Source organism: Staurois parvus, unplaced genomic scaffold, assembly GCF_062004578.1.
Source record: "Staurois parvus isolate SC_StPar_1 unplaced genomic scaffold, SC_StPar_1.0 ptg000064l, whole genome shotgun sequence".
NCBI classification, from domain to species: Eukaryota; Metazoa; Chordata; class Amphibia; order Anura; family Ranidae; genus Staurois; species Staurois parvus.
Genome location: NW_028317860.1, coordinates 7159936 through 7232024, shown reverse-complemented (window position 1 = coordinate 7232024; position 72089 = coordinate 7159936). Strand labels below are relative to the sequence as shown.

The window sequence follows — 72089 nt, the reverse complement described above, 5'->3', positions numbered from 1 at the left end:
AGGCAGCACTAGTCGCAGCCAGAGGCCAGTGCTCCCGGTGTCATCCAGCGGTCGTGTCTCCACCGACAACCCTGCCGTCATCGATTGGTTGACTTGGTCGTCTTCCTCTTCACAGGTCACCTCTGACACCTACAGCCAACGGTCGGTGGGTACGTCAGACACAACCGTTAGTTGGCATGGCCCGGGAGCAAGCCCACTGAAATCACGTGTCCTCGACCTGCCCCTGTCCTTTGGTGTTCCCTCACCAAGCGAAGTATCGCATGCTGTGGGCTCAGCCCCACTGTACAGTGAGGAAGAGCTAACAGAGGGCGGTCAGGAACGGGGGGAGACATCCGCCTCTTCAGCAGCCAGGCGAAGAAGTACTGGCGAGGAGAGTGGCTCGGTAGCCGGTCTAGAGACAGATCTGTCTCCTGACCCACACGCAGCCGAGGGGGCTAGTAGTGACGCGGAGACCCTAATTGATGATGATGAGGCTGATCGCACTTGGCAGCCTCGTCGTCATCAGGCTATTGCTTCCGCATCATCAGGAGAAGAGGGTGCCAGCTTGCCAGCGAGCAAAACAGTCGGTGGGTTGCCCAGGAGGCAGCAGGGTCGCAGCAGTGTCAGTGGAGCCAAACGGCCACGGAGTAGAGCACCAGCTCCACTGCAGCCTACCACCACGGCCAGTAGTGGTGCCGGTGTGCACGGAGGAAGTAGCAGTCAGCCAGTGAGGAGTAGCGGGGGCAAAGTTTCCTACTCGGCGGTGTGGCAATTTTTCGTCAAGCCGCCCGAGGAAGTAAACGTAGCCGTATGTCGACTATGTGGCCAGAAAGTCAAGCGTGGCCAGGGGGCCAATGTTGGGACTACAGCGTTGCGTCAGCATATGCAGCGTCGCCATTCGGTGGCCTGTGAAAACCGTGATAAAGATACGGCGGTTCTGCCTGCCCCAGCCCCCGCTCCATCACCCGCTCCGTTACTTGCTCCGTCACCCGACGTCAATCGCCCTCTATCAGCCAGTCAAGGCTCCAACACCTCTGCTGAGGGGAGTTGTCGCTCGTTGGCATCTTCCGCTCGTTCAGATGCTCCTTCTCCTGCTACTCCTCTTCACGGATTCCGTCAGCAGTCTTTCTTGGAATCCGTTTCCAAGAGACAACAGTTTGCGAGCACGCACCCGACGTTGCAGAAGCTGAACGTCCTCCTGTCCAAGTTGCTGGTGCTGCAGTCCCTCCCTTTCCAAGTGGTGGACTCAGCACCTTTCCGAGAAATGATGGCTTGTGCCGAGCCGCGGTGGAGAGTGCCAAGCCGGCATTTCTTTGCCAAAAAGGCAGTGCCAGCCCTGCATTCACATGTAGAAGAGATGGTGGGCCAGTCTTTGAGCATGTCGGTCTCTGCCAAAGTGCACGGCAGCGCCGACGTGTGGAGCTGTAACTACGGTCAGGGACAGTACATGTCATTTACGGCCCACTGGGTGAACGTAGTGCCGGCACAGCAGCACCAGCAACTTGGACAGGTCACGCCACTTTTGCCTCCACGTTTGCACGTTCTTGGTCCAGCAAAGATGTCCGCCTCTATTACCTCTTCTTCCGCCGTGTCCTCAGCCGCCACCCCCGTGCCAAGTCCCATTACCCGACCGGCATATCACATGTGCAGGGCGCAACGGTGTCACGCTGTGCTGCACCTGGTATGCCTTGGCGAACGTAGTCACACAGGGGAGGAACTTCTGAGTGTAATGAACAGAGAAATCGACAGATGGCTGTCTCCGCGCAAACTGAAAATCGGAACCATGTTGACCGACAACGGAAAGAACATGGTGTCTGCTCTGCGTCAAGGAAGGTTGTGCCATGTGCCATGCATGGCTCACGTGTTCAATCTGGTTGTCAAGCGGTTCCTAAAATCCACCATCCCACTGCAAGACATCCTTAAAATGTCACGTAAACTTTGCATGCATTTCAGCCATTCCTACACCGCAAAGCACACCCTCCTTGAGCTGCAGCGGCAGAACGGAATTCCACAGCATCGCCTGATCTGCGACGTTGCAACAAGGTGGAATTCAACCCTACATATGTTAGACCGCCTTTACGAACAGCGAAAGGCCATCACCAATTTCCTGATGTTACAAGCGGATAAAGGTACTCCCCTGTGTAACTTAGATGTCAGCCATTGGCAGCTCATGCGTGACACCTGCCGCTTGCTCATGCCCTTTGAGGAGGCCACGCTATTCGTGAGTCGGCAGGACTATGGGATGAACGACGTCATTCCTCTGTTGCACGTCCTGGAACAAATGCTGTTAACAATGGCTGGTCAGGGTGCGGTAGACGTGGCGCACAGATCTCAACGCCACATGACCCCTGTGGGGGCAGGACAGGAAGAAGAGGAGGAGGTAAAGGAGGACATTGGTGCTCAGGAATTATTGAGTGAAATGGGTGGTTTTTCCACTCAGCGGACAGGAGTGGAGGAGCAGGAGCATCTGGTAGAGGAGGAGGAGGAGACAGAGGACCCAGACGCACCGTGGCAGTATGCTGTGGAGATGGAGGCAGGAAGTCCCTCGCATTCCTTGGCACAAATGGCCCATAGCATGCTCGGTTGCTTGCGTAGCGACAGCCGAATAATAACCATCAGACAGAGGGATGACTTTTGGCTGTCCACCTTGTTGGACCCTCGCTACCGTTCAAAAATGGTGGCCTTTTTCACACCTGCTGAGAGGGAGGCCAAAATAAAGTACTATAAAAACCACCTATGTAGTCATGCAGTATATAGCCCTATCGGCCACTTTCTGGCATCCAGTTGCTGTAGCCCCCATCACCACACTGTGCCACGGGCCCCTGTACCGCCTTCTCATACTGCTGCCAGATCCATCCTCTGCCATGTGCGTCTTTGTCGTCTGCTCACGCTGCTGGGTTCCAGTTTTAAACCTAGGCCTGTGTATGGCTTCCGAATACTGCTGCCTCCACCGCCACCCTGCGCCATGTGCCTCTGTCGTCTGCTCACGCTGCTGACGGCTTCCGCTTTTTAACCTAGGCCTGTGTATGGCTTCCGAATACTGCTGCCTCCACCGCCACCCTGCGCCATGTGCCTCTGTCGTCTGCTCACGCTGCTGACGGCTTCCGCTTTTTAAACTAGTCCTGTGTATGTCTTCCGAATACTGCTGCCTCCACCGCCACCCTGCGCCATGTGCCACTTTCAGGTCTCCTTACACTGTTGGTGGGTTCCATTTTGTGATAGGGTGCTGTATGGCCTTCCATTGCTGCTGCCTCCACCGCCACCCTGCGCCATGTGCCTCTGTCGTCTGCTCACGCTGCTGACGGCTTCCGCTTTTTAACCGAGGCCTGTGTTTGGCTTCCGAATACTGCTGCATCCACCGCCACCCTGCGCCATGTGTCTCTGTCGTCTGCTCACGCTGCTGACGGCTTCCGCTTTTTAACCTAGGCCTGTGTATGGCTTCCGAATACTGCTGCCTCCACCGCCACCCTGCGCCATGTGCCTCTGTCGTCTGCTCACGCTGCTGACGGCTTCCGCTTTTTAAACTAGTCCTGTGTATGTCTTCCAAATACTGCTGCCTCCACCGCCACCCTGCGCCATGTGCCACTTTCAGGTCTCCTTACACTGTTGGTGGGTTCCATTTTGTGATAGGGTGCTGTATGGCCTTCCATTGCTGCTGCCTCCACCGCCACCCTGCGCCATGTGCCTCTGTCGTCTGCTCACGCTGCTGACGGCTTCCGCTTTTTAACCGAGGCCTGTGTTTGGCTTCCGAATACTGCTGCATCCACCGCCACCCTGCGCCATGTGTCTCTGTCGTCTGCTCACGCTGCTGACGGCTTCCGCTTTTTAACCTAGGCCTGTGTATGGCTTCCGAATACTGCTGCCTCCACCGCCACCCTGCGCCATGTGCCTCTGTCGTCTGCTCACGCTGCTGATGGCTTCAGCTTTTTAAACTAGTCCTGTGTATGTCTTCCGAATACTGCTGCCTCCACCGCCACCCTGCGCCATGTGCCACTTTCAGGTCTCCTTACACTGTTGGTGGGTTCCATTTTGTGATAGGGTGCTGTATGGCCTTCCATTGCTGCTGCCTCCACCGCCACCCTGCGCCATGTGCCTCTGTCGTCTGCTCACGCTGCTGATGGCTTCCGCTTTTTAACCGAGGCCTGTGTTTGGCTTCCGAATACTGCTGCATCCACTGCCACCCTGCGCCATGTGTCTCTGTCGTCTGCTCACGCTGCTGACGGCTTCCGCTTTTTAACCTAGGCCTGTGTATGGCTTCCGAATACTGCTGCCTCCACCGCCACCCTGCGCCATGTGCCTCTGTCGTCTGCTCACGCTGCTGACGGCTTCCGCTTTTTAAACTAGTCCTGTGTATGTCTTCCGAATACTGCTGCCTCCACCGCCACCCTGCGCCATGTGCCACTTTCAGGTCTCCTTACACTGTTGGTGGGTTCCATTTTGTGATAGGGTGCTGTATGGCCTTCCATTGCTACTGCCTCCACCGCCACCCTGCGCCATGTGCCTCTGTCGTCTGCTCACGCTGCTGACGGCTTCCGCTTTTTAACCGAGGCCTGTGTTTGGCTTCCGAATACTGCTGCATCCACCGCCACCCTGCGCCATGTGTCTCTGTCGTCTGCTCACGCTGCTGACGGCTTCCGCTTTTTAACCTAGGCCTGTGTATGGCCTTCAATTGAAGCTGCTTCTGCTCCGCCACTCTGCCATTGGACTCTTGATAGTCGTCTCCCCACGCTGCTGCTGGGGGGACTTTTTAACATAGGCCTCTGTATGGCCTTCAATTTTAGCTGCTTACGCTCCGCCACTCTGCCATGGGCCCCTGTACCGCCTCCTCATGCTGCTGCCAGGCCCGTAATCTGCCATGGGCCCCCGTACCGACTCCTCATGCTGCTGCCAGGCCCGTAATCTGTCATGGGCCCCTGTACCGCCTCCTCATGCTGCTGCCAGGTCCAGAGTGTGTCATGGGTCCCTGTACGGCCTCCCATTGCTGCTGTCTCCATCGCCACACTCTGCCATGTGCCACTTTCAGGTCTCCTCACACTGCTGGTGGGTTCCATTTTGTCATAGGGTGCTGTATGGCCTCCCATTGCTGCTGCCTCCACCGCCACACTGTGGCTCCACACTCTGGTTTTGGCCCCGTGACTGCCCAAATGAGTGAAGTGTGCGGTGATTCTAAGATCGACGGCACTCATCTGCATGTCATACTGACTGACAGTATTATTTCTCTTCCCCAGCAGACTCCAAGGGCATTTAAATTAAAGGTACAGTGTTCTGCACTAATATAAAGGCTCTCTGAAGCCTAGAAACACCCTTTTTATAAGTTAAATTCGCAGCGAATATATTCGGCACGAAGCAAATTTAATCGGCGAATTCGGCGAATCAGCCGAACCGAATTTTTGAATAATTCGCTCATCTCTAGTCCTGACACTACATTTTCTAACCCCAAACAGCTGGCATAGTCAAGAAAAACTTCAAAACCTGATATCTTCACTCTTGGACATCTTAGGGACTCTGCACTTGAGAGCTGTGTCAGGATGGGAGCAATCCACTTTGCCAACATATCATCTATAGTCAACTGGTTCAAAGAGCAAGGTTTTAAACTGTTTTCCGAGCTTATTTATACAAGATATACCAACTTGTTCCCCCCTCATGCTGATGATGATGTTACAAAGAACCAGGGACACTACTACATACCTTCTGGGACTGCCCCCAAAGTCTGCCCATTCTGGAATGAAGTCCACAAATTAGTTATTCAACTGACTTCAGTCCATCTGGGGTAGGACCTGAGCAGATATCTTCATCACATAATTGAACTCCCAGTGAAGCAAAACAAATTGTCCCTGACTATCCACATATTAAATGTAGTCTGCTCATGCATCCCTGGTCTCTGGAAATAGACCATAAACTCAGCCCTACCCCACTAATTGCCAAAATGCAAAATACAATTAGGATGACCTAAAGGCCTCAATCCACATTGCTAGGGAGAAGTTCAGACACACCTAGTATTCATGTTTAGACTTTTTTTTCTGTACTACATATAAAGACACAATAACCCCCACTATCTCAAACCCTGTAGACAGCAGGATATAGAGGCCTGGATAGTGATGTGTCTTCCATTTACTGTAAGTACATCTTCTGATCTATGTTGCCTTCAAGAACCATTCCATGAGTGAATATCTTGAGACAAGTGGCAATAACCCCAATTCACCCCCCACCCCTTTCCCTCTGCAATTACTTAGTATCTATGGGTTACTCCCCCTCTACCTTTCCTGTCCTCTTCCCGATTACACTTTTATCCCTCCCTCCTCTTCTTCCCCCACTTACTTCATGCCCAATCTTGTCCATAACCACCCAAAACTCCCCCCTCTTTCTCCTAGACCCCTGCCTAACTCTCCCGTGTTGCTCTGGAAGTTCTTATAAAAAAACATTGGATAGTGCATGACTGTCTTACTACTTTCTACTTTCTTACTACTTTGTCTTACTTTACTTGAACATCACCTGTGTTGTATGTGTAGTCATCTTTAGGCACTTAATGGATTCACTTTAGGGATTTATGCACTCACAGAATTTAGAGCACAATTTGTCTGCCTAGTGCCTAGAAATAAAACTTCAATTTTTGTGGAAAGTGCATTATATTTATCTAATGTGCTGGTTTGGATCAATGAGTTTAGAATATTAAGAAACAAAAATAAAGTGTACAAGAACACCATTTTCTTGTAAGCACTGTTTTAAACCACAGGAATATTCCACCATGCGCAGCCAAGTAGGACAGTTACAATGTTAATTTCCTGACCAACAAGAGGCCCAGTTTAATGTTGCTTCCAGTCAACTAGTTTCTTCTGCTGGCTCAAGGGTCAGACGGTTTGCACTAACAATAGCTCCCATTTGTTTGTCCTATTTATAGATGCAATGTTAACAAGTTAAAGGCTCTATTTTAGCACAAAAACACTGCATTGTGTCATGCAGAACAAAATTCATACACTAGTAAGAGAGCGTGGTCTGCCTGATTGTTATTCTCAGAGGTCAGTGTGTTATGAAATCATTATGAGGACCAGTGGTAAACCCAACTCACCATGGTGTAAATGCTGTACAGGTCACTGGATCTTATTCAGTATTTTATGGAATAAATAAAATATACACGGATGAAACCAGAGCCAACATGTCATGATGGTTATAGATTAAATACATTTGTATTCACACAGCACAATCATTATACCAGTGTAATCCTAACAATGTCTGTGATCATCCCATAGGATCATTGTACATTGAATAAAATGAATCACAACCCTTTTCAATGGCAAATAGTACTATGCAAGTTTCTTATTGTATAAAGACTGCCTTATTTATTGGAATTTTTCATTTTTGAACTGCAGATGTCTTTTTGTTCACTCTTATTATATACTGAAATAAATAATGCTGTTGATATGTTTCTGGATAGATGATAAAAGGTCATTCTGCCCAAAACTAATTTCAGACTGATGGTTAAATATTCCATCAGTTTCTATTATTTTTTGAGGCGTTCTTAACATCATTAAGCTTAATGCTTCCAGGTATTTTATCTCCAATTATATTTTAGATTATATATTTTACTCAGAAAGTCTAAGAGCAAGAATCACACTCCACATACTAAATGTGGCATTTGGGCTAAACTACAAACACTTTCATTGTTGATGAACCAATAGATTAGTTCATTTTAAAAATTAAAGGCTAGTTCAAGATATAAAACCCAAAACGAAATTTGGGGGTGATTTGACCAAGTAACAAAAATATATTTTCTACAGTATATATAGATTTGAATCAGTATTATATGGGACCGGTTTTACACAGATTACAAGTGACATGGAGGCACTGGCCTGCAAAACTATATAATGACAAAGTGATATTTTTATATTTTGATAGTCTAGAAAAGATGTTAATAGAGGAACATTGGTAATGACCCATATATATCTTTTAAGTCAATAAATTATACAGTGCCTTCAAAAAGTATTCATACCCCTTGAAATTTTCCACATTTTGTCATGTTACAACCAAAACCGTAAATGTATTTTACTAGGATTTTATGTGATAGACCAACATAACGTGGCACATAATTATGAAGTGGAAGGAAAATGATAAATGGTTTTCAAAATGTTTTACAAATAAATATCTGAAAACTGTGGTGTGCATTTGTATTCAGCCCCCCTGAGTCAATGCTTTGTAGAACCACCTTTCACTGCAATTACAGCTGCAAGTCTTTTTGGGAATGTCTCTACCAACTTTTCACATCTAGAGAGTGACATTTTTTGCCCATTCTTCTTTGCAAAAAAAGCTCAAACTCTGTCAGATTGGATGGAGAGCATCTCTGAACAGCAATTTTCAAGTCTTGCCACAGATTCTCAATTAGATTTAGGTCTGGACTTTGACTGGGCCATTTTAACACATGAATATGCTTTGAGCAAAATCATTCCATTGTAGTTTTGGCTGTATGTTTAGGGCCATTGTCCTGCTGGAAGGTGAACCTCTGCTCCAGTCTCAAGTCTTTTGCAGACTCTAACAGGTTTTCTTCTACGATTTCCCTGTATTTGGCATCATCCTTCTCCCCATTAACTCTGACCAGCTTTCCTGTCCTTGCTGAAGAAAAGCATTCCCACAACATGATGTTGTCACTACCATGTTTCATGGTGGAGATGGTCTGTTCAGGGTAATGTGCAGTGTTAGTTTTCCACCACAAGCATTTTGCTTTTAGGCCAAAAAGTTCAATATTGGTCTCATCTGACCAGAGCACCTTCTTCCACATGTTTGCTGTGTCCCCCACATGGCTTCCCACAAACTTCAAATGGGACATCTTATGGCTTTCTTTCAACAATGGCCTTTTGCCACTCTTCCAGAAAGGCCAGATTTGTGGAATGCACAACTAGTAGTTTTCCTGTGGACAGATTCTCCCACCTGAGCTGTGGATCTCTGCAGCTCCTTCAGAGTTACCATGGGCCTCATGGCTGCTTCTCTGATTAATACTCTCTTTGCCTGTCAGTTTAGGTGGACGGCCATGTCTTGGTAGGTTTGCAGGTGTGCCATACTCTTTCCATTTTCAGATGATGGATTGAACAGTGCTCCGTGAGATGTTCAAAGCTTGGGTTATTTTTTATAACCTAACCCTGCTTTAAACTTATATACAACTTTATCCCTGATCTGTCTAGGGCAGCAATGGGCAAACTACGGCCCGCGGGCCGTATACGGCCCGGCGGACCTTTTAATCCGGCCCGCGGAGCGTGGCAAACATTGGCTGTCAGGATGTAGGAGGGGCAGCGTGACGAACTCCTCTCCTCTCACAGTCCGCCCTGAAGACCGGAACGGCGCGGGAACACGGTGAGAGGAACACGGCGCGGAGCAAAGGTAAGTGAATTGACACAATATGGGGAATGAATTGCTATAGGGGGGATGAATTACTATATGGGGGATGAATTACTATAGGGGGGATGAATTACTAGATGGGGGGTGAATTACTATGGGGGATTAATTACTATAGGGGGGATTAATTACTATATGGGGGATGAATTACTATGGGGGATGAATTACTATGGGGGATGAATTACTATATGGGGGATGAATTACTATGGGGGATGAATTACTATATGGGGGATGAATTACTATGGGGGATGAATTACTATGGGGGATGAATTACTATGGGGGATGAATTACTATATGGGGGATGAATTACTATGGGGGATGAATTACTATATCAGGGATGAATTACTATGGGGGATGAATTACTATGGGGGATGAATTACTATATGGGGGATTAATTACTATAGGGGGGATGAATTACTATATGGGGGATGAATTACTATGGGGGATGAATTACTATATGGGGGATGAATTACTATGGGGGATGAATTACTATATGGGGGATTAATTACTATGCTTACTATGGGGGAATATTACTATACTTACTATGGATGGCATGGTAGTGGCTGGGCCGGCCAGCAGCTAGTCCGGCCCCCGGGTCCAATATATGAACCCATTGCGGCCCTCAAGTCAAAAAGTTTGCCTACCCCTGGTCTAGGGTGTTCCTTGGCTATCATGATGCTGTTTGTTCACTAATGTTCTTTAACAAACCTCTTCACAGAACAGCTGTATTTATACTGAGATTAAATTACACACAGGTGGACTGTATTTACTAATTAGGTGACTTCTGAAGGCAATTGGTTCCACTAGATTTTAGTTAGGGGTATCAGAGTAAAGGGGGCTGAATACAAATGCAGGCCACACTTTTCAGATATTTATTTGTAAAAAATTGTGAAAACCATTTATCATTTTCCTTCCACTTTACAATTAAGTGCCACGTTGTGTTGTTCTATCACATAAAATCTCAATAAAATACATTTAAGTTTTGGTTATAACATGAAAAAATGTGGAAAATGTCAAGGGGTACGAGTACTTTTTCAAGGCACTGTAAAAGAGATTGTAAGGCTATAAATGTCAAATTTGTTGAGAAAATCCAAATTTTTTTTATATTGAAGTGTTAAACGTTTGAAGGGAAACTACTGCATTTGCCTAGTTATCTGTAAGAGAATTTATTCTTAACTATATTTAAGAATGCATCCCTGTGAATCTGCTTGGTCAGGAAAACAGCTCAATTGTTGGTTTGGGGTAAAATCTGCTATGTTTTTCCTGGTGCTTAGAGAAAACTGTTATGGGCTGTGAAAGACATGAACTCTTACTTCTCAACCTTTCAAATGGTCAGTGAGACACATTTAAGTTTTTATACTAATATGCACTTAAAATATGTTCTTCAACACTTAGATGAAAAGTCACAAAACTGCATGCAGACTGTTATAAAATTCAACTTACTTTGTGTGGTTGTTTTTACTAGCTAAGGTAGACATTTGTAAATTACAATACCTTTCTTGCACAGTACGCCATAAGGCCTCATGCATACAGCCACTGAGGACCATACACCATCAAAAAGGAGTGCATTTCTGCACATAGGAGGTACAAGTATTTGTACACATGTAATCACACATGTAACCACACATCTGATCAGTTACATGCCTACAGGGTCGAAAGCTGTCTGCATCCAGGGTCACTCATCCCAACCTGTAAGTATGTAACTGCTCAGATTAGTGATTTATACCAACTGCTTGCCACCGATGTACACAACTACTCCCAGGCACAGAAATATGCTCGGTTTTGGTGGTTTATGGCTCTCTGCGACCATGTGAATAAAAGCACATAATTATTTCCTACATAATTAATTTATCATATATACTTTAAAATATTTGTGAGCTCAAGGATTTGTTCAGAGTTCAGTGTCTGAGTACAACATGTTATATTGAAATGTACTATGCACCTACATTGCTACAACACCAGGTTCACAATAGCTGATGACGCTGCACCGTCTTGCTATTTCTCTCACCATCCCTGTGGGTTTCTTACATGCATCTTTTACATTCCCATCTAATATTACACTCCAAAAGAGCCAGTGACCATTAGAGTGAACCTATCCCCAGATTTATATGGAGCCTGCCATTGTTAACTTTCTTCTGAAAAGGCTTGTTTCCTGGCTGTTCTGTTGAGCCTTTGACTTCAATAATTAACTGGCTCTAATCAAGCATGCAAACCAGGAAAATCAGAAGCCCTTATCTGCCTGATTGGTGGGTAGTTGCTCAAACCTTTAAAGAAAATGTGTCAATTTGACAGCTATGCAAACAGCATGTGCAGAAGAAGTCAGTAATGACTCTATGCTTTTTTTGGTAATCATTTCCTTGAAGAATGCTTCTGTCTCCAAAGGTACCCTGGGACACAAGAAAGCAAGCAAGCCAAGCTTTCTGATTAACACAGACCTCCAGGCACAGACATTTTTATAATTCTTAAGTTCCAAAAATGTTACCCAGTGATTTCATACAGGAAGTAATGGGGAAATCTCACATTTAAGACAGAAAAAAAAGAAACAAAACATGAAAGAACTCTTACCTCATCCAATCCAGAAAAAAAAGATTTCCTTGTTATTCCACTACAAATTATTTTAAAAGTATAAGATTGATACCCATATGCAAATACTAACAAAAGCTGTATTGATAGTCTTACTGATTTGGACAATTAAAGAAAAAAAATTAGTGAAAAATGTATAATAATTTCCTGCTTAAGAGCAGACAACATCCCTGCAGGCCTTGGCATGGAGTCATGTGATCTCAGCTAAAATAGAGAAATTGGTTAATTGCTTGATTCTCTCTTCAGCAGAAATCCGAGATGTGATAAAGTTCTTAGCAGTCTACTCTAAAGGGAAAAAGAAGCAGCAATTTCCCCAGAAATCGTAAGTATCTTAGATATTCTATTACTAATTTTTAGTCCCAGCAAGACTTAAAGTAGAACTATAGGCAACACTTTTTTTTTCATTGTCGATAGAGCAAGGGAGGGTTATAACAACTGTCAGATTTTTTTCACCATCTGTTTGCCATTGCTGAGATTTCCTTTCACTTTCTGTCCCATAGCCTAACAGCAAGTGAGAGGAAATCCCTGCAAATTAAGGGAATTCCTTGGGGACCCCCAGTTTACTAGAACTAGTGTCCCCATTGGAAGATTTCTTTTCTGGGGACAACCCAAAATTTGAGATCTTCTTTTACTTTCACTTTCAATGATAATGGTAAACAGGACAAATAGAGAGAGTGACTCTCCCTAAGGGGGCAGAGACAGCAATAAAAACCTAATAGGTGTTCTAACCCCTCACCGATCTATCCAAAACAAAAAAAAAAGTTTTGCCTTTAGTTATACGTTAACATTTGAGTTTAGGTTCACGTTTAGCCCTATCTTTAATATGTCATGGTATATGATAATCAATTATATGGCATATTCAATTTCTGTATATATTATATGGCCAAACATTTGTGGACACCCCCCCCCCCCCCAAATAACTGAATTTAAGTGTTTCCAGTGAAGGGAACTGTTAATGCTACAGCAACATAAGACATTTTAGATATCAATAATTATGCACCTACAACCATGTGGTAACAGTTTTGGGAAAGTCCTTTCTGTTTCAGCATGACCATGCTCCTGTAAACAAAACTATCTACATAAAGACAATGGTTTGATGAGTGTGATGTGAAGGAAGCCTCCTGAACAGATGACTGACCTTGTCCCTAATAAACACATTTCGGATGAATTGTAATGTCATTTAAAAAGTCATGTCTTTTTGTACAGCATCAATACGTGACCTGATAAATGATGTTTGACTGAATGGGCACAGATTTTCAAAGACACAAAGAAAGGTCTTGTGGAAAGCCTTTCTAGAAGAATGGAGGCTGTTGTAGCTGCAAATTCCATATTAATGCCCATTGTTTTGAAATGGAATGTCCAACAAGTTCAGCAAGGTGTCCAGAAACCTCTGGCCATGTAGTATAACACCTATGCCCAGACAAAACTCTCTGGGAATGAACTTTTGACTCTACCTGGTTTTTTCTTTTTTAAAGTCCATTTTCGAGCAATACAGAGCCCAGAGCTTGATAAATAGTTAAGGTTATTTTTTTATTTTTCAGTATACACAGTTCATGTACTTAATTGTCTTAGAATGGTGACAAATCATCTTAAGTATATTATTTTAGTTCATGGTTTGCATGCTCACTGTGACCCATGGGAATGTGTGGGAGTCAAGTTTGTGGTTCCTCGAGTGCATTCCCTTGTGTTGAGGCCAGAAACACCCAAACCTCCAGACAAAGCAACAAACTGCGGTTGGGAGGTCTACGTCAGCCAGAAACACAACTCAGTCCAGATACACAACAAAACCATGTATCCCGGGCTGACCGGCACCTGGGTCACTCTGTTCAAACCTGAGTAAAAATAAAATATAATAGAAATGAAAGCAGAAATGTACCCTGTTTTTAAATCAACACTCATTGTAAGGGTCAGAAACTCCTCTTTTGTGTTTAGATAGCATATTTTATTTTTTTTTTCTTGTTAAGCACCTTTTTTTAAAAGTTCATATCTGCTTTTGTTTTTTTCCACCTAGGTACTTGACATCAATATTCTTCTCCCATTGACTCCTGGTATAGGTGCTTTAGAAATCCAAGGAGTCTTTGTGCATCCTTGTAAAAAATTGGGTTTGCCACACTGTGCTAGTGCTGCGCATGTGCAAGATTTTGATGTGCATGCTGGGTAGCCAGCTGCACTATATCCAGATTCAGCTGCCTTTAATGTGAATGGCCTTTTGCAGACTATAAAAAGGAGCTTTTTAAAAGATAATTCGAATAATTAGAAAAAAAACACTCTATTTAGATTCTCCTGGTGTTTTTATTTTAAAAACTCAATGCAGACTGCACTGTCCATTTAACTTTTTCATTGCAGTCAATAGCATACTAATGACTAGATGAAATGGAAGTAAAAGTCCAAAATGGCATATGGCTCAGGAAATGTTGCTTCCACCTCTGTTTAGCCCCAGGAAATTACAGAAGATACATTGAATGTAGTGGCATTACAGCAGGCCGTGAAAGCTTTTATGTCCATTGTTGTTATAAAACCAAAAATGTAATATATTGCAGCCTTCCATACATTAGATGTTGGCAGCTGCATTCTTTTCCTTTTTTTTGTCATTTTTCCTTTAGGTTCCCCAGTAACACAATTCCTATCTTAGAGTGTCTCCACTCTAAATGGAAAGAACAACAGAGATACCTTTGAACAGTACCATAGTCAGTCTGGGTAGACAGTAAAGGTAGATGCACTAGCAGATTTAGAGTTACTCGATTAACAAATTGAAGCCAAACTCCAGCTAACACCTTTAAAGCTGTTACAGGAACATTTTCTTTTCCCATAAGGCTTTACATACAGTAAATGGATAAAAGGTGGCCATAGAAGGCACCCCAGTCAGTGTTAAATAGTTTGACTCAACCCTCTAACTGCCACTTTTGCTGGACAGCTTGGTCAAGTGAAAATAACAGACTATGGCAGGATCAATAGGTGAAAATAAAGAAAAAGTAAACAAATGTAGCCACCAGATTTAAGAATTGGTAAGCTGCAATATATTATTTTTTTATTTTTTGGGTTCAATACTGCTTTAACTTTGCCACATAAGGATTTTTTTATATTGCCATATGTGAATTTTTTTTAACAGTGGGTGTTTAAATTTACTACAGCATTATGAGGACAATTACTACAGCATTGTGAGGGTTAAAGAGGGAGATCACAGCTTCCTTGCCACTCACTGCCTTACCGCCATTGAGAATGTGCTTAGTTTTTCCTATACTCATGTCACGAACGGGGTCCAGATGGGTTTTGGGATGTGCTCCCCCTGCCCCCTCACTCATTATTATAGTGATTACTAATAGGAAATACAGTGGTTACAATATTGAATTAGTAGTATTCTAATTTTTTTATGAGTAGTTATTGAGGGTGTATGTGTTCACCCTAGCTGAGAGATTAATGGTGTCTCCTTAGCAGGTCAGGAAAAGAGAAAAGAGGGGTAAGAGTATGAAGGGAGGAGAAAGGCCAAAAATGGGTTAGAAAGAGATGGGAAGAGAGAACAAGGAAGGAAGGGGGCAGGACTGGATAAGGGTGGAAAGGGTAGTTGCTTAGGAACCAGGGAAAAGGAGTAGCCTAGACTTTGTGGTTGATAGGATGAGTCAAGGACCATCAAGGTAACCCCCCAAATTCAATGCTTTATATATCTGGGTGGAGGACATATGGTGAGGCTGCATTTTTAACTATAAATTCACAGTACTAACATAATAACTAACATAATAAGTGTTTCACTAATTCAATAATATTTCACTTTCTGGATTAACACTAGATTTTTTTGAATTAGGTGCTCTGCTAATTTTCCTACAGTAAAATACCCCAGGTCAGCAGCTTTGCCATTATTAACTTTAATATAAATAAGAATAAAGTTAAACGTGATGTTTTTTTGGTACAGCAGCAATGTGCAGTTAAACTACATATTTACAGTTTTTAAAAATAGGCCCCCTAAACTGAACCCATCCTGAGATACTTAATAATTGACAATAACCCATTAAAAATCCTACAAATATCTGCAGTAATGGGCCTTATGTGTAGACCAAACTGGACACAGCTTTTGTTTTTGGATCAGCCAGTCCTTGAGGTATAGTAGCACTGCATGTCTCCTTTAAATATCATACCTATGCAGCCTGGGGATTCCTATGCAGATGCACAAGAATCCTTACCCCTTAGCAGCAACATGAGCAACTAAACTGTAAGTTCTGCCAAAGACTTTTCTAGAAATCTCCAGATGTCAAACATTATTTAATATAATCATCAAATGTTTACTTTGAACCAGTTTAGGTGACTGATAACATCTTAACATGATGTAGTGCCCTGTAGTGTTAGATACAATTTTTTGTGAGGTAGAGGCTTATTAGAAGCCTGGGATGAGTCAGCCTAGGAGTGAGGTAGTGGGTTCACCTTAGGACAGTCTGAGAGGCTGTACAGGTCAGGGCTTCTGGAGCCCTCCCACCCTTCCAGAAACTTCTTCAGCTTTACGGAGGAGAGGGGAAGGCCCAGATTTGCATGTTTAGAGAAACTTGGTCAATCCCAAGGCAGGAGGCCAGGCACGGTGGCCAAGGATAACCCTTAAATATCACAGAGCCTGTGCAGCAGGCGAATCAGGTGGAAGATGGACTGAAGGAAGGTGCTGGAGAGTGGAGCCTAGGAGGGGGCCCCAGGGAGGGGAGGCTGGTTACTGGAAAGAAGGATCTCCACTCTGCTAAGTCTCCTAGGGAGGACAATCCTGTCAGTAGGGAAGGAACCAGCCCAGCGTAAAGTTTGAAAGCAGCTGCAACCCACCAAGCTAACAGAACAGGATAGTGTGAGTACTCCTACACCCCTGGGCCAGATAAAGGGAGAAGACAGTCAGGTGGAAGACCCAACTAGTTTTCATCTACTACTTAAGTGGCAGATTTTGGAATCCCTTGTCCAGAGATACCCTCAGTGCAGCTGGGTGAAAGAGGAAGGATTCATCTGGGGTCTGAGGAGGTACATCAAGTGGCCTTCAGTGTTCCTTAAAGGGACAATGCTATTTTTTCTGATCCACATATTTGTACAGTGTACAGTTTGCTAAGAGGTTTGTACACATGTTTCAGTTCCTTGGGCATCCCATATACCCTCATACCCCATCCAAGTTGTTAACCCCTCAATAAAAACAACAAAAAAACAGCTTAAGGACTGTTTTACTGACTCTGTGTGTGAAGATGTGGAAAATGTGCATTGCCTGGCCGTGCAGAGCTTAGGGGGGACCCAATCAAATCCAGCGGCCTTCAAAGGGGGTAGCGCTACAATTATTATCTAGTATGTCTGAAATTCTAGTCTGACAATCTAATTGGCTCTCTTCTCTGTGTGAGTAAAATTTACAGAGTCAGCATCTATATGTTAAAGTATACGTAAATCCTAACTATATTATATTGGTTTTTTTTGTTGTTTTTTTTAAGAAAAAATTTTGTTTTTTTTTTTTGTTTTAATGTTTGTTTTTTACCTTTTGTTCATCCTTTGTTGCATGTGAGTAATTACCCCCCTGTTATTTCTTTGCAGCCACTTCCTCACTCGGGGATGGTTTCTTGATGTTGACCACAGTGGTCCATTCCAGTGTAATGTGTGCTGAGACAGCCACTTGCAGTCTCCAGAATGTTACTTAAAGGGTAAGTTCAGCTATACCAAAAAGCACACAATGCTGTACCATATGGGTCCATATCTACCATCCAGGACTCCGTTTGTGCTTAACGAATGTGGTCTGAAACTGCATTTCAGGGCTGCTTCACACCACAATTTCTGCATTCCGGATGTGTTTCTAAAAAGCTTATTTTAGGGCTGGTTCAAACTAGATGTAGTCCAGTGTGTTTTTAATTTGTATCAAAACCCATCCACAGAATTTTCCATGTAATCCAGGTACAGTCAACAAAAATAGAATATGCTGCACTTTTTTACTGTATGGAACATGGCAAAATGCATCAAAAATGCACCAGAACACACATGTTCTGAGCCATCACTAGCTGTAGAGGATTTTAAGAAGCTTCTTTTGAACACAATTTTGGACTTCGTTGTCTGAATAGATAGGGAGCAGGGGCGGACTGACAACTCATGGGGCCCCCAGGCAATAGGGGATCATGGGGCCCCTGTGTCCTTGCCCAAACTCAAAAAAGCCTATAAAAAAGGTACCAGGGGCATCTCATGGGGCCCCCTACTGACCCTGGGCCCTTGGGCAGTGCCCGAGTTTCCAAATGGTCAGTCCGCCCCTGATAGGGAGCCCTGGCTTGGAGGTAGATTTAGCACAATATGCTGATATATCTATATAGAACAGTATAGTGTGCTTTTTGGTAAAGCTAAATTTACACTTTATTATTAATCAGACCTCCTGTTACATCTATGACCAGCTTTAGATTTTTTTTAGTTATTTAGCACGCAATTATCTGTTTAATCTTTTCATATATATCCCTTTACAAGGTGAATTTTACACCACCATTGTGAAGCAAACCGCAAACTTGTCTTGAGGAAATCAGCCCCACCAGATTCTTAACCTCTTTCAACAAGAATTTTTTTTTTAAAAGGTAGAGTTTACGTTAAGTTTTTTTTATCCAGCCTCCCTCATTACTGTGTGAAACATGTTTTCTGTCACTTGCACTCTCTTTAAAGTCAGCCCAGCTCCTGTTATCTTTGCAAAGCAAGACGCTTGTAATGACTGGGCAAAAAATTGGCAAACAAGTTTTAGACAAGAATAAACTCGAAGTGTTGAATGTGCGCCAGAAAAAAAAGAAAATATTAACAGCCATTGTTTTGCACTTTAATAATGGTGTTCACAGGAATTCAGTGAGAGTAAAGCCATTGTGCTGTATTTTGTAATCAAATGTCATCTCCTATGTAATATAGAAAACCATCTACTACAGTTAAATTATATTAACAGCTACTGTGAGCCTTGTGAGTTATGTACAAAAAGGAAAACATCTAAAAAAAATGTCTTACAATACTGAGATAATTATAGTATAGATATCTTTTTTTTGTATGTTTAAACACGTCATTTGTTATGCCCATGTGTGACCTTACCAGGGTGTCTGAGAAAAACACAGGCAATTCCAATGTAGGGTTCATATTTCAGCATATTACAAACATTTTGTATAGTGTCCCTTTCCTGTAGCCATACAGGACAAAGTGGAGTTGATTTACTAACACTGGAGAGTTTAAAATTTGGTGGAGCTCTGCATAGAAACCAATCAGCTTCCAGGTTTTATTGTCAAAGCTTAATAGAGCAAGCTGAAGCTAGAAGCTGATTGGCTACCATGTGCAGCTGCACCAGATTATGCATTCTACAGATTTAGTAAATAAACTCCACTGGGGTATAACAGGTTTTTTACATTCTCATTTTCTTTTAGCCATGCGTACTTCAAATTATAACATGCTGCATTAGAATATTGTACTTATGCATGCAGTACGTGTTTAAGCTATGAACTCGCACAAAACAAGGAATCTGACTCATGTTAACAAAATATATTAAATTTAATTAACAGTTCTTTAGCTGCAAATACAAAAATGTTATGTACAAAGAGCATGAGTTAAATATATTTACAGCCAAAAGTGAAACATAAAAACACATAAACATAGAAATTAAATATATGACAAAATATATTCAGAACAAGACTGATATTAGCAAAATAAATGTAGCTAAATATTGACATAAATTGCTTTTGTTGTGAGCACTAATATAAAAACTTCATATCTTGAAATTATTATATTGTTCTTTATGTATCACCTAGATGATTCACAATTCTATGATGCACCAATGTATAAAATTGTATATATGTGTAGGGAATGTTGAAATACAAAAGACACAATTTTAAACTGAGATTTATTAACATGTTTGAACATATATTCTACCATTATGATAGTAAATTCTGTAAACCCAATTTAACCTATGATAAAGACTTTTTCTGGTAACTGAGTCAGCAAATAATTATTCTCTTTATGTGTCTATGGGTTTATTATCCTTCATAAATCAGAATACACAACTTTTGGTTATGAATAGAATGTCTAAAATCAATAGAAAAAAACTGGAAGTTGGATTGCTGTTTTTCATTATTTTTTGGACAGATTCTAGGGTTCCTTGACAGAAAACTGCTGCATCTGGGTCTATTTAGAGTGTATGCAATGCTTCGTGTTGCAGGGTGGCATCACTGAGCCAATGCCTCTCAATTAGCAGCACTGTTGTCTGCCTACACAGTATGATCCTTTGCTACTGGCCAGTGGGCCATGGGCAGTCCAATGGCCATCCAAGCTAGCATGCATGGTAGGTGGACAATGTTCCTGCTGATTGCAAGTGGCTTGTGGTGGCCACACAAGCTTCACTTTTATTATCTGTTCAATGTGAAATTCAATCAAAATGAACAAATGTGAAAACAATTAAATTGCCATAATTTTCCTTATGATCAACTTAGACTCAGTTCAGTTTGTATTTGTTCATACTGAGTTAATTGGCTAGGGTGGACAATTATTGATCATTTTGCATACTTTGTTCATGAATAAGATTGTATTTCTTTTGATCAGATTACATGGTAATTTCGTAAATTCAATATTTTTAATTAGTATTTAAATAGTATTATAGTAAGTAGTATTTTAAGTATCAACTGAAATCCACTTCCTCAATTGTGGTATAATGATCGAATGGGTTGTTGACTACAAATCGATTATTCCTATTGAAAAATCAATCAATCACTAATTGAAGCCTATTTGTGATGTAAGCCTGAAAGTGATTAGGATTGTCATCCTGCAACAGGAATTGTTGTTAATGGCAGGATCTCCAAGAAATAATTTGCTTGAGATAACTATATAAAGTGAGGCATAATGTCAAATAAACTGAAAATATATTTGGGACTTACATGCATTTTAATAAAAGGATGCAAGTAACCCAATCAAATCAGATTGCAATAATATGCTCATTCTAAATGTTGTTAAATACTATGGTTACTGCAAATCCTCACTTTTATTACCATATTAAATAAGCAGTTAAAATTAATAAGATATTACAAATGGTTTTGTTACAGTGCATTGGTTTAGTGCCACTGTACCTGTTCAAAACCAGCACAGAAAAAGAAAAAATGGATCGCCTATGGGTCACAAGTGCATATGTATATATATATATATATATATATATATATATATATATATATATATATATATATTTGTTATTATTATTTAATTTTTTTTCCCCAAAGCAACATGGTGGATTTGATTGCACATATTTACATAAAACTGTTGATGGTTTAGCCTGTCATAATATTACATTCAGTGACTGCTATCAAGAATGTACCATTCTGTGTACACTCTCTAGTGCAAATTAACTATCAATTATGAAAATGACAAAATCTTTCTTGCAGCTTAATTTAAAGTGAGATTACACCCTCAGTTTTTTAAGCTCTTTCAGCAGCCCATTTTAATCACGTACTGGATATGCAGTTTTTTAATCTTTTAATCCATGCCTGTGTTCCAATTTAAGCTGGTGCCATGACTGCTGCCCCAGGGTTTCTTGTTTCGGGGCAGTTTCTTTCTCTTGCAGCATCCTATGGAGTCTATAGTCATGCAGGGACTAGAGAAAGTGTCTCCCTACACTGTTTGCATCAAGAGAAACAGACAGTTCCAAAGCTTAGGATGGCAAGGCACTCCCCTGCCCGTTGCTCCTCCTACCCCTTCCTTCTGCAAGCTAATAAACTGACTGGAGACTGCACTGCCCACTGTTAACTCTTTCCTGTGAAGACCAGAAGTTCAGGGAAGCAGCACTGGGATAACAGGAGCCAGCAGTATTGAAACTTGTAAACTGTAGGTTTCTCATGTCAACAAATGCTGAGTTCCAGCACCAGTTCTTATTCATGTGGCCTATGATAGCGATAGATAGATAGATAGATAGATAGATAGATAGATAGATAGATAGATAGGCCCTAGCTGTAGTACCTTAAAGTAGTCCTTCAAATTCAGAAAGGCTTCTTGCATTAAACATACCTTACATATTTTTTAGAATCAAATCAAAACAAAACAATGGCAGTGTATCATCTGTGATACGAACTATAACTAGCAATACATTTCTAGAAACTATTATTTGAAAGTAACTGAAAACATGGATGGAAAAAGTCATACTGCCAATTAAATAAATTATTTTGAAATACGACATTATGTAAAGAGCATTTTCCTAATTGATTCAATACACTTGGCACACAGCTGCATTGTTTAAAATGTCATATCTACTACAAACACATTTGCTATAAGGAATTAAGTGGGAGCAAAGCTCTTCCTGTCAAAACTCACCCACATACTTAACAAAGTTTATCTAGCAAAGCTGAATGGATAAAATTGTTCACTGAAAATGTCAGCTCGTACAACAAAGAGAACAAAGCATGTTGTGCTAAATATTAAATACTGCATGCCTAATACTGACAAACGGCTGGGAGAAAGTGCAAATCCTGAGAATGCAGCTAAGTGGACTATTCTCAGCTGGAAAAGCTACCCATGAGTGAATGTGACAAAGATATACCCTTTTTTTGGGAGGCACTAGAAAAGATATTCAAACCACATTTGCGGTTTTTGTTTCCAATGGAAATATTAGTGCTGATGCAAGTCAACCTGCCCTTGGATAGAAGTATCAGTATGGCAGGCAAAATAAGTATCAAGTAAATAAATTAGGTAAGCAGTAAAGTTTTTCCGCTCTCTAGCAGTTCTGTCTCTATTGCAGCTGGTTGTCTGGCTGGATTGGGTAGAGAAGAGCTGGGGTGCTCCTGAGCAGGGAGCTGGGCCTTTCTGAGCAGGGAACTGGGGCACTCCCGAACAGGGAGCTTGGGCATTCCTAAGCACGTAGCTGGGGCATTCCTGAGCAAGGAGTGGGCACTGCCAAGCAGGGAGCTGGGACATTCCTAAGCAAGTAGCTGGGGCACTCTTGAGCAAGGAGCCCTTCTCCCTTCTCTTTAGAATGGTAGGAAATGCATGGACAAGTATGGTTAATATAACGCACTACCTGCATGTCACCACCAGCACACTGAGCAATGTGGTTTGAGGTCATCACACAATCATGGTACATTAAAAAAAATAAAAATCTGAGGTATCTTACTCTTGTTAACAGATATTAAGCCCATGAGCAATTGACTGTCCTTCATCTTACAGAAATTTGGCAACCCTGGATAGAACAATAGGTACAAAGCTACAATAGATACAAAGCAAGACTTCCATTAAAGGTGCTTGCTAGCACCAGACCACCCAATGGATTACCCATTTTCAAAGGATTGATCCTCTTACACAAGATGTTTTCTTGTTTTTCTGGTCCTCACCTGTCATTGAGTAATGTGACAATACGTTAAACACTTGTATTATTTGACTGTGTTTGTTGCAGCATAAGCACTTCCTGCTACGTTGCCCAGGAAGTCCTAAAGCCTGGGGAAATGAATTATGCACACATGTTCTGGGAACAAATATTAGCCTCATCTCCTCTTTTCTTGCAGTATACTGGGGGCTTTTTATAAAAGGTTGAAAGCTATATATCACTTTTTGGTGAACATTTGTTTTACTTTTTTTGTCTTATTTATGAAAGCATGTTGGATGGTTTGGTTCACTTGGAGAATTTGTCGGTTGCCAATTTTCAAGTTTGCCAATTGCTGTTTTTTAGCTGGTTGTGCCATATTTTATGGAAATATGCCATTTTTATAAAAAGGCATACATAGACATGAATACAGCACTTTTTACAACAAAATACAGAGCTTTTGTTTCAACATTCCAGTTCACAACTTTTATAGTATACAAGTTAGATCCTTGTTTGATCCTTTTTTAAAAAGTGGCAAATGGCTGGCAAACAGGTTGACAAAAGTGGCAAACAAAGAAATGGTGTGCAATGATTTAAATTTCTTTATAAAAAGGCCTTGATGAATTTAAGCAATATATGCTCCTTCAGGAGGATGCAAGACAATTGCAACCCACCTTTACCTAAATACATTAAGCTGGGCTAGCCATGAAATAAATTATACCAAAATGCAATTGTGCTCAGAAAACAGATTTGGAAGATTTGCAACAAGAGAACCAGCATCATTAAAATGTGGTTGTTTCTAAAATTACAGTATATTCAAATCAATGCCAGACATGAACAAACAACAAATTCTGAAAACATAGGCAGCCTACCCTACATCATTCTGTTCTAATTCCGTGAAAATCTATGGCCATATCACTTGAGTTCCGAATGGTACCACAGCATTATTATTTCTGTTTGGTTATATTTCCCGCATTTAGCTTTTCTTTGTTCTTGTATGTCTCCACTTTTAGACCAAAGCTACCCTCTAAGTGGAGAACTCAGCTTTTTGTGTGACTATAATATTAATATAAAAAATGCTAACTAAAAAAAGTTTGAAACTAAAATATAAGGGCTAAGGGCTCTTTCACATGGAACAGGTTTGCTTCATTCAGCATGGGATCTGCTCACAGATCCCCTGCTGAATTGGAGCCATACAGGACAAAATGTCAGTTTTTGACATCTGTGCCCATTCAGTTTGTCTGGTGGACATAGTAGACCCATGTTAGCTCTATGGGGGCCGGATATAAACAGAAACTGCTGTCCGTTTACATCAGGCTACCTCTGGTCCATCACATTTAGGTTTGCAGAAACAGAAAAGGACTCACAAAAAGGACTGCACAAACTAGGAGGTAGGCGGGTGTAAATGGACACAAGTCCGTACACATCTGCCTTCCCATAAAGTGGCATGGAGCTTCTGATCAGGTCTACCTAAAATACTGATAGGTGGAGCTGATTGGAAAGCTTGTGTGAAAGGGCCCTTATGACTCCTGAACATTTACTATTCAACAATAACAAAGAAATGGTTACATGTTTCATAAATTTGGAACTGTAACAAAAACATGAATCAACAAAGTAGAATGTCATGCCAGCATGATTACTATATGTATGAACTGAGAATAATAATGAATATTTACAAAAAAAGTTCTTCAGAACATAGGCCCTCAATATATTTACAGAAAATATTTTGTTCAAAATGTTTTGATGAATAAATAAGGCACAACATGATATATACCATGATATAAATATAACGTGTACCTCTAATAAAAGAATTATCTGTTCAAGACCTATGTCCAGTATTTCAGGACAGTACAGAGCAACAGTTTGGGAAAAGGCACACTACTACATTTCATACTTGCTAAAAAGAAAACAAAGTAAGTCTTAGAGGTATATGTCAAGAATTTTGAAGGCCCCAAAATAGGTTGCTTCTTGAGAAAGGTCAATTAAGGCTGTATTGGAGGCTTTAATAAGTATCCCCTCCCCAGCCACCAATTTGAAGACACCTCCTTTGTAGTCAGAATAAAAGTTATACACTGTATTATTTGACCAAACTTCAGTTTTTCCTCCCTTCAGTAAAGTCGTTTGCTTCCCACTTTTATTCAATTTATTGACATAAAGCATGAGCTGCAAGGGATGCTGGGAAATCTTCACTGCTGCTTTATGTCGCCTAAAGCAAATATTAGCATAGACAAAATAGTATCCATCTTGTAAGACTGTCAATGTCCCATTGTGGTAGCCCATATTCTGTAGGTGGGCCCAACCTTCTTTATAGTTCCAGGAATAAAGCTGCTCTATTCCTTGGTTGCCTGCTGAAAGAAATAAGAAATAACAATGAAAGAGTTAACATGTAGTATCAATACAGTAAAATCACTATGTATTCATTAGTACTAAACATTACATTAGAATAGACACCTTCAAAGTCTAAGAGTAATTTGGTAAATATACAGAGCAGGTTCCTAGATATGGGTATCTGTGCATCAAATTACATATGTAACTCCATAAATAGTTGTACATATATACATGGTATCCTTTTATATCCACCCAGCCTTTTCTAACACTTTTTGTTTACATTTAAAAATCAGTATTTTTTGCTAGAAAACTTGCAACTCTTTGTTAGAAACTCACAAACATTATATGTTTTTTTAGCAGAGGCCCTAGAGAATAAAGTGGTGGGTTTTGAAATCTTATATGTCACACTGTATTTGCGCAGCAGTTTTTCAAATGCAATGTTTTGGGAAAATACACACGTTCATGAATTTTAATGCACACAAACACAATATAATACCCAATTTTTGGGTAAAATATAAAATATGATGTTACGCCGAGTAAATAGATGCCAAACATGTTAGACCTTAAAATTGTGCACGCTTGTGGATTGGTGCCAAACACTTTCTAGGCCTTTACAGGTTATCAGTTTAGAGTTACAGAGGAGATCTGGTCGTGATGTCATTGACATCGGTTTTGGCAGGAAAAAAACATTATTTACAGGAACTGACTTCATTTATTTGTTATGTGATGGGGAGGTGGTGTTGTGGCATTGGAGCTTGATGTGGTGAGACCCGATAGACATTTGTTCAGGCTGTTGGCCAGCATTATACTGAAGGTTTCCCACTTTATTTATATAAATTTTTTTTACATTTTAGTTTTTTGTCTTTTAGTAAGTATATTCTCCTTGAAGATTGTGCTTCTTTATAGCCTCGGTTAACAGCTACCTCCTCTTTTTGGCTTGAGAATTATATAATTGAGGTAAATTTAGTATTATCTCCATCATGATGGTTTCTATTATTGGCAGGTTAATTGGTTTCATCTGTTCTATGCTTCTTATTCATTATAATTTTTGATTCAGTGTTCTAAATGGACTGGTAATTCTGGCCTCTTTATGTACTGCCACTGTTATGGCGGTGATTGATAGTGTTCATCGAGTAATATTCTTTGTGATACCTCCATCTGAACAGGTATTAAACTAAAATGTGTTCTACTTTAATCTGTTAATCTATAATATTGGGTGGTAGTTGATCTTTTTCCTTCATGTTTTTGCAGTTAGCCTTTGGGTTCCCAAAAAAGATCTACCATTTGAGCTGTCTTCACATCCAGGTTGATTGAAAGAACTCTTTGTTCCTTTAAACTATTCATTAATGGTTTCACAGACAGTACATTTAAAAGAGCCAGTTATGCTTTTGCTGGTAAGTTGCCCTTCATCGATTTTTTTATTTATGTTATATATATATTTCCTTTTTTTGCATGGTTTTTGGTATTCAATATTTTGCTTATTTGATTTATTAAGATGCCTGTTGTTATTATTTTGCAATGTTTCATTGTTGTAGGTGCTATATTCAATATTTTCTGAAGAAACCTTAAAATAGGCTAAACACGTTGAGAAGTATTGCACCGGATATAGATTATTGTAACTAGTACTACTACCCAATTTGAACACTAAAGTGTATAGCTTAGACTTGTTTATTTTAAACGATTGAAATAAATGTTGTAATTTTTTATAAATAATTTTTTCGTTATTTTTGGCACCTCTAAATTTCCGATCATCTTTTTTTTTTAGTGAGGAGTTTATTCTTTTCTTCTTTATCTTTCTTTGTATCCCTCCTCCCTTCTCTTGCATTATTCTAGAATTATTGTTATCGCTTTTTTGTTCGCTTTTATTGCTGTCACAAGGAATATAAATATCACTTGTTACAGCATATATGTATGTTAGTGTGTCTTCAAGTGGTTAGGCATTGGTTTTAATGCTGAAACTGTGTTCTAAAATAAGCACTATGGTGCATCAATCTCTATACCAGGATGAAAAAGAACAAGAATATGAACAGCATAACATGGACTGCAGGTATATTGACAAGTGGATAAGACAAATTAACAAATGTGCCAATGTTCTGGTAGATCAATATGAGGTGGTGAGTTTAAGAACCCATTTAAGCATAAAAAGTAAACAAAAGTAATTAAAGTGGTGTTATCCACAATAATATTAGATATGTTACCATGAATGTATAAAAGAAAGTCCTCTAATATTTCTAGAGATAGTTGTCACAGAGATGATGTAGACTCCCAATTTGTTTATTACATGCCTAACTCAGCAATATTGGTATATTCAGTAAAGAGCATTTTAATTTTACACTAAAATCATCCTTCATTAGATTTTAAAATACCTTAAAATGAAATTGTATTTTCAACAAAAATCATCTATTTAAATTGAATCTATATTACAAAACCCTGATTTTGAAAGGTTTTACTGATGTCTCCTGTCTAATTTAAACTGAGAACATTGTGAGTCCCAACCTTCTGTAGAGAAGATGGCTGCTCTCTGCATGGTAAAAGCAAATCCTCTGCAGTGATCATCTGACACACCCCCTGATCCGGGGGCAGGATGCGATCACTTGCTTGCTTTTATCTGGCCCCTGGAGCACTTTTCCTCCTACTGATACAAGACACTATTCCTCTCACTGACACCAATGATGGGGCATTATTCCTCCCTCTGACACCAATGATGGGGCACCATTCCTGCTACTGATATCAGTGATGGGGAACTATTTCTCCCACTGACACTAATGATGGGAGACTATTCCTGCCACTGATACCAATGATGGGGCACTATTCCTCCCACTGAGACCGACGACGGGGCGCTATTCCTCACAGTGACATCAACGATGGGGTGCTATTCCTCCCCTAATACCAAAGATGCATTGTTTACTCCCACTGATGACAGGACAATTTCTAATCCCAATGACCACAGTCCAGCCCCCCAAAAACCTGAAGGACAGTATACTGGCCCTTTTGTTTATAAAGTTCAGAGACCCCTGAGTTAGAGGAAGAACTCTCCAATCAGCATGGAGTATTAATTTTGAGGATTGCAATGCTCTAGTTATGACTCAGCAGAGGGCATATCAGACTGCTGCAAAGACACGGTTCTATCATGCAAAGAGCAACATTCTTTCTTTGTGGTATAGAGGCATAAGATATTTTGCTGGGCTGTATTATAAGGAAGACAACAGCAGCCTCAATTAAAATAGATACTTTTTTGCTGAAACTACAAGTTTTAAATATTACAATAGAAAAGATCAGGACCTGTGTACTCAGCTCTAACAAAGTTGGTAAGTCACACCATATATTGGAACCAATCTGCTTTAGTACTGCTAGCAATGGCAGCTCAGAATATTTTGTTCCTATTTTCAGTAGTTTAGTTCTTAAAAGTTGTGATTTTAGACACCTGTAGTCTTACCTATACTTGTCTCTGCATATTGGTCTTCTACCTTTTACAACATAAGAAGACTCCCAATGTAGACTCCCAATTTGTTTATTACATGCCTAACTCAGCAATAATGGTACATTCAGAAAGAGTTGTGATTTTTTAGTTGCTGATATCTTCTCTCAGAGCAATATCAACCATTATTAGTAAAACAAACAACATTTATTGTACAATTAGTTTAAACGTTTGTGGAATATTACATATTCCCATGAATTAAAGTGTCAGCGCCTTCAAAAATGTATTTTTTTGAAGGCGCTGACACTTATCGTGGATGGAGAGATTTTTTGTTGGCAAACTTTGAAAGAGCTTTAGAACGCCACATAGCCTGAAATATTTTCCCAGCCTTTGGGGATCATTACCACCCTTCCCTTGTGTGTGACCTTTGGGGTTGTGAGCTAGTTCCTGACTGCCCTCCTCACTACAGTACCATCTTTTCGCCCAAGCGCCTGCTGACACATCTGTGAGCACGTAACCTCAATTTGATACTATGTAACTTGTGTCTTCTCATTTTAAACATTAGCAAATCACAACTGCACCCCCTGAACCCCTGAAGAAGCTAAAGTGCGAAACACATCTGGAATGCCCTCCTTCTCATAGACTGGCACATTTGGGCAAGCAATATTTTACATCACATGTCTATGTGGAATGGGAAGTGCATTACAGGGTTGTGATATTGAGGACAAAAATGTGATTCTGTTGTTTCAAGATTTATTAATTTTAATTTATGGGAATATGTAATATACCACAAACTTTTAAACTAATTGTATAATAAAAGGTGTTTGCTTTACTAATAATGGTTGTTATTGTTCTGAGAGAAGATATCAGCACCTAAAAAATACCAATTCTTTAAAATTCTTTTGACTGATTTTTCATATTTAAGGATGTGGTGGCTAAATGTACTAACCAGACCTATTATTATTTTTATGTTTACCTTCTACAGCATGAACATGCAGACTGTAAATGTATTTCATAGACTGCAACACACCTGGGCAGTATCACATGCTACAGTAGGACCCCTACATCAAGGAAAACTATTGCAATAATGTGCAAATTTCAACAGCATTGGTATTAAAGTATATGGTAAACCTTTATACCATGAGCTAATACAAAAAAACATAAAAGCAGTAATCTATCTTTAAACCTCAGAAAAATAGCTACGTTTTTGGGTCTCTGTATCATTTTTCAAGTCCGTACAAGCTTAGCAATGGTCAGTGGGATGTATATACACTATATTGCCAAAAGTATTAGAACACCCTTCCAAATCATTGGATTCAAGTGTTCCACTCACCTCCATGGCCACAGGTGTAGAAAATCAAGAACCTAGGCATGCAGACTGCTTGTTAAAGAATGGGTCGCTCTCAGGAGCTCAGTGAATTCAAACCTGGGACTATGGTAGGTTGCCACCTGTGCAATAACTCTATCCATGAAATTTCCTTGCTACTGGATATTCTACATTCAACTGTTAGTTGTATTATAACAAAATGGAAAGAACTGGTAACAACAGCAACTCAGCCACAAAGTGGTAGGCCACATAAAATGACAGAGCGGGGTCAGCTCATGCTGAAGCGCACAGTGCGCAGAAGTCGCCAACTGTCTGCAGAGTCAATAGCTAAAGACCTTTAAACTTCATGTGGCCTTCAGATTAGCACAACTGGGTTTCCATGGCTGGGCACATGCATCTAAGCCTTAAATCAACAAGTGCAATGCAAAGTGTCAGATGCAGTGGTGTAAAGCACGCTGCCACTGGACTCTAGAGCAGTGGAGACGTGTTCTCTGTCTAGAAATCCGATGGACGTGTCTGGGTTTGGCAGCTGCCAGAAGAACGATACTTGCCTGACTGCATTGTGCCAAGTGTAAAGTTTGGTGGAGGGGGGATTATGGTGTGGGGTCGTTTTTCAGGGGTTGGGTTTGGCCCCTTAGTTCCAGTAAAAGGAACTCTTAAGGCCTCAGCATACCAAGACATTTTGGACAATTTCATGCTCCCAACTTTGTGGGAACAGTTTGGGGATGGCCCCTTCCTGTTCCAACATGACTGTACACCAGTGCACAAAGCAAGGTCCATAAAGACATGGATGAGCGAGTATGGGGTGGAGGAACTTAACTGGCCTAACTTATACCTTTGGGATAAGTTAGGGCGGAGACTGAGAGTCAGGTTTTCTCGTCCAACATCAGTGCCTGACTTCACAAATGCGCTTCTGGAAAAATGGTCGAACATTCCCATAGACACACTCCTAAACCTTGTGGACAACTTTCTCAGAAGAGTTGAAGCTTTTATAACTGTAAAGGGGGGTCCAACTCAATACTGAACCCTAAAGATTAAGACTGGGTTGCCATTAAACTTCATGTGCGTGTAAAGGCAGGCGTCCCAATACTTTTGGCAATATAGTGTATGTTGATTTTGATGGTTTATTTTGCAGAAGCTCATACAAACAGTAAAAATGCTATTAACCAGTAGGCATTTACAAAAATTAACTTTGAAACCATTTTTCATAAATAGACATTGTTGAAATGTTAAGCGATTAAGAAAATCAGGCTAAAGGATATTTTTGTTTGGTAATTAGACAGGCTATTGAGTGGTCTGTATTTTTTTAGGTCAAGAGAATGGAATCCAGCAAAAATTATATATTTAAAGAGGAATATAAAAATATCTCAGCCGTTTTTGGCAAGGCATTCTATGGTTTGGTTGAAATCACAGAATCATTTTAGCCAAGTTATGGTCAAAAGTATTATTGTGTGTATTCACAGACCTTAAGTCTGGGTGGTCAGATGAGAAAGATGCTGGATTTATCTGAAAGAACCACTGAAAATAAAGTTGAGGTCACTCAAAATACAACTAACTGCCCTAGTCATGGACTTCTTGTAAAATAAATACTACCAAAAACAAAAGAAAATGTTATATTATATGCTTTATGTGAAATAAACGATGCAGATAAAAAAGTATGTAAGCATGTTCCCCCATTTTGTCTATGACAGCTGCCAATGAAGTCAAAAGGAGGCTAAAAACTCTTGACTTTGTGTGGATCCCCTCCTAGTGCTAATGTACCACATTAAAGCTACGGAAGAGAAAGGAACAGCTTTCCGTGGCTGTACACCAGTCTGCATCTGGAGTCTGAAGCTGACCACACATTATTCAGTTTTTTCAATAAGCCAGTGGGTTAACTGAAATAAACTGAACAGTTTACCCCATCTACACATTTAAGGTGGATAAGGAAATCCTCCTTGCTGCACTATTATATTCTGACTCCTCTGCTGTCCGAATACACTGATTAGCAGTGCAGTCAACTGGCTGCATGAGCTGATCAAACATAAATTTTCCAGTAGTCCGTTTAAGAGGAGTCAATCACTAGATTGACTCCTCTCGAATGGGAACGTCCATAGATGGATCAAAATTCAGTCAGTCCCTGATGAACAAGGGTAGAAACGCAATACCACTATACAGGCTTTATCATAGAGTTGCTGGCAACACAACCCATGGCTTTGCAGAAAGTTTGGTATAGTAGTAATGTGTGAGGAGGGTGCCATCCTAGAGCCCCTCATGACTGGCTGTACCCAAGGCAGATTAAACCCTCCTTGGTACGTCACTGAATTTTGGACCATTGCTTAAAGTTTACCTAATGGCAAAACCTTTTTTTTTAAGTTTTGGATAGAGTGCAGATGGATAAGAACACATTTCAGGCTTTTGTTGCTATCTGTGCCCCTGTTAGGGAGATTCACCCTCTCTATTTGTCCTGTATACTGTTATCAGCAAGAGGGAAAGTGAAAGAGAAGCCCAAAATGTGGTAATAGAAGGAAAATCTTCCAATAGGGGTACTACTTCTAATGACTCTAGTGACAACCAGGGATTCCCTCTCTTTCAAGGGATTTCCTCTCATGTTCTGTTTTAGCTGTGGACAGGAAGTGAAGGGAAACAGATGGTAGGGAGCAGTAGAGGGAGCAGGCAGCCATGGAGGGGGCAGAAGCCATTTAAGCCGATGCTTCCTCTTTAGCTCTAGCCCTTGTCCCAGGTAGAATGATACCAAGTGCACTCTGCCTCTTATCCCTTCTAGCAGCCTAGGCAACAGCAGCTGCAAAATGAAAAGAAGGTCAGTGTATTAAACAACTCATACACTGGGCATCATAGCTTTTGGAAACGGCATATTAGCACCTATAAAAGGGCTAACAATTATTGCTGCTGCTTTCACACTGATCTACGGGTGCAGCACAGTGTACCTGCGGCATTAATTTATCTTTCTATAGCGCTATTCTCTCTGGGGACTCAAGGTACTATTATCTGCTGTTGGGGCAGATAGTGAGACAGTTATCTTGAGTGCACTTAGTAGAATATCATACTAAGGCAATTTTAGAGACGAGCCAATTAGCCTATTAGTATGTCTTTGGAGTTTGGTAGAAAACCAAGAACAAGTACACACAAACTCCACACAGATAGTGTTTTGGCTGAGACTCCAAACCAATGACCTCCATGCTGAAGACAGAAGTGCTGACCCCCAAGTCACCATGCTGCCTATTCTAGACCACTCTTGTAACAGGCTATGGACATATGCCCCTTATGCCTAATATAGACTTAAAGCAATAAGGGAAACGAGGCATTACTTTATTAAGTCAATTTCTACATTTCTCTTTACGGTCATGCAAATAAAAAAGAAAACAATGCAATTGTTCTTGTGTGAAAATTACTTTTCACTTTTTTCACACATATTGAAAGACCAAATATTACAGCTTGGATCATTACACATTACTATGGCATATCTTACAAGAGCTATAGTTTGTTAACACTTACTTTCTGTACTATTGACAAATGTAAGATGAGCAACTGGCCAAGTCTGATGATTGTGGTTCCTGGAATGACTTGAGACCTCTGTAAAAGCTTAGAAGGAACAAAAAATGTTTAAGTAAAGTGTCAAATATGCTAACAAAAATTAAAAACTATTTAAAAATAATAACAAATAATTTTAACTAGAATCCAACTTACCATTCCCTACATGGAACTGCTTCTGCGTACTTAGTGCTTGTATCTCCTAAAGGTTAAAAAAAAACATAAACGTGGGCTTGAAATACAGTTCTACTGACTGACCCAGATAGCACTGTAAAAGTCACATCATCAGTAAAAATTTGTGTCGTGGGTCAATTTGCATCTAACCCTCAAAAGGAAAAAAGCACTGGCGAGACTGGCAATGGCTGGGACATATCACAATTTAAAGGACATGTCTAATCTGCTTCATGTCCACTAAATATGGAAAAGAGAGTTAATTGGGTTAAAGTGTTCCTAAACCTAGGACCCTGCATTCAATATATCTGGTCTCCCACAGTACACATAACATGGAAGTTTAATTATTTTAGTAAATAAATACTGCTAAATACCTTTTCTCATCAGCAGTTAGAGCAGTCTTATGACTTCTATCTGGTTAAAGATTGTAGTAGGAGTTTTCTTTCTGCTCTAGGAGGATGCAAAACCCCTGACCTCTGTCTGGACAGTGCTGATTGGCCCTGTGCTGATCACATGCACTCTCCCAAGAAAAAAAAAACCTCTCTACCTATACACACTAAACTGAGCATGTGCAGAATGGCTACGGTTCCATCTGTCTTATCAGGAGATAAGACGTGGACATTTGAACAAAAGGAAGAGCAGAGAAGTCAGGATCAAACCGCCTTTTTACACAATGCAGAGGGTTCACCCCTTAGGTTCCACAGTGAGTATAACAAGCATGCTTTACTGCATATACAGACTGATTTTACTGTTTAGGCCTTTTATAAATCATCAGGGTTTTTTTAACGTTAAACGAAGTGCCCATACTGTATATATAAAATGGAACAAGCAACCAGTAATAATTTTTTTTATTGCAATGACACTTAAGTAAAAAAAATGACATTACATTTTTACATGAAAATACCTTTTGTACTGCTGCACTTAATGCCTCTTTCATTTGTTCACATGATTTTGACCTTTCCTTATCACACTCTTTCTCACACATACATCTTGGTTCCATCTATAAAAAAAAATATTATTAGAAGGTTAGAAATAATCAACATAACATAAATATCAGAAATGACCAAACTTGGAAATATGTAGAATGTAACTAAGTATATGGCTTAATATGCATAGATATATATGCCAGCTTGTAAGTCTGCAGTTCTGATAATGCACAGTATTTTTTTTCTAGTATAGTTAGGGTTGAGCACCCCATTTCAGAAACCCTCAATAAAATCTCAGCTATTGTTCTGTTTCAAATGTCCATTTTTGCAAAACACATACCCCCTTAAACCCATTTTGTATAGATGATATGGCAGCTTGCTGGCTTAACAAGATCCACAGGAAGTATCAACTTGCTAAGAAGACTTAGAGTTAAATTCGGTGTACTTTATTCCTCTTAGACCTGTTGAAAGGATCCCTCAAAATCTGCTGTCACTTTCAACAGTGTTGATCTCTTAGTCAACCAGAACTTTCACTGGTTTGTTCTACTGACCTCAGCATCACTACTGTCTACTGCAAGGAAGTGGAGGTCAGCAGGAGGAACAAGTGGAAGCTTTGGTTGATGTAAGACATTGACACTCCTGAATTGTTTATTTTCCCAATGAATTTTGAAGAAGCATTTCTACTGAGCATGAAGAACCAGTGAAAGCTGTGGTTGACCTGGGACATTGACACTCCTGAAAGAATCTATTTTTCCAGGGAATTTTGAAGAAGCATTTCTACTGAGCATGAAGAACCAGTGAAAGCTGTGGTTGACCTGGGACATTGACACTCCTGAAAGAATCTATTTTTCCAGGGAATTTTGAAGAAGCATTTCTACTGAGCATGAAGAACCAGTGAAAGCTGTGGTTGACCTGGGACAATGACACTCCTGGAAGAATCTATTTTTCCAGGGAATTTTGAAGAAGCATTTCTACTGAGCATGAAGAACCAGTGAAAGCTGTGGTTGACCTGGGACACTGACACTCCTGGAAGAATCTACTTTTCCAGGGAAGTTTGAGAAAGCAATTTTTACTGAGCAAGAAGAACCAGTGGAAGCTGAGGTTGACCTAGTACATTGACGCTCCTGGAAGTGTCTATTTTTGAATAGTGAATTCTGGGGAAGAATTTTTACTGATTGAAGTAACATTCAGAGATGCAGATGGCAAGAGGGTAAATATTCAATCTTTACAGGTAACAAATCAAGTTAAAATGTTAAATTAGCAAGAGTGTCACTTTAAACATACCAGAAACACAAAAAAAGGAAAGATCTAAAGTAAGCATATGAATAAATACTACTTATACTTTTAAGCAACAGTAGAATCATGTTATCATTCTTTAAAAGGAAAAGTTACACTACCACTTCCTCCTCATAAACTCATAGGAAACCAGCCAAAAGATGCAAAATGCACAAGCCACTATGGGAACCGGGTTTTGCCTTTTAGAGTTTCCACGAACCATAATATCCGGTAAGATGCGATCACAGTTTTCTTTCAGCTGTACTTATAAATACAACCACTGCCTGTATAATAGCAGTTTCTGCTGCTAAACCTTTGTTTTGTTTGTATAACACAGTATAACACACTGACATAATAATTTACTGATGTTTATACTCTGGATCTTGTTGACAGAAAAATCCTGAGAAAAAACTTCTGTAAAGATCTTACGTAAATGCGTGCAAAGACGCATAAACATGCGCATGTGTATACATGCAGAAAAATCTTCTTCATCCTCTTCTAATTATCATTGTTGAAATATACGTGTAAATGACAGCACTCAAATATTTCTATTTTTATTGTACAGCTCTGTTCTCAGTGCTGTATTACTGATCTTTATGCAGCTGCGTGCATTGTTCCATAGACAACAATGCACCTCTGTTCAGATCAGCAAAATGTTGGCATTTTTTTAACACCTGTGTGAAAGGGGCAAATGATTTATTCACTAAAGCAAACCTCAATTCACAAAATGCAGCAACCCCCTACAGCTTTCAATCACCTTTTATTGATCTGAATATATGACTAGTATGCCAAAATCTCATGATAATATGGCATACTACACCTACACATTATCATTGCTCTTTCGACTTTTTTAAAAATATTTATTTCTGCCTTATTAAATGATTGTCTTCCCGAGTGGCTGATTTTATCCAGAAACAGAAAGAAAAGACTAAGATATTTGCCAACTGTTGTTTTTTAAGGGGAAAAACTATTCTGAAGCAGTAACGATGGTTAAAACAAAGGCACAAGAAAGACCCAAATTCTTATGCATCCCCAAGCCAAAGTGCTCCATGGGTTTATGGCTTCAAGTTGCCTCTACCAAAGCAATGGCAACATGTCAATAGTATTTTGTCTAAGTGTATATCATTACCTAAGGCTAGGTTCACATAGATGTGGTGCAATTTCCTGCTGGTTTCAATGTGATTTCAAAGGGCAATTGTCCAGCAATTCAGTGTTCTCAGTCAGTCTCTTTTTCTATGTCTCTCTCCTGACAACTACCAGGGATGGGAGATAAGGAGCAAAGCAAAGATTTGCAGAAAAGTACTGGAATCACTCAATTCTACGTAGCTACAAAAAAAAAAAACCTGTATGGGAGAGAATACTTTTGCAAGTGAGTTGTAACCTACCTTTGTTTATTTTTTTTTTAATTTATGTTGTGTTTTTTATGACTGTTTCTGAGTTGTTTTTTTTTCTGGAACCTGATGGTGATTGTTTTATTGTATTTGACTGTTATTTTGATATTTTTCTAATAAAAGAATAAAAAAAAAATTCTATGTAGCTACAAATCACACAGCACTGCACTAAACTTGCATAGGAGCCTTTTTAAAATCCCATCAGAATCGCTCTGCATATATGTGAATGGCCTCCATAGAAATTCATGTTCTTTCACTTGCCATGCAATTCAGTTGTTTTGGAATGCATGATAGATCGCATTAATGTGAAACATTCAGCATTTTCATTTTATAGAGAAACATCTGTTTTTAGTGATGGTTTAAAGTAGATGTAAATCTTTAACATAATGATGTTTAGTTTGCTAAATGACTGTGTATAATACAGTTTTTAAATAAAACATGGGTTTTTATCTTTTTTTCATTCTTTGTTGCATCTCAGAGCTGCTGCTGCCATGCAGGCTCTTTTCAGCCACTTCCTGTCTACATGCATGCACTCCAGTGATGGCTAAATGGTGTTTCTCACAGCAATTTTTCTCATGGCAATAACAGTGCATCTTGACTGCATAAAGTGTTGAGATGGCCACATGTAGTCTCCATCAGATGCACATGTGACGGGTTGACAGGCAAGAGCACGAATGGGTGACTAGGACCGTGTGTTGTCACCCCAGGCAAAGCTTAACCCCTATCTTATACCTCTCACCCATTCAGCAGCCATTTTAAAATAAAATACCTTCTCAATCACTTCAATCACAATCAATATACCAATATACTCATTTAACTACATTGCCCATGTCCCTCACCGATGCCTGTCCCAGGGCTGACAACCAGTGGACCAGCGCTGCAGTCTGTGCCCACTCTGACCAGTCACTACTTCATGACATCATTACACTCTGTAGTCTTCTGGACCCTGAGAGGATCCTGCCATTGGACAGCCAATAAGAAGTGTCCAGGGCACCCAGGCAGTGGTGTGGACACCTGAAGAAGGACCATACTCCTCCACAGTGAGGAAGATAGAAGATTTAGATAAGTAAACAGGGCTTTTAGCTTAGAATGTTTTCTTGAACTAACTCAGCAACTGCTTAAGGGACAGGGGAGAATTTCACTCATTTACTACTCAAGACATGAGACCAAAAAATTAACTATAGGGGGAAGTAAGTCGGGATTGAGAGTCAGAAGATTCAGTGTAGTTCAGGAGACACAAAAACAAAAAAAGGTGATCCGAATATGAAGCCGCATGCTATATTCAATAGCACATTAAAGATTTAGTCTCTCTAAAATAAATGTATTAAAGTAGGGGTGGAGTCCTAAAAAGGCAGTGGCTGCCCCGGGATTTAAACATAATGGGGTCTTGCAGACCTGGCCCATATTCCAGACTTGAATACTGAAACACTTATTTCAGCGCCCAGCTTCAGATCTTTATAGCAGCACTGCCAATTGTAAAAATCTTCAGCCTGTCTGTAGCTGCAGTAAACTGGCAGCAGGGTGGGACAAGGGTGGCACAAGTACTTTAGGCAATTGCCACTGCCCAACCAACACTTGGGTAAGGGAAGAAACTACTGATTATTAATGGCCTGGGAGGAGGTGATCCAATGACCTTTAATGCTTGGGAGGAGGAGAATATAATGACCACTGACCACTTATGCTTTGGGGGTCTATCTGCCACTGACCACTAATGCTTTGGGGAGGTCTAATTGCCACAGCCCATTAATGTTTTGGGAGAGGGAATCCAATCTGCAATGACCATCACAATTGTTGAGGGGATCTCACTACCAATGATTTGTGTGGTATTTTCTTTACAGCCACCAACTAGTAGGGTAAAGGCACTATGTTACATACTTCTGACCTCTGCATTTTATGTTCTGTTCTTTGTTACATAGTCCTGGCCACTTCATTCTATACACTATGGGGTTGATTTACTAAAACTTTTTAACTCTGAATCTGGTGCAGCTGTGGATGTAGCCAATCAGCTTCTAACCTCACCTTGTTCAATTAAGCTTTGGCAATAAAACCTGGAAGCTGATTGGTTTCTATGTAGAAGTGCACCTGATTTTGCACTCTCTAGCTGTAGTAAATAAACCCCTATGTTGTATGTTCCAAATTATTTTAAACATGATCCTTTGTGCTGATGTTTATGTGCCTGGGACTCTTACTTGTAGCACAGTGACTAGGTAGTACTTTGTGGGTACAAAGACAGTGACGTGTGCAAAATATACAGTATATAGCAAGTAGGCTCTAAATCTATTTAACTATGCCCATTTAGGCCATGCCCAGATTTCAGTGGAATGTAACCATGTCTGACTTTCTGCTATCTATGGAATCCTGTTGTAATGTTCGGAGTTATGAGGGTGAGGTGGTCTACCTATAACCTCTCATAGGTGGTGTAGTAGTTATTACAGTAGCCCAAACCATCAATTACATTTTTTTCTGGATGTACAGTGGTGCAGGAAATTTACCATACAGAACCTGGAAATCCACGCTAGTGAGGAGCTGTCTGCCTGAGCCCTGCATTCCAAGAAAATGACATTACCACTATAAGGCAGCAGTAAAGGCATCAACCATAGGACCAAAGAAAAGCCAATAGAATCAGGAAACAACAAATTCCTGCCTCAGACAAGAGCATGACCATGTCATCATAGAATAAAGTGTACGTTGCTTACATACTGAAAAAGGGTAACTTTATGTGTAAAACATATGCAATACTAGGAAATATTTCCCTAAAGGAGAAGTACAGCCAAAGCTCTTTTGGCTGTACTTCTCTTGTGGATCACAGGAGTGCAGTTCGTTCTGCACTCCTGTGACCCGTTTTCTGCTGACAGCGGGTTGACATCACTCATCCAATCCAGGCTGGGGAAATATCCTGACTTTAAAGTCAGGATCCACCCTAGAGTCTGGAGCGGCACCTGGCTCAGCCTTTCAGCGATCTGCTGAGAGCCTGAGCCAACCGCTCCCTCTCCCTTCACAGCCCAGCGCTCTTGTGATCACAGAGGGGCAGAACAGACAGTCACTTCTTTCTGCTCAGAGCAGCAGTGAGAACTCAGTGATCAGCGGTCGTGTGATCGCTGAGTTCTCACCCTTAGAGCTGGTGGGGGACAGATGCAGCATCGGACTGATGCTGCATTCACCTAGGTAAGTATCATTAAAAAAAAAAATGAGACCCCATACATCTCTTTTAAGATGAAAGTAACTGGAGTACAAGAATAATAAAGCTTGAAAACCTGAGATTAACATTGAGTCTTTCTGCTCCACACATCCTGTGACGAATTTTTGTGGTTCAGAGAATAAGCAAGCATAGTAGTAGCTTGCAAAATCTTGTAAACTTTCACTCTTCTTTCATTTCTTTGTGGCTTTCCAATGCATTTTTTCAAAAGATCTGAAAGCAAAATCTAAAATACTTTGTATTTTACCGCAAAGTATGAGTTTTTAATTTTATTGCAGAAGCTGAAAACTACTCAAAGTTGTTGTCTAATTATTGGTCACACAATAACTTTTTTGGAATCCACATTTTTGGCTGCAAAAGCTTGTGTGCTTACAAACTGCATTGATGAAAAAGGACCTGACTATAGGCTTAAAACAGGGTCTTAAGAAGAATCCTCATCTTTCAGCGATTAAGATTTAGACAATTTAAAATATAATATAAAAGTAATTATTTAATTTAATAACCCCCCCCCATCCTTAGTTCTGAATCCCCAGTTAAATACATACACATACCCATTCCAGCAATCTTCATTGTGCTGCCCTGCATGATAATACACAGTCTTTCTTTCAAAAAATGCCCTGGTGACTCTTCATTTTAGTGTGACAGCCATTCATTCCTTTGGCTACTCCTTATTCCAGCTGTTCTGAGGAATATGGCTCACCCATAGAAATTAATAGAGCCACGGCACACATTAGCACTAAGAAGAGAAACTGATTTAAACCTTTGTTTGAGAAAAGCTGTGTGGTGGTGGGCAGGGCCACACAGTGAAAATTACTGGAAGGGAAAGCAAGGTGAGTATTTAACCAGATGGGGATTTTTTAAAGGATGAGTTCACTAAAAGTAAACTTGTCCTTTAAAGTGAACCTGTGTTCAGACTATGCACACTAAGGATACATTTACATGCCCGGAACACAGCTGTGAAATTTCTACAGACCATTAGGCACGAAAGTTCCAGCATAAGGCCCCTTTCACATGGGGCGCATTCTTTTGGTTAGTAGGGGATCTGTCCACTGATCCCCTGCTGATCAGAGCAGAGCAGGTGAATGACTGGCGGGCGGAAGACAGAGCCCACTCTGTTCTATGGGCAGGCAAGTTTAATCAGACTCCGCTATCCATTAACACCCAACTGACCTCTGATCTGATCACCCTAGACCAGCGGTTCTCAACCTGGGGGTCGCGACCCCTTTGGGGGTCGAACGACGCTTCCACAGGGGTCGCCTAAGACCATCGGAAAACACATATTTCCGATGGTCTTAGGAACCGAGACACCGCTCCTCGCCGCCGTCTCCAGGTGTGGGCGGGATGACATGCCGCCCCTGTCATCTGGACACACCTCGAGATCAATCCTCGCCTGTGATTGGCCGCCGGCACTGTAGCTCAGGAGAGGCACACAGGCGGCCAATCACTGGCAAGGAGGTGGAGCTTGGAGAGGAGGAGCCGAGCGGCACCGCGAAGATCGAGCGAGTGAAGAGGAGGAGAGCGGCCGGAGAAGGAAGACAGCTGACAGGTAAGTGTCGGTACCATGGGAGAGGGAGGCAGCGAGCGAGCCCAGGCTGGAGCAGGGGTCTGCAAGGTAAGTATCATTGGTGTCAGTGGGAATAGTGCCCCATCATTGGTGTCACTAATACCAATAATGGGGCACTATTCCTCCCACTGACACCAACGATGGGGCACTATTCCTCCCCCAAATGACACCAACGATGGGGCACTATTCCTCCCCCACTGACACCAAGGATGGGGCACGATTCCTCCCCCCACTGACACCAAGGATGGGGCACAATTCCTCCCCCCACTGACACCAAGGATGGGGCACGATTCCTCCCCCCACTGACACCAAGGATGGGGCACAATTCCTCCCCCCACTGACACCAAGGATGGGGCACAATTCCTCCCCCCACTGACACCAAGGATGGGGCAGTATTCCTCCCCCCACTGACACCAAGGATGGGGCACAATTCCTCCCCCCACTGACACCAAGGATGGGGCACTATTCCTCCCCCCACTGACAACAAGGATGGGGCACTATTCCTCCCCCCACTGACACCAAGGATGGGGCACTATTCCTCTCCCCACTGACACCAAGGATGGGGCACTATTCCTCCCCCCACTGACACCAAGGATGGGGCACTATTCCTCCCCCCACTGACACCAAGGATGGGGCACTATTCCTCCCCCCACTGACACCTATGATGGGGCACTATTCCTCCCCCCACTGATACCAATGATGGGGCACTATTCCCCCCACTGACACCAAGGATGGGGCACTATTCCTCCCCCCACTGACACCAATGATGGGGCACTATTCCTCCTCCCACTGACACCTATGATGGGGCACTATTCCTCCCACTGATACCAATGATGGGGCACTATTCCTCCCATTGATACCAATGATGGGACACTATTCCTCCTCCCACTGACACCTATGATGGGGCACTATTCCTCCCACCGACACCAATGATGGGGCACTATTCCTCCCACCGATACCAATGATGGAGCACTATTCCTTCCACTGACACCAATGATGAGGCACTATTCCTCCTACTGACACCAATGATGAGGCACTATTCCTCCCACTGATACCAATGATGGGGCACTATTCCTCCCACTGATACCAATGATGGGACACTATTCCTCCCACTGATACCAATGATGGGGCACTATTCCTCCCACTGACACCAATGAGAGGGCACTATTCCTCCCACTGACACCAATGATGGGGCACTATTCCTCCCACTGATACCAATGATGGAGCACTATTCCTCCCACTGACACCAATGATGGGACACTATTCCTCCCACTGACACCAATGATGGGGCACTATTCCTCCCACTGACACCGATGATGGGACACTATTCCTCCCACTGACACCAATGATGGGGCACTATTCCTCCCACTGACACCAATGATGGGGCTCTATTCCTCCCACTGACACCAATGACGGGGCACTATTCCTCCCACTGATACCAATGATGAGGCACTATTCCTCCCACTGACACCAATGACGGGGCACTATTCCTCCCACTGACACCAATGACGGGGCACTATTCCTCCCACTGACACCAATGACGGGGCACTATTCCTCCCACTGACACCAATGACGGGGCACTATTCCTCCCACTGACACCAATGAAGGGGGCACTATTCCTCCCACTGACACCAATGACGGGGCACTATTCCTCCCACTGACACCAATGTTGGGGCACTATTCCTCCCACTGACACCAATGACGGGGTACTATTCCTCCCACTGACACCAATGAAGGGGGCACTATTCCTCCCACTGACACCAATGACGGGGCACTATTCCTCCCACTGATACCAATGATGGGGCACTATTCTTCCCACTGACACCAATGACGTGGCACTATTCCTCCTACTGCAAAATTACAGTTATGAAGTAGCAACGAAAATAATTTTATTGTTGGGGGTCACCACAACATGAGGAACTGTATTAAGGGGTCGCGGCGTTAGAAAGGTTGAGAACCACTGCCCTAGACAGATGAGCATGGACCCTCTCTCTCGTTTTTTTAGTGAGGTGGGACACAAGTCCGCTTACACCTGCAGCTCCATAGGTGTGAATGGACAGCCTGATCAGGTTTGCCTTAAAAACTGACAGGTGGACCTGATCCAACCCTTCGTGTGAAAGGGTCCCCAATGATCTATAAAGCAGTTTTTTAATGCATGATTGGAAACTTTTGATCATATGGCAAAGGGTCACTGTGACTGGCCCTTTACCTCACTCAGTGATCAGCTGTGTCCGATCACAGAGCGCACCCATTGCACAGCACAGAGGTGCACGGGGGCAGGGGGTGGGGTTCTGGGAGGGCGTCTATTGACCTGGATGACCACGCTGTAGCCGTCATTTGGCTATAGCGCAGTAGGCAAGAGGTTAAGGAGGAAATTGCCAAGGGTTTTTAAGAAATTGCAAATCTCTGTTGGGTTTTCCCTATCCCAGAGACACAGCAGGAAGTGAGAGGAAGACTGTTCAGACACTCATCACCAGACCAAGTGTCCCCACTGGAAGATTTCCTCTCACCTTTTGTTCTGGTGGTAACTGTATATTTTCCATCACTTTCTGCCCCAGTATGAAGGATTATCAGGGCACATAGCAGACTTTCCCAAATGAGGAAACACATAGCTATAAACAACCAAGAGAGGGTTTGGCTATACAAGAGAAGATTACAATATGATTTTGAGAACACTTGAAACAGTGTTCCCACCCCACATATTTTTTAGCCAACAAAACTATCATGTTCCAGGGTTGTTAAATTGGCAGCATTTGACCTACCTCTCCTTATTGAGAGCTGTAGGAATCCTCACTTCATATGCAGTAAAATCATATGGTTATATGTCTCAAATGACAAATTCAGGAATCATCATTTGGTACTTTCTGGGAGCATTTATGCAGATTAGCAGCCCTGCCTTTCTGATCTCTATGCTGTTCCTGGTCAATAACTAAAGTAATGCAGCCACTGACACCAATAGCAGTCCTGTATTTTTCTCACTGCAGGTTTCCATTAAATGTGCCTGCAAAATAGTTCAGATCGTATCTAAAGCTCAGCTTCAGCTAAACTGGTTTCATTTTAATTAGGGTGGGGAACCTTTTTCAGGTTTTTATAGCCATCTTTGTACCCAATTTGGAGATCCCCCTTTACTTTTTGTCACACTTGTATGCACCCTTCTTATATGATCATCACTGGACAGGAGGTTAGGAAGAATCTCCCTGTCAGGAAGGGCACGCCAGTAGATGAGATGGCTCTTCTGGACGGTCTTTTGTGTACCTTCACAGGCTAATTCATGTTCCTTCTCATACATGTAGAAACTGCGTAGGAACATGTGCATACACATGGAATGCTCACGTGCACTCGTGACAGATGTTGGCACCAGATGAGCTATTTAAACTGTGCCAGTGTTCAGGATCGTGCTGCTTTGTCTTCAGCCTCCTGTGTATCTTGAGACCCTGTGATCCTGTATCCTGATTCCAGTTGCTGAATTGGCTTGTCCTAACTACCCTCTGAACATGGCCTGCATGGACCTCGGTTTGCCCCCTGACCTTTGCTCTTGTCTGATCCAGTGGCTTCTGCTTCACTGATAACTTCCAAACCTAGCTTGTACCTTGACCACACTCCTACCTGTACCCCTGTACCAGGTCTGGCCTGCCTGTGTATGACCTGGCCTGCCTGACTCTGCTACTTGTCTGATGTCACCTACAGTCTCTGCTACCAGCAATCATTTCAGTTGCCCACTGTCGCCAGTACCGGTCTACTTCAGTCTGCTGCCCGGCTGCCTGCCAGTCTGCCTGTTTTACAACTTCACCTGCCCTGCGTTGACACCTGCCTTGCTGCTAGCAAGACTTACAGGCACTCGTGACACTCTGCAATCCTGCACCTTATGTTTACACTACCAGGATCCCCAAGTCAGAGGTATAAAAGAGGACTTCATCATATCAGACTCTGCTACCATGCACATAATACTCATTAAGGAGGTCAGAAATAGAAATGAAATCCTGAAAGTAATGTTAAAGTACAAGTAAACCCTAACTAGATGACATTAAAGTTGTAGTTAAGTCCTTTTATTTATCTTGAACCTACAGGTACTGTAAATATCTTCTAACTTTGCACTGTTCAGGAGATATTTACTTGTGTAGCAGCCAGTGACGTCACCAGCCGCATGCGCTCTGAAGGAACAGCATATTCATCACTGGAGGGCTTCGTTTTAAGGTAAGTTTCACATAATGTGCTAGTATTTGGTGCATACTAGCACATTATAACATGGCCCTGCAGGGGGGAAAGTTTTTTTTACTTTGGACAGGTTACTACCGCATTACTTTACTTAAGGGCTGTGTATGTTGTATGGTATGTATGTTCTTGTCTACATGCAAACACTCCAGCACTATCTGCACATCATTGCTCAAGATGGACTTCCTGATAATGACCGTGGTGGAACTTGCTTGCATCATAAGCACTGGTACAGCCAATTCTAGCCTCCACTAGAAGTGCATCCAACAGAATAACAATTCAGAAGAATAACTGAGAGGAAGGAACCATAGCTTTGTCACCCCATAACCAGAAGTGCCTGAAAGGGCACCTTCATGCCAGCATCACCAGGCATTTGACTGTAGGGAGGACTTGCTAAACAATCTATGGACTACTGACAGTCCTCAGATTGCTGTAGAATAAGCAAACAATAAACCAAACTAAGCTAGAGCCTTTTAAAATACTTTTTCCAACTGTTTCCTTCACATATTTTGTGAGCAAAGACATTTGCAACAGAATAAATAGATAAACCCTATAAAAAAGACAGTTTGACTATTTTAGAAAAGATATCCCATGATAACATTGTGGTAAGAAATATCTATTACTATTAATCACATTACTTTTCCAAAGATGTTCATACTGATCTTAGTAAAAGAACACTGCCATCATAAACTGATCAGTTGGTTTTATATTTTTTCAAATTTACTCAAATTCAAGTTTAATATATCTCTTATAGACACCTGCAACACAGATTAGAACACAAAATTCCAAATGAAAGCTGCAGCCATTAAAAAGCCTTAAGGCAGCACCCCTTTTCACTTGGTGGATGCTCATAAATGTACATACAGTATAACTGGGTAATCCAGTGGATAGAATGAACCACCTTTGTTATGATCTTGTCAAAGGAGCAGAGAAAAACTCCTGCAAGGAGATCTTATCCATGGATTCTCCAAGGCATGAAAGTAAGTGACAGGTGATTTGGCAGCGCTCATACAAAGAAAAAACAATTATGCTGGGTTCAGCTTTACTGATACTCTAGTGATACTTTACTGTAACTTTGTATATGTCTGATATGAGTCTGCTGTACTATGTATTTGTGTGGAAAAAAAAGTATCCTGTTCTCATTGTATTGCTTCCTTTCTGTGCCATTCCTGCTGATCTTGCCAGTCCCCCTGCTTTCCTACTTCAAACTGACCACACTAGACATGACAGCACATCTATCCTAGCACAGTCAGTTTCACTAAAAGATCAGTTTATTGTTGTTTATCTGCCACCTACTAACCCACCCCCAGTTCTCTAAGCCCCTTATGCCTCTGAGAACAGAGGTCATGTGACCACTTAAAGAAACAAAAAGATTATATATATATATAAATGTTTGTCTTTCATTTTTATTTTAAACTGAATTAGTTGTTTTAGAAGGTAAAGGTTCATATAAACTTTAAGCTCTTTGTAAACTCTGACAATCTGACAAGTAGGTTTGGAGCAAAGGTGCGCTTTTTTTCCCTTGCTCCCAGTAGCCAAATGAAGACTTTGCATGGGCTTCATAAGCCTTCTTTAAGCTCAATTTAGCACATTCAGACAAAATACAACATAGAATAAATGCTAATAATAGGAATGCAATTCACTATTTTCACTATTTTTATATAATTACAATCTGTATACATAATATTAGCATTAATAGATTGTAATTCCCCGGACTAGACAGTCTCCTGGCTCCAAATGCAACAATAAAATTCCCCAGACTGAAAATAGCAAAAACAGTCACACTAACCTTTTCCTACAATACATGTAAAAAAAAAACCTCAAAACTCAGTGTGAGCTGAATTATTGAAACCAGTGTGAAAGGGTCACTAGCCAATCTACTGTTTTACTGCAGTCAGAAAGTGAAACAGACACCTGACAAGCTGCTAAGGTCAATGCAAGCAGCTGTATTTCCTCTAGTTTTCATGCCTGCCATTAACTAAAGTTCAACATGTTCATTATGTAGATATAGTGTAAGCTAAAGGCTCTGAGGTCTAGTCCCATGAAAACTGGTGTTTTTGGGTTTTTTTAAAGATGGTGGATAATTAAATGTGGTCTCTTAGGCAGTCCATAGACGGGCCGTTTATCGGCTGAATTTTCCGCTGATAAACGAAAAATCGGTCGGCCCCGTTGCCGATACTGCCACCCATGTCCACGAAAAACAGGCGTTTTTCGCTGATTTTCTACCATGACTGATAAAAATAAATGAGGAGATCCGCTAAAAACAGCCGACGGGCTGGCCCCACTAATGGCGTGATTATCGGCCGATTTTTCGTGCGGACGAAAATTTGCCCTATAACTGACCCGTCTATGGCCTGCATTAGGGCTTATTTACACAGGTGCAGCGAAGAGCTGTATGATTATCTTTTTGCACTAGCATGTAGCAGCCTATATAAGTGAATGGAGATGCAGTGGCTGTACCAGGGGCGGACTGACTATTTGGAAATTCCGGCACTGCCCGAGGGCCCGGGGTCAGTAGGGGGCCCCATGAGAGGCCTCTGGTACCTTTTTCATAGGCTTTTTTGAGTTTGGCAAGGACACAGGGGCCCCATGATCCCCTATTGCCCAGGGGCCCCATGAGTTGTCAGTCCGCCCCAGGGCTGTACGGACTCACCTGCACAGATACGTTTGACAGGTACACAGGGACGTGTGCATCTCTATTCTCTTTCAAAGGCTGCCTGCATGAAGCTGCACGCTAGTACAAAAAGATAAACAAATGGCTCTTCACACTTTAGGGAACAGTGTGCCGATGTGAACGGGTCCCTAAAAACTCTAATGTTATAGTCTAAAAGCCAAAACTTTATTTCTTTTTGTATAGAGTAGGGAAAGGGTTATAAGCCCTATAAAGTTACTTTTTACTGCTGGGGAGATTCAAACTCTCTACTTGTCCTAGCAACCATTGCCATCCAAACTGAAAATCAAAAATTTTGAGATTTCACTGGCACAGGATGAAAGATAAATCTTTCCATAGGTGACACTTGTAGCAATGACAATTTAGAGAGAATTTCCTTCACTTTTCAGGGATTTCCTCTTGCTTCTTGATGTATCTATGGGTCAGGAAATAAATGAAAATCTCTCCAGTGCGACACAGAGGAATTAGGAGGATTTACTTACCTTTTAATGGCTTCTTTGTGACCTTTTTTTCTACTACCAGGCTGTCCTGAAGTCCTGCATAGGTTTCTATTTATTTCCCTCACCCTATAAAACAGCACTCAGGCCTGGTGATTAACCACTTAAACTGGCCAGACATGGATCGATATTCGGCCAGTCCAGCAGGAACCGGCCAAATTTTAATTCATGTATGGGTACCCTGGTTGTACACAAGTCAACCTATCAATAGACTTGTATACATTAAGCCTGTTGGGTTTTTTACCAAATGATTAGTGCCACCAGCAGATCACTGGTCATTGTGTTCTGCCAGCAGGGAAGACCCCCTGCTGGCAGAACACAATAGCTCTGTGGGAGGGATTCCCCCATCAACAATGGCTGTGATGATGGGGCAATTGAGCAATTTTCTTTCCTTCCATCTTTGGTGGATGGAGAGAAAATTGCATAATCTATGGCCTTCCTTAGAATCAGAGAACTCCATTGTAGGGAGAGGGGATGTGTCAGATTGTCAGATGTTCCATCTTATTTAGGAGGTACATTTCTCTTGGCCTAGGGGCAGTGTGGGGCCACAGAAGTACAAGTTGAAGGTAAAGTTTAATTCCAGTCAAATTTGAACTATGCCTAAATCTACTCCCACCGGAATAGGTAAGTATAGACATCTTATCTTTTACAGGGTAGATAGAATAGTCTTAGAATGGGGGTGGGTGTAGGTTTAGACTTACAGATGGCTGGAATTACACTTTAAATGAATCCTCCTAAGGGTCCCTACAGTATGGCGACAGTATGGAAAAACACAGGTTCATGTTAAACACACAGGTCCTTAGTATAAAAACTGTATCGAAGGAAGAATTGAACCATTGCCTGCAATATAATCTCTAACCTGACTGGTAAAATAAAAAATCTGACTTGTTGATACAAGCAACAACTCTATTTTCTTTGCAAAAGTTTTTAGAAATCTGCATAAACCCATACAGTCAAAACATACTCATGAAGTATAGTACCGCTCCAACCCTCCTCTACTTGTCATTCATGGGCTATTAGGATGCTGACTCCAATGAACCATCTCTGCTCCTGCTTAGGAAAAATTCACTGGATGAGAGTCACAATCCATAGTAAAATCAACGTACTGCTTTATTCTATTTATGGAACAAAGCAATATGTTGATTTTATTATGGATTGCGACTCTCAACTAGTGCATAGTACTTTTTCAAATATTCCAAAAAAGGATCAAATTCCCAGAAAAGAGAAGGAAATCATTCTATCTCACACAGTCTTTATCACTCCAAAGCACTCACATTCAATCTTTTATTTCCACGAGTGTCATTTTCCGCAAGTTTGCTTCTGATGCTTTTCTAGGAGGCAGAATAGCTGCATGAGTCAGATCTCTTGTGAAATGTAGAAAGTGTCACCAGCACACCATTGTAAGCAAAAAACAATCAACGGTACATTCATTTTTTGCCAGACAATGCAACATTTCGGGGGGGCACTCAGGACCCCTTTATAATAAAATTATGGACTGTGGGCTGTAGGTAATTTTCTTTTGTAATTTGCCAAAAAAAAAACAGCCAAAGACACTCAATGACCTCTCTGTACTGCATTTGCTCATGTATTATTCTGCTTGATAGCAGTAAAAGTACTAAGAATGCAGATATATATATATATTATATACACAACAAACCAACATCCTTCACAATAGCTGTGCCCCCCTTTTCCAGTTGTTAGGGAGGCTTCCTTATTGTTAAATTGCGTGCAGTACTCAATTCCAACCAATCAGAACTCTTCTTGTATTGGTCTGAATACAGCAAACTGAATTCTGATGTGTTGCTATTCGCACTTAAAGGCAAATACTATTTATTTATTACTATAGTTGTACTTTTATCACCTTGTTTCTCTTTATCATCACAACAATTCAAATTGCACTAAAGCAATCCATTATCAAGTACTCAAGTCAAATCACTGAAACATTGTTATTACACTTCATACATTACATTTCTATTTGTGTTGTATTATTTAATAAGTAAAACAGTCATTTAAAAAGTGCATTAACCCTTAGCAAGATATTGGTTTGTAAACGCAAAATATTTAAAATAAATTCAGAATGGATTTAATGAACATCTGCACTTTGACTTGCTTATACAACAATTTTATTCTTTAAAGTCAACTGACTAAGTCTGAATTGTACTTAATCACACCAAAGGAACAATAGCATAATATATGCCACATGTAGTAGGTTTTTGTATAATATATCATATACATAGTACATGTTTGTCTAATAAATTCTATACATAAAAAGTGTTTGATCACATTAACATTCACTTCCCTTTTGGAAAAGGCCAAATAAATGTAAAACCCCCCTGACCCCCCACTAACAAAGACATGTTTTGTGTGTCACCATATTAATCGTTTGTCTTTTGAGGGTGTTATAGTCACACCAAAAATCTATAATAAAACGTGTTACAGAAAACAAACCTGACAGACATATGTTCTCATTTCAGATTACCGTGTAATGACGTCAACAAGTAAAATCCAAAATTCCCATAAAACACTTAATAATAGTCACAGTGCTGTCAATGACAAAAGGCCCATTTTCAAAGAAGAAACATAATTATGAATAAATTATGAATTTATTCCACCATGTGAAAGTAATTATCCAGTCTCATTAGGCTGAAAATACTGTCACTTTTTTGGAAATAAGGATCCTTACCCTGGTGTGTTAGCTTTGTGAATGCAGGAATGACAATGTTGCTCACCTTAACATAGAGAAAAAGCCCCAAAGTACAACCAACTTGCAGCAATGCCAGAAAGGTCAGGGCTATGTAGACAGACTTTTGATAGTTTAGCGGTCGTGCAATCTCCGGGGGACCCTCAAGTGCCGCTGCCCCCCTCAGGTACCCGCCGGGGCTCATCCCCGCGCCGCTCTCCAGTGGAGACCCACTACACAGCTTCTGCAGGGCGCACAGCTGTCACCAGATGAGCACAGTTGTGGCTAGCTCTAGCAATGATAAAGAGTACCTGCGGTGGGATGGACTTGGCAGCAACCAATCACAGAGAGCACAGAAAGTTTTTAGCAATGTTATATAAACCAAGGCATCCCCTGCATCCCTTTAGATGAGCTCATTCCATGCCCTGTTGGTCACTGGATGCTGTTCCATGGTTACTGATCATTATTGTTATTATTATTATTATACAGGATTTATATAAAGCACCAACAGTTTGCGCAGCGCTTTACAATATAAGGGAGACAATACAATTACAATACATTTCAGTACAGAAGGAATAGGAGGGCCCTGCTCGTGGAGTTTACAATCTAAAGGATCATTAACAACAGAATTCCTATCGTAGCAATTCCTTTTATTTGTCTTTCACAGTTTTCCCTTTAACTGCTTATGTGTGTGCATGTGTTTATTATACGGACAGGTAAGATGTTGTTTACTTGTGACTTACCTAGTACAGCCACCATTATTTAAAAAAAAATGTACACAAATAAAAATGTTTAAGGGCTCATTTAGACATGCTTTGAAATTTTAGATAAAATGGATGCCCATAAAGGTGCCTATAGTGTTAAGATGCGTTATTGATGCATTTTGCACGTGATTGCATCACAATAAATAACGCATTTCAGACACCTTCTCTCTGTTGGTTTGCTATTGTAAGGATTTTTGAATCGGAAGGATTGTTCAGCTAGTAACACTTTGTAAACACATCTCAAACATGTTGTAAATGACAAATTGGATTTGTGAGGCGTTTGTGGTGTATTTACAGCATATTTACATTGACATGAATGGGGACATTTGGGGAGCAGAACAGCTAGCCGAACACTACATGTCAGATAAGTTTTAGTGCAACGCGACCAGGACCACGTGACCAACACTGTCCACTGCAATGCATATACTTGACACAGATCATTGACAAGCATTCCTGAAGCTTCAAAAACACAGATGAAACACCTGCTTTTGTTGCTAGTGTAAACTTAGCCTAATTTCCAGAAAATTAGGTCTAACATAAGGCTACGTTCACACTAGCGTTGTGTGCAGGCGGCAGAGAGGTGTTTGGGAAGCGATTTTACCGCTTCCCAAACGTCTCGGACAATTCTGCACATTGCAGCACATGGTGCTGTTCTAACGGGAGCATTAGCGTCGCGGCGCAAACCGGATGCCTCTGGTCGAGTCAGGAGGCGTTGAAGCCTCCTATTCTAGTCTATGGTGCTGCTCCGCAAACGCCCGGCCGGCGTTTGCGGTGCGTTTGCGACGCGGTTGCGGGGCGTTTGCGGAGTGGTAACACCATTCAAACTTCATTATAGACATTTGTAGGGCGCTTTTAACGCTCGGCAAACGCCTAGCAAATGTCGCTGAATCGCGCATGCGGCATTTGCCAAGCATTAAAAAATGCTACGCAAATGCTGGACCAACGCTTGCCAAACGCTATAGGGGCGTTTGGCAAGAGTTGGTAAAATAGTCAAGTGTGAACGAGCCCTAAAAATGCTTTTTCTTTTCAAAATGCCGAAGATATGACTGGGTATATCATCTGCATTTCTTGTTTTCCTCTACTGCGATAACTACTGACTGCCTGTTTCTCAAGTTAAAGTGTATGACAAACCAAAAACATTTTTTTTTAGTTTTAAGGCTCCATACACACTAGCACTCTGGACAATAAAATGCTGGTTATAGCGCTTTTAGTAGCGTTTTAGTAGCATTCAGAAGCATTTTACAGTACATGTTGAGGGGAAAAAAAGCTATAAAAAAAGCTGTTAGGAGCATTTTAGTAGTGTTTTAGTAGCGTTTAGCAGCATTTAGGAGCTTTAAGCATTTTTTCTGCTGGAAATATGCTCCAAAAAAACTCTATAAAAACTATTTTTTTCTGCTGCTAGACACTGAAGCTCACAAATTAGCCTAAAGTATTGTGCATGGACACAAATGATAACACTATTTAGCGTCTAGAAGCAGAAAGAAAGATGCTAATAACAGCTTCTAGGAGCGTAAAAAAAAGCTAGTGTGCATGTAGCCTCAAATGGGGAAGGATTAGAACCTCTGTCAGATATGCTTTCTGTATATAAATATTCAAGGAGCCTACACTTATTCCAAAGTCTGTGGGGTTTATTTACTAAAGCTGGTTTACTCAGAACCATGTGCACTTCTGCATAGAAACCAATCAACTTGCAGGTTTTATTGCTAAAGCTTTATGCCCCTTTAACATGGACGTTCTGATTGGGTCCCCCTGACGGTTTTTCAGGCAGACCCGATCGGAACCTCTATTCACCTCTATGGAGCAGAATGTATAAATGGATATGTGTCAGCTCAGTGGCTAAATGGTTAGCACTTCTGCCTGGCAGCACTTGGGTCATTGGTTTGTATCCCAACTACAGCACCACATGCCTGGAGTTTGCATGTTCTCCCTGTGCCTGCGTGGGTTTTACTCCCACACTCCAAAGACATGCTGGTAGGTGAATTCGATCCTGCCTAAATTGGCCCTAGTATGTGTATGTATGAATGTGAGTTAGGGACCTTAGATTGTACGCCCCTTGAGGGTTAGGGTCTGATGTGAATGTATAATATGTATGTAAAGCACTGCATAAATTGACGGCGCTATATAACTACCTGAAATAATAATAAATAAATGTGTCCATTTACATCCGCCAACATCCAATCCAATCTGATCTGCCAAAAAGAGACAAATGGGGATCCACTTCCATCCATCGGATCAGATGGCAGTCAGATGGAAACAGACAGGAAGTGGTCTGTTTCAATCCGACTGCCCATAGAGGATAGCGGGCTGTGTCTGTGTTCGCCTTGCAGCAGCGAAGCAGACATGCACCTGTCATCCGCTTGCTCAGTGGGGGATCCGTTGATGGGTCTGTCCCATGTGAAAGGGGCCTAATTGAACAAGCTGAGGTTAGAAACGTATTGGCTACCATGCATAGGTACACGAGATTCTGAGTGAATCAGCTTTAGTAAATAAACCCCACTGTGTCTGTATGCAGGACAGCAATGGAAGTCAATCTCTAAAAAGAATAGTGATGTGACAGGTAGGGAGCACCCTTATGTTAATGTTTTCAAATTGCAACAGAGAAACTATATTTTAACTTTAGGGAAAACTTTCTATGTTTGAGTTATGGCTCGTACACACGATAAGATAATTATACCAAAATTTCCAAAGAAGGAATGATTGGCCAATTATCTGATAGTATACTACTTTCAAAAGCCAATTCCGACTTTTCGGCACAACAAAAACCAAGGATGCAAGCTAGAAATTTTTTATTGTAAATTAACACAACGTCCAATTTTCGTTTAATATGTAGAGTAATTGTACGGAAATAATCTAATAGAAAAAAATGTTCTGGATCAAAAGCACAGAACAACGCTGCACTTCCTTTTCTACTATACTAGTACATAGCTACATTTTCCTATGTTTGCATTTGTCGACCGAGGATTTTCCATTCTGACTACATCATGATACGCACTTTTCGTGGGAAATCAGCGATCAATCGCCCGATTTTCTCATAGTTTTTTTTTGGCTTTAGAGTAGTGAAGGGTTAGAACCTCTCTCAAATTATTATAGCTGTCTGTGTCACTGTTGGAGAGATTTTCCCACACTAGCTGTACTGGTTGTTACAGAAAACAGGCAGTGAGGGGAAATCAGCCCAAGGACACAACACTGAAAAGACCTATTTTAGTACAGTGAAGGACCTGAATCTCTGTCAGATGTTGTATTGTTGTTCGTGCCCCCACTTGGGATTCCCCCCAATTTTTGTTATTGGTGACAGGTGTGCCATAAGCAGAAAGCCTGGGAAATCACCCCGAAGAGTGAGCTAAGATGTACCTTCTATTAAAAGTTCCACTTATAATTTCCAGGCCCCTTCCCTCTGTAAAAACCACTAGCCAGCTCCTTGGATTTGCAAAATATGCCTGTATAATTGACATTAGGTAATGCGTATACTCAGGGCCGTGGATAAGGGGTACCACCAGTCCTCCTGTATGGGGCCCAGGACAGCAAGGGGTACAGATAGCTGGGTGAATCAGATGTTAATAGGGAGGTTGATTGGCATGGTGGGGGGCAATTACTGGAATCCATCTCCAGTATGGCATTCTCAGCAGTAGCTGGAGAGTTGGCTTCTTCTCCTCTGCCTCCTGCTGGTTGCAGAGAAAGCCTTACAAGGGATCAGTTCCAGTACTTGCCCCCCTCTGCACCCATCACCTCCCTATACTAATACATTTCCCCCTGCTGCCCAGGACCCCCAGTGTGCCCCAACCTCCACAGTGCTGCCAACTTCCCTCCTCTTCTTTCCACTGGCAGCTGCAAGCACACTTTAGGATCCTTCAAGCTGAAGAGTGGGGGAAGATTCTAGTAAACTTCACATTTACCAGCTCTTTCCTTTCCTCAATGAAAACAATAAGTGATTAGTACCGATCACTTACTGTGTTCATTCGTAACTGAAAAAAACCCAGTAAAACAGTGTTGTTTTCTTTTTTTCCGGGGAAGGGGGGGGGGCGCCCAGTCAAGTTGTTGTATGGGGCCCCGTAGTTTTTAAAAGCAGACCTGCGTATACTTACCTTGCCCACAGGGCCTAGATGAGGATCATTCTCCTTATGGTAATACCCTCTGGAATACAAAGAAGCTCTTGTAATAGATTCAAAGCTGCTGTTAGAAACCACGGGGCCCCATATAATCAACCTGACAAGGCCCCTCTCCAAATAAGCACAGTTTACTATGCTTCTGTTATGAATAAACACAGTGAGTGATTGGTAGTGATCACTCATTGTGTTCATTCGGGAAAGGAAAAGGCTGGTAAATGTGACATATTTACCAGACCTTTCCCCTGCTCTCCATCCTGAAAGATCCTATTGTGTGCTTGCAGCTGCCAATGAGGAGAGGTGGGAAGACAGCAGTACTGCAAGCGTGGGGGCACACAGGGGGGCCTGGGCAGCAGGGGGAAACATATGATGCAGAGGGAGGGTGATGGGTTTGGGATGGGGCACCTATTACTGGAACCAATCCCCAATATGGCTCTCTCTTCAGCTGAAAGCCAGCGGGAGGGAGAGGAGAAGAAGACAGCTTTCAGCTGCTGTAGAGAGCCATACAGGGGATCGGTTCCAGTAACTGCCCCCCTCCCCATCGTGCCAATCACCCCCCGCCTAGATCCGATTCACCCAGCTGCCTGGGCCCCCTTGCAGGGCTGGACCCTGTACAGGAGGACTGGTGGTACCCCCTTATCCATGGCCCTGGACTCAAGTGTCTCCTTGTGATATCTAGGCTGCTTTAAGAGTTATAGGAGAAATAGGGCCAAAGCTCATTTGGACCTGCTTCTCCTGGGGATCACAGGAGGGCTCTTAGTTCTGCATTCCTGTAACCTGCATTCAGCCAACAGCAGGTAAAGGCCACTGTTGGTTGACGTCACTGAACCGGTCCAGGCTGTGGAGTGATCCCAACTTTAATGTTGGGATCAGCCCATATGCGAGTCACCGAGAGCCTGAGCCAGCAACTTTACAGCCCATCTCTCTGCTCCAGTGAGACCAAGGGCTGAGAGATCAGTGGTCTTTGAAAGCTCAGTTCTTGGTCTTAGTCTTGGTCTCTGCATCCACCTAGGTATGTATGTTTGTTTTTTTAACTTTCCAAATTTCTCTTTTAAGCAGGGGCGGACTGACCATTTGGAAACTCGGGTCAGTAGGGAGCCCCATGAGATGCCCCTGGTACCTTTTTCATAGGCTTTTTTGAGTTTGGGCAAGGACACAGGGGCCTCATGATACCCTATTGCCTGGGGGCCCCATGAGTTGTCAGTCCACCCCTGCTTTTAAGATAAGTATAAATCTTATATACTGTAAACCTTTTCTTTACAGGTTCTTTTTACCCATACTAAGAAGTAATGATTTTTTATAAGGGAAAGGGGCAGTGTACTGTGTGGTCTACTTTAAAGCATAGCTACAACTCCCTTTCCCCCACTGTATGGGTTAAATGCTTGTCATGTCTAGGGGGTTCATAAACAGGCAGTATTATTTACCCTGTACCTGCTCCCCAAAGCTCCATTCTGTGGGTGGCCCCTCAGCGTCATCACATAAAATGCAGGGCTATTAACTCTACATTGTATTTGTTGGAGGCGAGCATACAAGAAGGGGCATCCTGCTGTAGCATGGAATGAAGTAAGTATTTATTTCATATTACAGCACCCTAGATATAATGAACATTTAACCCATGAAGTGCAGGCTGCCACTGTAAGGGTAGATTTTTTTTCAAATTCCTAGTGTTGGGAAGAATTATCACACATTTTCACCATTGTTTAGTTCTTGAAGGGACTAAGTACGTGTAGTAATTTGCTCTATAATCTTATGTGCCCTGAAAAGCTATCTGCAGTGTTGGACAGGGCACCCCACTTGGCGTATGGCAGCCCAACACTGCACCTAGCTAGCAGATAGATTATCTGATAATTAGCACCAATCTTCGGCTCCTAGCACTTGCCTGGGACAAACACTGGCAAGAGGAATGCAGAGACAGTTGAAAAGTGCCAGGCTAGTGCTGGGTGCCAAAAACAGGCACTCACTATCAAAGCAGCAATCTGCTTGTTAGCTGTGGTGTCAAGCTGCCATGCATTAAGGGATTGGGAGGGCCCTATCCAACATCACAACTAGTGTTCCAGGGTGCTTAGGAAGATGGGATATGGTACTACATGTAATTTGTCCCATCAGGAACTGATATTGTAAAAAAAAATGATTCTTCTTTAATTTCCAGGTGTAACAAATACTTTCATTCAGAACTGCTAAGATTACTTGTGTTCTAACAAAAAACAGTATTAGTAAATTTCCCCCATAATGTTAGACAGCAGGTAACTTCATACTGTAAACAGGATGCATGCTTAAAAAGAATGTTAAAAAAACAAATACATATATTTTCTTAAACAAAGCAATGGTCTTCTTTCAGATTAGGCAGTCACCTTTTAGCCCTGGTTCACACTGATGCGGTGCGGAATTTGCAGCGTTTTCTGTGCGAATTCCGCACCGCATCAGAATCGCACCCCGTTCATGCGAACCGATGAGGGTGTGTGTGTTAAGTTAACAACACCCCGAAAGTGGTCCGCAAAACTCAGTACGATGTGCAGAGTCGGATCGCATAGGTGTGAATACCCATGCGATCCGATTCTATGCGGAACAAAAAAAGGGTCCGGCACCTTTTTGGTGCGGTGCGATTAGATTAGAATGGCTCCAATCGCACCACACACAAATCGCATGTGATTTGCACAGGAATGCGGTGCGGTTCCTGTGCGAATCACATGCGATATACTGCACTGCATATATGTGAACCCAGGCTCAGATGTTACTGTGAATCTTGCTATTCCCTGAAACAATGGTTTAAACTTTGGAAAAGCCAAAACACATTTTTTGCTGGGTTTGTAGTTTGGATTGTGAAGATTTATTACACTGATGATACCATGTAACCATAAACTAATTGGTAAATGTACTGCACCACCTACTGGCCAACAGGGCAAATGGACATTGTGCACGTGTAAAGGGACACCAGGGATGCCTTCTTTTTCTACATAACAGCTCAACTTTTCTGTTCATGAAGGGAGGAATAAAGCAGTACATTTCTACATTCCGTGCAAGGTTCATTTTTTAAAAAACCTTTAACAAGTTTTTTTTTCTCGCAAAGAAAAATAGGCAGAAACAAGAAAAACATATAGTTACATATTCCAGTGTCATTAGGTTATTATTCCAAGGATATTTTTTTTTTGTTGGTTTTAAGTGATAACCTATAAAATGCTAATTCTGAATGGCCTCTGCAACATTTTTTTTTTCAAATTCAGTAACAAATTTAAAGGTCTCTTAAGCAAACATGTATTACATGGCAGTTTACCAATTCTTAGATGTGATGGCTACATTAGTTTTCTTTTTCAGACTTTCAGGCTCTTTCTTCTATTTTAATCTGGCAATCCAGCTAGTAACTCTGTTGTTTTTCAAAAGAACAAGCTCTCTTGCGAATGTTACAGGGATGAGGAAAACCATTCAACACTGGCAGGGATTGCTTACAGTGATCAGCTTTTATTTATTTACTATATGTAAAACCTTTATTCCCAGAGTTAGAATGCTGCTGTCCAAAGGTACCCCCTGTGCTTCTTCATTCAGAGGTGAGCTACTGGCAAGATCATTAGATTAAAGAAAAAGCCAAAAAAAAAAACCCACATCTAATGATTGGTAAGTTTTATTTTTCAGGCTTTCTTCTGTTTTAATCTGGCAATCCAACCAGTAACTCCGTTGTTTTTTAAAAGAGCAAGCTCTCTTGTGAATGTATCAGTTACAGGGATGAGGAAAACCATTCAACACTGGCAGGGATTGCTTACAGTGATCAGCTTTTATTTATTTACTATATGTTAAATCTTTATTCCCAGAGTTAGAATACTGCTGTCCAAAGGTACCCCCTGTGCTTCTTCATTTAGAGGTGAGCTACTGGCAAGATCCTTAGATGAAAGAAAAAGCCAAAAAAAAACCACATCTAATGATTGGTAAGCCAAAATATATTAGATTTTTGGCTTTGGGTTTAATACCGATTTAAGACAATCTGCCAGCATGTCATTCATGTTGCATGGGCTGATGCACTTTACACATGAAACAAACACACCTGCATTGACAAATACTGTTTTTGTACACTGGGTAACAGTCCAAATGAATGGCAATGCAACTCAACATACCATTGTAATGCATAGGGGTGCAGCCAACCTCAAAGTGGTTTAAACAGTCTGCTCTTGTTGTTGCTCTTGCACTTTGCTCTTGCTGGTAACTAACTGCAGGGTTTGCCCAAAGGGCACACTGGTTGGGACTATGCAATAGAAAATGTACCTAGCTATTTTGCCATTGCTAACATCAATTTAAAGCTGCTAAAGTGGGACTTAGCTTGCTATCCCATCCAAGCAGTGTCTAGGTGGATGTAAAGAGACACTGTCATCTAGTCTATACAGGGCAAAGGGATAATGTCTCTGCAAAGGGCATTCCCTCAACCCCTCATACTCACCTGCACTCCCTTGCAGCTCCTTGCTCTTCCACAGCTGGCACTAAAACTCAGTGGAAGCAGAGCCACCACTCCCCTGGCCATATCACAGAGTCACTTGAAAGATCAACTCCAGATTTTTTTCTATATTTGGGTGGAAATCTCTAAAATAAGATTATAGGTAGCAATTAAACTTGGCAGAGGTTTTAACACTTCTCCACGCTAAAACTAAAAATGTTTTGGCTAGAATTGAGCTTTTACATTTAGGAGTAAAAGGTTAGACCAGTCTTTCTCATCCTCTTTTCAGTCAAGGCACCCTTTAAAATGATGTACAATCTTAAGGCACCCCAATCTAAAATGTAAAATACGAAACTAATAGTTTTATATAACGCAGCAACATCCACACATGTAGGACACCCAACATTAGAAGTGGCTTATTCCTACAAAGCAAATACACCTTTACACACTGGTACTGACTAGTATTCTAATGTTTCTCTTCTCCCTCACTTAGCTAATGGGACCCCAGTGCTGATGAAGAGGGGCAAGGGAGAGGCAAACATGGATGTTGTGCAGGTGCCTGATGTCCTTCTTATCAACCGATGGCGGTATTGGTTTTCAGGACACCGGTGGCTGAAAGGCTGCAATGGTGCATTATGAAAACCTGTGGATTCGTAGAACTAAAAAGCAGGCTTCATCCACCAGCTGGCTTGTGTATAATTTGGGGGCTTCTTTCAAGCATTTTGTCAAGGCACCACTGAAGAAACCTAAAGGCACTCCAGGATGACTGGATACCCTGGCTGAAAAAGGCTGGGTTATACAATCTACTGTTTTCCTGAGCCCTGCAATGTAAAGAATCTGTTTTTGTGTAAATGAGAGAACGAATGCTGTTCTCTGAATATATAAAAGAAAACTTTTGTCCACATCTTCCCCTTCCTGGAAACATAAAACGAACACCCCAGTTTGTGGCTAACACCTTACCATCATACGTACTTTGAAAATGGCTATTTTCAGGGGGGAAAAAACGGCTTCTATAACTGTTTAAAGTAGTTGTAAACCTTACTCATGGTAAACTCATTTTTCAGTAGGGAAATTTAAAGAGGAGTCTCTTAAAAAAAGGGGAAAGGGAAATTTAAGAGCAGTCTCCCAAAAAGAAATGAAAAGGCAGCAGCTACAAATACTGTAGCTGCTGACTTTTAATATAAGGACACTCACCTGTCCAGGGATCCAGCGATGTCCTCACCCGAGCCAATTCTTCATTCGACTTTGGGTGCAGGCGAGGGAAAACAACAGTGCAACCTTTCGGCTTCACAGCTGGTTTCCTGCTGTGCATGCAATGGTCCAGCAGTCTTCTGGGACCTGTGATGTGTCCCAGAAGGCTGCAGGGGAAAGGAGGAGGGGCCAAACATCAACACAGTGATCTGACCGGAAGTGGGGGCGGGTACCTGTCAAGATCAGGTACCCACTGCCCCCTCCCCCCAAAAAGTGCCAAACAAGCAGAACTTGCCCTTCTGCTTTAAACCTGTATTCACTAAGCACTTGCTTAAAAAAAAACTTCCCTTTCCTGCTTTCTCCAGCTTTATTAGTGCAGGTCATGTGATCACTGTAGCTTCTACAGCAATGCAAGCACCTGCTGGTGGGTGTGTCTGGGGCATTACTTCATTACAGGAAATAATGCTGCCACCATGCGTTTCCATAACAATGGAATGCTATTTGTCTTGGTAGAATACCATCGCAGCCGGGTGCAATGGGCGGGTGGGTGCACGGCTGTGCACTGACTATGAAAGATACAGGCACCCTGTGCTCTTGCATCATCATCATCACATATCTTCAGCGGGATGACATAATATGTAAACTGACCATGCTAGCATGGATCGGCAGCCATACTAGCGTGGTCAGTTTACTCTCAGGAGGTGGGGCAAAGGCAGGATCAACTAGGTAAAACAGAACATCGGCAGGCAGAAATTTAACAGTGACAAATCACATTTAAACAAATTAAAGAGCCTATGCAAGGTTTTTTTAATGACACTTTAAAAGTGTTATCCTAATGAAACTGAACTTCTTATGAATATATATATATATATATATATAAATATATACTCAAAGGTTTGCATGCCCTGACAGAAATTGTGAAATTATGGCATTGATATTGAAAATATGATCATATGAAGCCATTTATTATCACATGGTTGTTTGGCTCCTTTTTAAATCATAATGATAACAGAAATCACCCAAATGGCCATGATCAAAAGTTTACATACCCTGGAATGTTTGGCCTTGGTACAGACACACAAGGTGACACACACGTGTTAAAATGGCAATTAAAGATTAATTTCCTACATCTGTGGCTTTTGCAATTAATGTCCGTGTATAAATAGTCAATGAGTTTGCTAGCCTTCACGTGGATGCACTGAGCAGGTGAGATACTGAGCCATGGGGAGCAGAAAAGAATTGTCAAGAGTCCTACATATCAAGGTTATTGAACTTTATAAAGATGGAAAAGGATATAAAAAGATATCCAAAGCATTAAATATGCTAGTCACCTGTACTGTTCATTCACTTATTAAGAAGTAAAAAGTTCAGGGATCTCTTGATACCAAGCCAAGGTCAGGTAGACGAAGAAAGATTGCAGCCACAAATGCCAAAAGAATTGTTCGGGATTCAAAGAAAAACCCTACAGGTAACCTCAGGAGAAATACAGGCTGCTCTGGAAAAAGATGATGTGGCTGTTTCAAGGAGCACAATACGACAATACTTAAATAAAAATGAGTTGCATGGTTGAGTTGCCTGAATGAAGCCTTTACTGCGCCAATGTCACAAAAAAGCCAGGTTACAATATGCCCAACAACACCTTGACACTGGGCTTTTTTGTGGCATTGGTGCAGTAAAGGCTTCTTTCTGGCAGCTCAACCATGCAGCTCATTTTTGTTCAAGTATCGTTGTATTGTCAGTCTCCCTAGGTCTGGTGCACCATGCAAGATCTCACCTCTTGGAGTGTCAATGATCTTAAGAACAGTGAGGAATCATCCCAGAACTACACGTGAGGATCTTGTCAATGGTCCACAGTCACCAAGAAAACAATTGGTAACACACTACGCCGAAAAGGATTAGGGATATCTATGTTTATACATCCTTTACAAGTGCAGCCATTGCACTAAATATTTCGCAGTACATGCAGCCTTTGCTGAAAACGTGCGTCCTAACAGTTGCTTTTACTGATCAGATATTTCTGTTGATTTCATAGCCCTGCCTACTTATGTTAAGGTTCTTCTAAATCTATGCAAAAATATCACTTGTTCCAACAGCGGTAGAGCATTTCTTGGCTTTGAAATAGAAGCATCCTGAATCCCCTTCAGAATCAACACTTGGTAAGATAAAATATGTTAGGTTTATGGAATTCCTGTAAGCAATAGAGCAGCCTTTCTCAACCTTTTCAACGCAGAGGAACCCTTGACATAGCTTTCCAGTCTCAGGGAACTACTGCTAAAATGACTTTATCTACAATTCATGATACATTCATGTGATGATCAGTGGGAAGAATGCTCCTTACACTTGTGGTCATTGGGAAGAATTACCCCCTTACTGATAGCTAAAAAGATCAATGGTATTAGTGGGAACTTACCTGAGAGGCAAAAAATGCTCATTGCTCAAGGAACCCTGGGCAACCTCTGGAAGAATCCTAGGATTCCACAGAACCCTGGTTGGGAAACCCTGCACTAGAGAATACCATGGCCAAAACTGACAAAATCTGACCTTTTTTGGGCTGGTAATGGAGCAACCAGTTTTTAGAAAGGTGTCAGTTTAACATCCAACTACAAAACTACACCTGGCTCTTATATTTTAGAGAAGTACTTGTTTCAATAGCTTTTACAGCTTTACATTTATTTTCCTTTTTTGTTTTGTAGTAATTCTTGAGGAGAACCACCCATGTACCATATTCAAAAATTGCAAATAACTATAGCTGACAAAAAGTTTTTTTCTGAAGGTTGGACTTTACAGGTACAAATTGAGAGCAACAATCACGGTAAAACATATATAGATCTTTATTTCTACATGTAATTTAAAATATATTCATACAGATTTATATCAAATTGTCACATATTATAACTTCAAAAGCTTAAGATGTCAAATATGGTGCCATAAAGGTTCTGGTAGAAGCTAAATACCAATCCTGGCCTGTATCATTATAAAGTCATTTGCAGAATATATTCATATACTATAACAAACTTTTGTGAAGCATCCACTTTACCAAAGGCCAAGGACAGAATATTTTTCTGTCATGCTTTTTGTTTTCTCAATTCTCTCTCCCCCTTTGTGTTTCACCCTATCTATTGCTTTCTCATACATTAAAAACTAACCAAAAACACATTTCTACTGATTTATTGATTTTTTGCTCTGTATGAGCATAGCCTTTATCTAATTTGTCTAATTTAGCCAGCACCATTCAACCCACTTCCTCTGAGTCCAGGTCATACAAGATGTACACCAGCCTGTGAGTGGACAGTGAAAAGAAAAGCAGTACAGTGATGAGATAATCTCTCTGTCACTCTGCTCCTTTAGTGCTGATTCACACATGCGCAGTGCAGTGTAGATTGAAGCTCAGGTTTCACAGCTAATTGACATAGTCACTGTTCAGCGGTTCATGTCAAGTTTACATCAGGTTCAGGACAGGATTAGCTCAGGAGTTTATCCTGTTCCCACGTGCGCAGGGGCGGACTGACCATTTGGAAACTCGGGCCCAGGGTCAGTAGGGGGCCCCATGAGATGCCCCTGGTACCCTTTTCATAGGCTTTTTTGAGTTTGGGCAAGGACACAGGGGCCCGATGATCCCCTATAGTCCAGGGGCCCCATGAGTTGTCAGTCCGCCCCTGCACGTGCGTTTTAGAATCGGTTCCTATAGAAGTCAGTAGCCAGTAATCCGCATCTGAAGCGGACCGTACTGCTCAGAAATCGTACAAGACTCTTTTTCAAACCACACTTAATCCGCACCATCAGTGCACCGGACATATGTGAACAGGCACCATAGGAAGCAATGTTATTTCACATGTCACGTGGATTGCATGCGGTTCAAAACTCATACAATCTGCATATATGTGAACTGGAACTGACCCATTAGCATGCTTTTATCAGCACATGAGCTTCTTGTGCTGCTTCTTTGTCTCACACTCCATCACTACTATTCAGGATTTTTATTTATGATAATTAATGGGCACATACAGTATGTTGTATGTCAAATACATCAGTAAGATAAGAGGTTCTTCTATATAAAATGTGTATTCATAGTAACATTATTAATTTTGCACTCTTCATCTTGTTAATTGGTAAACGTACATCATTTTCACAAGCTTCCTGTGTCGAGTTCTGTCCTCCTACATAAACCACAATGATCTAAATTTCAAACAAATCCTACAGATACATCATTGCCTCCTGTAGTAGCCTTGGTAAAAATGGGTCAAGTAAACAGCTGTAATTATGGATATCTCAAGTGAAAACTGTAACTGAACTTCCTATGGGCTGACAAGAAACTAAGATAAAACAATCTGTCCTTTTCTATTACATGATTTTGAAATATTAATTAGGTCAACTATAAATGCATGTCCTCTACTCACATTTTTAAAAATTAACTACTGCAGTGATCAAGCTTTCTTTTAAAACTTCAGGCAAAAATAATCACATCTCAACAGGTCATCCTATTGTAAATGTAAGGTCTTACTCCATATTGTTCTGGTAGCCTCTTTGTAACCAGTCCTGAACCCTTTCTAGGATAGTTTTTTCTATGGGGAATAGTACATTCTTACCCACTCACCCTCTTAGCCACTTCACCCCACTCATTAAAGTGGTGTTAAACCCAAAACATGTATAATATTGTCTCTTACCAATTATTGGATATAATGGCTGAATTAGTTTTCTTTTTTAATTTTTTTTCTTTGCAAAGAAAAATAATCAAACACAGAAAAACACATAGTTACGTATTCCAGTATCCTTTGATTATTATTCCAATGATATATTGGTTGGTTTTAAGTGATAACCTATAAAATGCTAATAGCCCATTTTTGAATGCCCGCTGTAACATTTTTTGGTCATATTCAGTAACAAATTTAAGGGTCTCTTTAGCACACATACTTTAATGCATTAAAGCAGTATTAAACCCAAAAGCAAACATTTATTATATTGCAGCTTGCCAATTCTTAGATGTGATGGCTACATTAGTTTTCTTTTTCAGGCTTTCTTTCCTTTATTTTCATCTGATGATCCAGTCAGTAAGTTTGTGGTCTTTCATAAGAACACATTCTTTCGCAGATGTATCAGATACAGGGACGAGAAATCATTTACTGTTGACTACTAATGCAGCACTGAAAATGAATTCAAGCACCACATCTAATGATTGGTAAGCTGCAATATATTACATTTTTCGTTTTGTGTTTAAGCGCCATAAGGTTTTACCCCCTTCATGAACAGGTTTTTCTTTGCTATTTTTTAATTGGTCATGCAACGCTGTACCGAAATTATATATTTTCTTTTCATACAAATATAGCTTTCTTTTGGTGGTATTTGATCACCACTGGGTTTTTTTTATTTTTATGCAATATAAACAAAAAAAGGCTGAAAATTAAAAAAAAAAACAAACCAACAATATTTTTTAAATTTTGTTTTAAAACATATGCATTAAAAAAAAATTAGAAAATCTAATTTCTTAATAAATTTTATGCATGAAGGTACAAAACCTTATGTGTGTAGCAGACCTCCCCCCCCCCCCCTCCAAAAAAAAAAACACTTACCTGAGCCCCCTCTTGATTCAGCGATGTCCACAAGAGCTTCGGTTCTCTGGGGACTCTCCTGATTGACTGAGGCAGCAGCGGGAGCCATATTACAGGAGAAGGTCAGAGACTAGAGGCAGACTATAGGAGAAGGTCAGAGACTGCAAACATGATATATGTGATGGTCAGAGACTGCATGCATAATACGGAAGATGGTCAGAGACTGCAGACATACTACAGGAGATGGTCAGAGACTGCAGACATACTACAGGAGATGGTCAGAGACTGAAAACATAGCACAGGAGAGGGTCAGAGACTGCAGACATACTACAAGAGATGGTCAGAGACTGCAGAAATACTACAGGAGAGGGTCAGAGACTGCAGACACACTGCATGAGATGGTCAGAGACTGCAGAAATACTACAGGAAAGGGTCAGAGACTGCAGACATAGCAGGAGATGGTCAGATACTGCAAACATAGTACAGGAGAGGGTCGAAGATTGTAATCATACCACAAGAGAATGTAGATGTCAGAGACTGCACCTCCCTGTGTACTGCTCACTGCACCACCCAATGTACTGTCTGATCTCCTATCTCTGTACTGTGCTGAACACTCAAAATTGGTTCTTCCTGATCAGTACAACATTTGCTCTAAGTGTCCCCACACCACACATGTAATTTACTTACTTCTCTGTGTGGCACCGACAATGACGACAGGTCCCAGACTCCCAGCATGGACTGTACAGAGGAGGGCAAGTCATAGAGGTCCCCCCCTTTCCCACCCCACTGGGCGAGGGGCTGTCAGGGGGATGTAAAGGTCATGTGACGGTGGATCAGGAAGTTGTTGGTCGGGACTCGGAAGAGGTGGTGGAGCACTGAGCCAGGAAATTGAAGATGAGAGACAGCCAGGCACACATCCTCCTGGACCCACCTTGCCGCCGCACAGCCTGAGTCTGACTCCACCCAGGTAGCATTTAGCCGGCTTAGGGAAGTGTGTATGAGCAGTTCCAAAGCCAACCGCAACCGGCTTTTTGCAGGCAGCATGGGCTCAAGGGGCAGCTGCTTTGGGCCCCACAACAATGACTGGGCCTTAGGCAGCTGCCCCTTTTGCCCCACATTAAAGATAGCCCTACACCTCACCAGCTTGTACTGCACTGCTGGTGCTTACCACTTCACCATGAAATATTGCAGTGCAGGTGTCTTAAAGGCCAGGATGTACTATGCTTCAGGTACTTGCACCCTGCTGCATCTGAGCATAATCATGTGTTTCTAGCACTTCAGCAACATGGGGTCGGGTACACCTGATCTTAGCAGGAACCTCTTCACCATCATCCGAGCTAACTGTCGGGGTGCCACCGCTTTCTACAGGTTCCTATTCTGAACCTGATTCTGACAGTGAGGCAACCCCTTTGCTCTCATCTGTCATGCTCAGAATCCTGTACACCTCCTCACTAGTGTACCTTTTTCTGGACATTTTGGGAATTAACTTTACAGGTACCTAGAGTGGTGATGATGGAAAAAAGAGCACCAGGCTAGCAATCAGGGACTACTTGCACACTAGAAATAAAATGAATTGCTAGTGCTAGCAGAGATCAGGCCTGATCTTGATAACACTGTGGACAATGTATCAGAGGTTGAAGTTATCAAAAAAATGTTACTAACACTGCACTTGTTGGGTGGTGATCAGCAACTTGTGTGACTGTGACAGTGTGGCAGGCAATCAGGGACTGGCGCTCACACTGGATAAGAGGGACACTATTTAATATCGCTAGCGACACTAATACAGTGATCAGTGATAATACTGTACACTGTCACTATACTAATGACACTGGCTGAGTGGCAAGGGTGATCAGGATGGCAATAAATGGGTTAACTGTGTGCCTAATAAACAGAAAATTATGTGCTAGTCTATCATAAGGCAATTTTTGAATGCGTCTAAATATAAAAAAAAGAGCATCCACACTTGCTACGGTATATCTGCTCATCTGATTTATACAAAATACTTACTTAAACTGTGTTGCGCTGCTGTGCATAAAAAAAGTGCATGTGCATTAGAAAGTATACAGTGAATTAAATTCATATGAAAACATGTGCTTAAGAGCAAACATATGAATACATAAATGAACAGAATCCTGACAAAGTTCATAATCTTATTTCATATAAAGTGCACAACCAGAAACCTTCATATGTGAATTAACCATTTCCCCTCCGAAGGATTTACCCCCATTCCTGAGCAGGCCTTTTTTTGCTATTCCTCACTGTGCTATTTCAACTGGTAATTGTGCAGTCATGCAATGCTGTACCCAAAGAAATTTATGTCCTTTTTTTTCAAACAAATAGAGCTTTCTTTCGGTGGTATTTGATCACCTTTTTTTCTTCTTGCTTTATAAACAAAAAAAAAACATCAAAATTGTTTTTGTTTTATTTCTTCATTTTCCAAAAACTTGTGGCAACAAACGAGATCTGCAAAATACTCCCAATGCTTCTTATCAAATTCTTGTCTACTTTCCAAAAAGGGGTAATTTGGGGGGGTCATACTATTCTAGCATTTCAGGAGCTCTGAAACTGTGATGAGTAGTCAGGAAGTGTAATGAGGAAATAATGCCCTTTAAAAGCCTTAAGGTGCTTATTGGATTTTGGGGTCCTGTATGCGGCTAGACTGCCAATAAGTCTCTCACATGTGGTATCCACATACTCAGGAGAAGTAGCAGAATGTATTTTGGGGAGTAATTCCACATATACCCATGGCATGTGTGAGCAATAAATCATTTAATTGCCAATTTTATGTAAAAAAAAAAATATTTTTTTTGTCATTTTACAAAAACTTGTGGTAAAAAAATAAATTCTTCTATTGACTCAACATGCCTCTCAGCAAACAGTTTGGGTGCCTACGTTCCAAAAAAGGGTCATTTGGGGAGAGGGGGCATTTTATGCCCAGCATTAGAAGTTTATTCCACACATCACTCATTCTTCTATCCACCTGAAGACCAAGCCTTTTCTGACACTTTGTTTACATGAAAAAATTATTATTGTTACTTACTTTGAATTACTTTGAGCCCCCAAACATTACATATTTTTTTAAAGCAAACACCCTAATGAATAAAATAGTGGGTGTTGCAATTTTTTATGTCACATATGCAATTTAAAAAAAAACAACCTTTTTTTACTTTTAATGCACACAAACACAATATATTAGCCAATTATTTGGTAAAATATAAAAGATGATGATATTCCGAGTAAATAGATACCACACATGACATGTTTTAAAACTGTGCACGCCCCGTGCAATGGCGACAAACTGCATACATTTTCAATATCCATAGGCAATGTTTTAAAATCCTTTACAGGCTACCATTTTACATTTGCAGAGGAGGTCTAGTGCTAGAATTACTGCCCTTGATCTGATGTTCACGGCGCTACCTCCCATCCATGCTGCCACCTCTGTTTACATACTGGCAAGGGGTCAATGCTTGCACACGCAGGTGCGTGCATGAACGAGGGGCAAGGGTGCTTTTTTTATAAGTTATTTTGATTTTTTAAATTATTTTTGCACTGTCCCTTTAATTTTTTTTAATCACTTTTATTGCTTTTACAGGAAACGTAAATATTCCCTGTGACTTTAATTGGCATGGACAGGTATTCTCTTTTGAGAAATCTGGGGTCTATTAG

At 41.3% G+C, this 72089-nt stretch overlaps 1 protein-coding gene across 1 annotated transcript; it reads right to left on the bottom strand.

Moving 5' to 3' along the window:
* Positions 1-19415: 19415 nt before the first annotated feature.
* Positions 19416-52656, bottom strand: TNFSF11 (TNF superfamily member 11). Its single transcript, XM_089668826.1, has 5 exons — positions 52449-52656; positions 34892-34987; positions 33973-34018; positions 33781-33867; positions 19416-25560 (listed from the first exon to the last, which is right to left on the bottom strand). Exons 1-5 carry the CDS (start codon positions 52602-52604, stop codon positions 25133-25135), a joined length of 813 nt encoding a protein of 270 aa, XP_089524952.1. The 5' UTR covers positions 52605-52656; the 3' UTR covers positions 19416-25132.
* Between the last annotated feature and the right edge of the window lie 19433 nt (positions 52657-72089).

Coding starts and splice junctions, on each gene's coding strand:
- TNFSF11 (XM_089668826.1), bottom strand. CDS start 52,604: ATGAGCCCCGGCGGGTACCTGAGGGGGGCAGCGGCACTTGAGGGTCCC. Junction 34,988..52,448: donor GGCTTTTTCTCTATGTTAAG/GTGAGCAACATT, acceptor TTTTTTTTATAG/ATGGAACCAAGATGTATGTG. Junction 34,019..34,891: donor TAAGTGCAGCAGTACAAAAG/GTATTTTCATGT, acceptor TTTAACCTTTAG/GAGATACAAGCACTAAGTAC.